General features: G+C 38.9%; 2 protein-coding genes across 2 annotated transcripts; both read left to right on the top strand.

Annotated features, from left to right (window-relative positions):
- The first annotated feature begins 19,837 nt into the window (after positions 1 to 19,837).
- LOC146360565 (kinesin-like protein KIF1B) lies at positions 19,838 to 29,680 on the top strand. Its single transcript, XM_084922736.1, has 6 exons — positions 19,838 to 19,951; positions 20,053 to 20,206; positions 20,743 to 20,851; positions 20,970 to 21,036; positions 21,820 to 21,904; positions 29,395 to 29,680. Exons 1-6 carry the CDS (start codon positions 19,838 to 19,840, stop codon positions 29,421 to 29,423), a joined length of 558 nt encoding a protein of 185 aa, XP_084778862.1. The 3' UTR covers positions 29,424 to 29,680.
- Positions 29,681 to 29,989: 309 nt separating this feature from the next.
- Positions 29,990 to 41,677, top strand: LOC146360564 (kinesin-like protein KIF1B). Its single transcript, XM_084922749.1, has 5 exons — positions 29,990 to 30,098; positions 40,390 to 40,504; positions 40,605 to 40,738; positions 40,828 to 40,889; positions 40,986 to 41,677. Exons 2-5 carry the CDS (start codon positions 40,481 to 40,483, stop codon positions 40,991 to 40,993), a joined length of 228 nt encoding a protein of 75 aa, XP_084778875.1. The 5' UTR covers positions 29,990 to 30,098; positions 40,390 to 40,480; the 3' UTR covers positions 40,994 to 41,677.
- The last annotated feature ends 30,412 nt before the right edge of the window (positions 41,678 to 72,089 follow it).

The raw sequence follows: 72,089 nt of genomic DNA, 5'->3' as shown, positions 1-72,089 counted from the left end.
TTGTCTCTAAAAATGGGCTCCTGCACGCTTGCAGACATTTTTCCATCACAACTTATGGATGATGAATGATTTGATTAAAGCTGTGAAACATTACTGATAAACTTCATGTGATGTTACATTAAAGCCAATTTTCTATTAAAATCAGGGACTTTTCCTAACTGACCTCTGACCTTTGAGCAGTAGTGTGTACTGTATGCTTGTATGTAACTGTATCTGACCTGGATTTTATCACCAGTTTCAAATAAGAATCTTCTTTAAAGTCTGTCTTTCAATACAAATGAAGTTAAACTTTATCAAGGCTGATGGTAAACTGTCCCTAACAAGTCCACTTTATTGCGTGCTCATTGACTTTCTCCTATCAGAACTGTTTAACAAGTCCACTTTATACATGCTTATTAATCTATCACGCTTATCAGTGGCTCATGGTTGCTTAAAGCCTATGTCTGAACTTGAGCACAGAGGCAGAGCATCATTCAATCTTGGCAACAGCTCCAGGATGACAAACTCCACTTTCTCTGCATCAAGACAGCTCATAACTTTTTAACAGTCTCTCCTGATAGTCTCATATAATCTGCTCTAATCAATAACCATACACTATCATTACAATGTAGACTACAGCTCAAAAGTCTGAGGTGAATTAGAAATGTCTTGTTTTCTGAATAGACTCAAATTTGGTTTCAGATTGAATCACAGCAATTTATCAAAAGAATCATATAAATGCTTAATATTAACACTGATCACAAATCATGAATGATTTTTAATAGAATATCTACAGAGGTGTTCAGAGACCCATTTTCAGCAATAATCCCTCCTGTGTTCAGTGGTACATTGTCTTATCTAATGCAAGCTTAACACATTAAAGCCTAACTTATAACTCAAAACAGCTTTTTAAAGATTTTTGCACAAACTCAAACTATTGTGGTGATTAAAGAAAGAATAAATGTGTCTGGATCATCCCAGTGTTTGTTTTTAACCTCATGAAACCAAGTTTCCATTTTCCTCTAAAGGGGCTACAACACCCAGCTGCACAAAACCTTCATTTTTTTTAAAAAGTTTCACTCTTTGAATATTTTTCATTTCTTACAATCAGAATTCTCCAATAGATTTTTAGAAGAAAATTATTTTCTTTCATGCATCACCAACTGAACCTTTTATGTTAACGTCTCAATCTCCAGCCTAACCTCATTGAATTTTGCTTAGCAAAGTACTTTTCAACTCCAATAATTAGTAAGATTATATTTCTTATCATCTGTTGGTCGTCTGACCTGATAAACTTCAATGAACATGATAACACAGGAATGATTGTCTCTAAAAATGGGCTCCTGCACGCTTGCAGACATTTTTCCATCACAACTTATGGATGATGAATGATTTGATTAAAGCTGTGAAACATTACTGATAAACTTCATGTGATGTTACATTAAAGCCAATTTTCTATTAAAATCAGGGACTTTTCCTAACTGACCTCTGACCTTTGAGCAGTAGTGTGTACTGTATGCTTGTATGTAACTGTATCTGACCTGGATTTTATCACCAGTTTCAAATAAGAATCTTCTTTAAAGTCTGTCTTTCAATACAAATGAAGTTAAACTTTATCAAGGCTGATGGTAAACTGTCCCTAACAAGTCCACTTTATTGCGTGCTCATTGACTTTCTCCTATCAGAACTGTTTAACAAGTCCACTTTATACATGCTTATTAATCTATCACGCTTATCAGTGGCTCATGGTTGCTTAAAGCCTATGTCTGAACTTGAGCACAGAGGCAGAGCATCATTCAATCTTGGCAACAGCTCCAGGATGACAAACTCCACTTTCTCTGCATCAAGACAGCTCATAACTTTTTAACAGTCTCTCCTGATAGTCTCATATCATCTGCTCTAATCAATAACCATACACTATCATTACAATGTAGACTACAGCTCAAAAGTCTGAGGTGAATTAGAAATGTCTTGTTTTCTGAATAGACTCAAATTTGGTTTCAGATTGAATCACAGCAATTTATCAAAAGAATCATATAAATGCTTAATATTAACACTGATCACAAATCATGAATGATTTTTAATAGAATATCTACAGAGGTGTTCAGAGACCCATTTTCAGCAATAATCCCTCCTGTGTTCAGTGGTACATTGTCTTATCTAATGCAAGCTTAACACATTAAAGCCTAACTTATAACTCAAAACAGCTTTTTAAAGATTTTTGCACAAACTCAAACTATTGTGGTGGTTAAAGAAAGAATAAATGTGTCTGAATCATCCCAGTGTTTGTTTTTAACCTCATGAAACCAAGTTTCCATTTTCCTCTAAAGGGGCTGCAACACCCAGCTGCACAAAACCTTCATTTTTTTTTAAAAAGTTTCACTCTTTGAATATTTTTCATTTCTTACAATAAGAATTCTCCAATAGATTTTTAGAAGAAAATTATTTTCTTTCATGCATCACCAATTGAACCTTTTATGTTAACGTCTCAATCTCCAGCCTAACCTCATTGAATTTTGCTTAGCAAAGTACTTTTCAACTCTAATAATTAGTAAGATTATATTTCTTATCATCTGTTGGTCGTCTGACCTGATAAACTTCAATGAACATGATAACACAGGAATGATTGTCTCTAAAAATGGGCTCCTGCACGCTTGCAGACATTTTTCCATCACAACTTATGGATGATGAATGATTTGATTAAAGCTGTGAAACATTACTGATAAACTTCATGTGATGTTACATTAAAGCCAATTTTCTATTAAAATCAGGGACTTTTCCTAACTGACCTCTGACCTTTGAGCAGTAGTGTGTACTGTATGCTTGTATGTAACTGTATCTGACCTGGATTTTATCACCAGTTTCAAATAAGAATCTTCTTTAAAGTCTGTCTTTCAATACAAATGAAGTTAAACTTTATCAAGGCTGATGGTAAACTGTCCCTAACAAGTCCACTTTATTGCGTGCTCATTGACTTTCTCCTATCAGAGCTGTTTAACAAGTCCACTTTATACATGCTTATTAATCTATCACGCTTATCAGTGGCTCATGGTTGCTTAAAGCCTATGTCTGAACTTGAGCACAGAGGCAGAGCATCATTCAATCTTGGCAACAGCTCCAGGATGACAAACTCCACTTTCTCTGCATCAAGACAGCTCATAACTTTTTAACAGTCTCTCCTGATAGTCTCATATCATCTGCTCTAATCAATAACCATACACTATCATTACAATGTAGACTACAGCTCAAAAGTCTGAGGTGAATTAGAAATGTCTTGTTTTCTGAATAGACTCAAATTTGGTTTCAGATTGAATCACAGCAATTTATCAAAAGAATCATATAAATGCTTAATATTAACACTGATCACAAATCATCAATGATTTTTAATAGAATATCTACAGAGGTGTTCAGAGACCCATTTTCAGCAATAATCCCTCCTGTGTTCAGTGGTACATTGTCTTATCTAATGCAAGCTTAACACATTAAAGCCTAACTTATAACTCAAAACAGCTTTTTAAAGATTTTTGCACAAACTCAAACTATTGTGGTGATTAAAGAAAGAATAAATGTGTCTGAATCATCCCAGTGTTTGTTTTTAACCTCATGAAACCAAGTTTCCATTTTCCTCTAAAGGGGCTACAACACCCAGCTGCACAAAACCTTCATTTTTTTTTAAAAAGTTTCACACTTTGAATATTTTTCATTTCTTACAATCAGAATTCTCCAATAGATTTTTAGAAGAAAATTATTTTCTTTCATGCATCACCAACTGAACCTTTTATGTTAACGTCTCAATCTCCAGCCTAACCTCATTGAATTTTGCTTAGCAAAGTACTTTTCAACTCTAATAATTAGTAAGATTATATTTCTTATCATCTGTTGGTCGTCTGACCTGATAAACTTCAATGAACATGATAACACAGGAATGATTGTCTCTAAAAATGGGCTCCTGCACGCTTGCAGACATTTTTCCATCACAACTTATGGATGATGAATGATTTGATTAAAGCTGTGAAACATTACTGATAAACTTCATGTGATGTTACATTAAAGCCAATTTTCTATTAAAATCAGGGACTTTTCCTAACTGACCTCTGACCTTTGAGCAGTAGTGTGTACTGTATGCTTGTATGTAACTGTATCTGACCTGGATTTTATCACCAGTTTCAAATAAGAATCTTCTTTAAAGTCTGTCTTTCAATACAAATGAAGTTAAACTTTATCAAGGCTGATGGTAAACTGTCCCTAACAAGTCCACTTTATTGCGTGCTCATTGACTTTCTCCTATCAGAGCTGTTTAACAAGTCCACTTTATACATGCTTATTAATCTATCACGCTTATCAGTGGCTCATGGTTGCTTAAAGCCTATGTCTGAACTTGAGCACAGAGGCAGAGCATCATTCAATCTTGGCAACAGCTCCAGGATGACAAACTCCACTTTCTCTGCATCAAGACAGCTCATAACTTTTTAACAGTCTCCCCTGATAGTCTCATATCATCTGCTCTAATCAATAACCATACACTATCATTACAATGTAGACTACAGCTCAAAAGTCTGAGGTGAATTAGAAATGTCTTGTTTTCTGAATAGACTCAAATTTGGTTTCAGATTGAATCACAGCAATTTATCAAAAGAATCATATAAATGCTTAATATTAACACTGATCACAAATCATGAATGATTTTTAATAGAATATCTACAGAGGTGTTCAGAGACCCATTTTCAGCAATAATCCCTCCTGTGTTCAGTGGTACATTGTCTTATCTAATGCAAGCTTAACACATTAAAGCCTAACTTATAACTCAAAACAGCTTTTTAAAGATTTTTGCACAAACTCAAACTATTGTGGTGATTAAAGAAAGAATAAATGTGTCTGAATCATCCCAGTGTTTGTTTTTAACCTCATGAAACCAAGTTTCCATTTTCCTCTAAAGGGGCTGCAACACCCAGCTGCACAAAACCTTCATTTTTTTTTAAAAAGTTTCACTCTTTGAATATTTTTCATTTCTTACAATCAGAATTCTCCAATAGATTTTTAGAAGAAAATTATTTTCTTTCATGCATCACCAACTGAACCTTTTATGTTAACGTCTCAATTTCCAGCCTAACCTCATTGAAATTTGCTTAGCAAAGTACTTTTCAACTCTAATAATTAGTAAGATTATATTTCTTATCATCTGTTGGTCGTCTGACCTGATAAACTTCAATGAACATTATAACACAGGACTGATTGTCTCTATAAATGGGCTCCTGCACGCTTGCAGACATTTTTCCATCACAATTATGGATGATGAAGGATTTGATTAAAGCTGTGAAACATTACTGATAACCTTCATGTGATGTTACATTAAAGCCAATTTTCTATTAAAAGCAGGGACTTTTCTAACTGACCTCTGACCTTTGAGCAGTAGTGTGTACTGTATGCTTGTATGTAACTGTGTCTGACCTGGATTTTATCACCAGTTTCAAATAAGAATCTTCTTTAAAGTCTGTCCTTCAATACAAAATAAGTTCAACTTTATCAAGGCTGATGGTAAACTGTCCCTAACAAGTCCACTTTATTGCGTGCTCATTGACTTTCTCCTATCAGAGCTGTTTAACAAGTCCACTTTATACATGCTTATTAATCTATCACGCTTATCAGTGGCTCATGGTTGCTTAAAGCCTATGTCTGAACTTGAGCACAGAGGCAGAGCATCATTCATCTTGGCAGCAGCTCCAGGATGACAAACTCCACTTTCTCTGCATCAAGACAGCTCATAGCTTTTTAACAGTCTCTCCTAATAGTCTCATATCATCTGCTCTAATCAATAACCATACACTATCATTACAATGTAGACTACAGCTCAAAAGTCTGAGGTGAATTAGAAATGTCTTGTTTTCAGAATAGACTCAAATTTGGTTTCAGATTGAATCACAGCAATTTATCAAAATAATCATATAAATGCTTAATATTAACACTGATCACAAATCATCAATGATTTTTAATAGAATATCTACAGAGGTGTTCAGAGACCCATTTTCAGCAATAATCCCTCCTGTGTTCAGTCCCATATGGAAAAGATATATATAAATCTTATAAAGTTTGTATCTGTCTTGTGTGAAACTTGTATGAAAAGCAGATAAGAGTGAAAACAGATATAAGATCCCTTGAAAAATTATATAATGAAACTTGTATGTTTTGGATACTTACTAAAACAATGTATGAAAGTAATGAGAAAGTGGCCACTTTCATGAGTAATCACATATAAGTTTTTACTATTTCTTTTCCATATGGGGTGGTACATTGTCTTATCTAATGCAAGCTTAACACGTTAAAGCCTAACTTATCACTCAAAACAGCTTTTTAAAGATTTTTGCACAAACTGAAACTATTGTGGTGATTAAAGAAACAATAAATGTGTCTGGATCATCCCAGTGTTTGTTTTTAACCTCATGAAACCAAGTTTCCATTTTCCTCTAAAGGGGCTGCAACACCCGGCTGCACAAAACCTTCACTTTTTTCAACAGTTTCACTCTTTGAATATTTTTCATTTCTTACAATCAGAATTCTCCAATAGATTTTTAGAAGAAAATTATTTTCTTTCATGCATCACCAACTGAACCTTTTATGTTAACGTCTCAAGCTCAAGCCTAACCTCATTGAATTTTGCTTAGCAAAGTACTTTTCAACTCTAATAATTAGTAAGATTATATTTCTTATCATCTGTTGGTCGTCTGACCTGATAAACTTCAATGAACATTATAACACAGGACTGATTGTCTCTAAAAATGGGCTCCTGCACGCTTGCAGACATTTTTCCATCACAATTATGGATGATGAAGGATTTGATTAAAGCTGTGAAACATTACTGATAACCTTCATGTGATGTTACATTAAAGCCAATTTTCTATTAAAAGCAGGGACTTTTCTAACTGACCTCTGACCTTTGAGCAGTAGTGTGTACTGTATGCTTGTATGTAACTGTGTCTGACCTGGATTTTATCACCAGTTTCAAATAAGAATCTACTTTAAAGTCTGTCTTTCAATACAAAATAAGTTCAACTTTATCAAGGCTGATGGTAAACTGTCCCTAACAAGTCCACTTTATTGCGTGCTCATTGACTTTCTCCTATCAGAGCTGTTTAACAAGTCCACTTTATACATGCTTATTAATCTATCACGCTTATCAGTGGCTCATGGTTGCTTAAAGCCTATGTCTGAACTTGAGCACAGAGGCAGAGCATCATTCATCTTGGCAGCAGCTCCAGGATGACAAACTCCACTTTCTCTGCATCAAGACAGCTCATAACTTTTTAACAGTCTCTCCTGATAGTCTCATATCATCTGCTCTAATCAATAACCATACACTATCATTACAATGTAGACTACAGCTCAAAAGTCTGAGGTGAATTAGAAATGTCTTGTTTTCAGAATAGACTCAAATTTGGTTTCAGATTGAATCACAGCAATTTATCAAAATAATCATATAAATGCTTAATATTAACACTGATCACAAATCATGAATGATTTTTAATAGAATATCTACAGAGGTGTTCAGAGACCCATTTTCAGCAATAATCCCTCCTGTGTTCAGTCCCATATGGAAAAGATATATATAAATCTTATAAAGTTTGTATCTGTCTTGTGTGAAACTTGTATGAAAAGCAGATAAGAGTGAAAACAGATATAAGATCCCTTGAAAAATTATATAATGAAACTTGTATGTTTTGGATACTTACTAAAACAATATATGAAAGTAATGAGAAAGTGGCCACTTTCATGAGTAAATTATGTAAGCCTTATATGATTTACTCATGAAAGTGGCCACTTTCATGAGTAATCACATATAAGTTTTTACTATTTCTTTTCCATATGGGGTGGTACATTGTCTTATCTAATGCAAGCTTAACACATTAACGCCTAACTTATCACTCAAAACAGCTTTTTAAAGATTTTTGCACAAACTGAAACTATTGTGGTGATTAAAGAAACAATAAATGTGTCTGGATCATCCCAGTGTTTGTTTTTAACCTCATGAAACCAAGTTTACATTTTCCTCTAAAGGGGCTGCAACACCCGGCTGCATAAAACCTTCACTTTTTTTTAACAGTTTCAGTCTTTGAATATTTTTCATTTCTTACAATCAGAATTCTCCAATAGACTTTTAGAAGAAAATTATTTTCTTTCATGCATCACCAACTGAACCTTTTATGTTAACGTCTCAATCTCCAGCCTAACCTCATTGAATTTTGCTTAGCAAAGTACTTTTCAACTCTAATAATTAGTAAGATTATATTTCTTATCATCTGTTGGTCGTCTGACCTGATAAACTTCAATGAACATTATAACACAGGACTGATTGTCTCTATAAATGGGCTCCTGCACGCTTGCAAACATTTTTCCATCACAATTATGGATGATGAAGGATTTGATTAAAGCTGTGAAACATTACTGATAACCTTCATGTGATGTTACATTAAAGCCAATTTTCTATTAAAAGCAGGGACTTTTCTAACTGACCTCTGACCTTTGAGCAGTAGTGTGTACTGTATGCTTGTATGTAACTGTATCTGACCTGGATTTTATCACCAGTATCAAATAAGAATCTACTTTAAAGTCTGTCTTTCAATACAAATGAAGTTAAACTTTATCAAGGCTGATGGTAAACTGTCCCTAACAAGTCCACTTTATTGCGTGCTCATTGACTTTCTCCTATCAGAGCTGTTTAACAAGTCCACTTTATACATGCTTATTAATCTATCACGCTTATCAGTGGCTCATGGTTGCTTAAAGCCTATGTCTGAACTTGAGCACAGAGGCAGAGCATCATTCATCTTGGCAGCAGCTCCAGGATGACAAACTCCACTTTCTCTGCATCAAGACAGCTCATAGCTTTTTAACAGTCTCTCCTGATAGTCTCATATCATCTGCTCTAATCAATAACCATACACTATCATTACAATGTAGACTACAGCTCAAAAGTCTGAGGTGAATTAGAAATGTCTTGTTTTCTGAATAGACTCAAATTTGGTTTCAGATTGAATCACAGCAATTTATCAAAAGAATCATATAAATGCTTAATATTAACACTGATCACAAATCATCAATGATTTTTAATAGAATATCTACAGAGGTGTTCAGAGACCCATTTTCAGCAATAATCCCTCCTGTGTTCAGTCCCATATGGAAAAGATATATATAAATCTTATAAAGTTTGTATCTGTCTTGTGTGAAACTTGTATGAAAAGCAGATAAGAGTGAAAACAGATATAAGATCCCTTGAAAAATTATATAATGAAACTTGTATGTTTTGGATACTTACTAAAACAATATATGAAAGTAATGACAAAGTGGCCACTTTCATGAGTAATCACATATAAGTTTTTACTATTTCTTTTCCATATGGGGTGGTACATTGTCTTATCTAATGCAAGCTTAACACATTAAAGCCTAACTTATCACTCAAAACAGCTTTTTAAAGATTTTTGCACAAACTGAAACTATTGTGGTGATTAAAGAAACAATAAATGTGTCTGAATCATCCCAGTGTTTGTTTTTAACCTCATGAAACCAAGTTTACATTTTCCTCTAAAGGGGCTGCAACACCCGGCTGCACAAAACCTTCACTTTTTTCAACAGTTTCACTCTTTGAATATTTTTCATTTCTTACAATCAGAATTCTCCAATAGATTTTTAGAAGAAAATTATTTTCTTTCATGCATCACCAACTGAACCTTTTATGTTAACGTCTCAAGCTCAAGCCTAACCTCATTGAATTTTGCTTAGCAAAGTACTTTTCAACTCTAATAATTAGTAAGATTATATTTCTTATCATCTGTTGGTCGTCTGACCTGATAAACTTCAATGAACATTATAACACAGGACTGATTGTCTCTATAAATGGGCTCCTGCACGCTTGCAGACATTTTTCCATCACAATTATGGATGATGAAGGATTTGATTAAAGCTGTGAAACATTACTGATAACCTTCATGTGATGTTACATTAAAGCCAATTTTCTATTAAAAGCAGGGACTTTTCTAACTGACCTCTGACCTTTGAGCAGTAGTGTGTACTGTATGCTTGTATGTAACTGTGTCTGACCTGGATTTTATCACCAGTTTCAAATAAGAATCTTCTTTAAAGTCTGTCCTTCAATACAAAATAAGTTCAACTTTATCAAGGCTGATGGTAAACTGTCCCTAACAAGTCCACTTTATTGCGTGCTCATTGACTTTCTCCTATCAGAGCTGTTTAACAAGTCCACTTTATACATGCTTATTAATCTATCACGCTTATCAGTGGCTCATGGTTGCTTAAAGCCTATGTCTGAACTTGAGCACAGAGGCAGAGCATCATTCATCTTGGCAGCAGCTCCAGGATGACAAACTCCACTTTCTCTGCATCAAGACAGCTCATAGCTTTTTAACAGTCTCTCCTGATAGTCTCATATCATCTGCTCTAATCAATAACCATACACTATCATTACAATGTAGACTACAGCTCAAAAGTCTGAGGTGAATTAGAAATGTCTTGTTTTCTGAATAGACTCAAATTTGGTTTCAGATTGAATCACAGCAATTTATCAAAATAATCATATAAATGCTTAATATTAACACTGACCACAAATCATCAGTGATTTTTAATAGAATATCTACAGAGGTGTTCAGAGACCCATTTTCAGCAATAATCCCTCCTGTGTTCAGTCCCATATGGAAAAGATATATATAAATCTTATAAAGTTTGTATCTGTCTTGTGTGAAACTTGTATGAAAAGCAGATAAGAGTGAAAACAGATATAAGATCCCTTGAAAAATTATATAATGAAACTTGTATGTTTCGGATACTTACTAAAACAATATATGAAAGTAATGAGAAAGTGGCCACTTTCATGAGTAATCACATATAAGTTTTTACTATTTCTTTTCCATATGGGGTGGTACATTGTCTTATCTATTGCAAGCTTAACACATTAAAGCCTAACTTATAACTCAAAACAGCTTTTTAAAGATTTTTGCACAAACTGAAACTATTGTGGTGATTAAAGAAACAATAAATGTGTCTGGATCATCCCAGTGTTTGTTTTTAACCTCATGAAACCAAGTTTACATTTTCCTCTAAAGGAGCTGCAACACCCGGCTGCACAAAACCTTCACTTTTTTTAACAGTTTCAGTCTTTGAATATTTTTCATTTCTTACAATCAGAATTCTCCAATAGATTTTTAGAAGAAAATTATTTTCTTTCATGCATCACCAACTGAACCTTTTATGTTAACGTCTCAAGCTCAAGCCTAACCTCATTGAATTTTGCTTAGCAAAGTACTTTTCAACTCTAATAATTAGTAAGATTATATTTCTTATCATCTGTTGGTCGTCTGACCTGATAAACTTCAATGAACATGATAACACAGGACTGATTGTCTCTATAAATGGTCTCCTGCACGCTTGCAGACATTTTTCCATCACAATTATGGATGATGAAGGATTTGATTAAAGCTGTGAAACATTACTGATAAACTTCATGTGATGTTACATTAAAGCCAATTTTCTATTAAAAGCAGGGACTTTTCTAACTGACCTCTGACCTTTGAGCAGTAGTGTGTACTGTATGCTTGTATGTAACTGTATCTGACCTGGATTTTATCACCAGTTTCAAATAAGAATCTACTTTAAAGTCTGTCTTTCAATACAAAATAAGTTCAACTTTATCAAGGCTGATGGTAAACTGTCCCTAACAAGTCCACTTTATTGCGTGCTCATTGACTTTCTCCTATCAGAGCTGTTTAACAAGTCCACTTTATACATGCTTATTAATCTATCACGCTTATCAGTGGCTCATGGTTGCTTAAAGCCTATGTCTGAACTTGAGCACAGAGGCAGAGCATCATTCATCTTGGCAGCAGCTCCAGGATGACAAACTCCACTTTCTCTGCATCAAGACAGCTCATAGCTTTTTAACAGTCTCTCCTGATAGTCTCATATCATCTGCTCTAATCAATAACCATACACTATCATTACAATGTAGACTACAGCTCAAAAGTCTGAGGTGAATTAGAAATGTCTTGTTTTCTGAATAGACTCAAATTTGGTTTCAGATTGAATCACAGCAATTTATCAAAATAATCATATAAATGCTTAATATTAACACTGACCACAAATCATCAGTGATTTTTAATAGAATATCTACAGAGGTGTTCAGAGACCCATTTTCAGCAATAATCCCTCCTGTGTTCAGTCCCATATGGAAAAGATATATATAAATCTTATAAAGTTTGTATCTGTCTTGTGCGAAACTTGTATGAAAAGCAGATAAGAGTGAAAACAGATATAAGATCCCTTGAAAAATTATATAATGAAACTTGTATGTTTCGGATACTTACTAAAACAATATATGAAAGTAATGAGAAAGTGGCCACTTTCATGAGTAATCACATATAAGTTTTTACTATTTCTTTTCCATATGGGGTGGTACATTGTCTTATCTATTGCAAGCTTAACACATTAAAGCCTAACTTATCACTCAAAACAGCTTTTTAAAGATTTTTGCACAAACTGAAACTATTGTGGTGATTAAAGAAACAATAAATGTGTCTGGATCATCCCAGTGTTTGTTTTTAACCTCATGAAACCAAGTTTACATTTTCCTCTAAAGGGGCTGCAACACCCGGCTGCACAAAACCTTCACTTTTTTTAACAGTTTCAGTCTTTGAATATTTTTCATTTCTTACAATCAGAATTCTCCAATAGATTTTTAGAAGAAAATTATTTTCTTTCATGCATCACCAACTGAACCTTTTATGTTAACGTCTCAAGCTCAAGCCTAACCTCATTGAATTTTGCTTAGCAAAGTACTTTTCAACTCTAATAATTAGTAAGATTATATTTCTTATCATCTGTTGGTCGTCTGACCTGATAAACTTCAATGAACATTATAACACAGGACTGATTGTCTCTATAAATGGGCTCCTGCACGCTTGCAGACATTTTTCCATCACAATTATGGATGATGAAGGATTTGACTAAAGCTGTGAAACATTACTGATAACCTTCATGTGATGTTACATTAAAGCCAATTTTCTATTAAAAGCAGGGACTTTTCTAACTGACCTCTGACCTTTGAGCAGTAGTGTGTACTGTATGCTTGTATGTAACTGTATCTGACCTGGATTTTATCACCAGTTTCAAATAAGAATCTACTTTAAAGTCTGTCTTTCAATACAAAATAAGTTCAACTTTATCAAGGCTGATGGTAAACTGTCCCTAACAAGTCCACTTTATTGCGTGCTCATTGACTTTCTCCTATCAGAGCTGTTTAACAAGTCCACTTTATACATGCTTATTAATCTATCACGCTTATCAGTGGCTCATGGTTGCTTAAAGCCTATGTCTGAACTTGAGCACAGAGGCAGAGCATCATTCATCTTGGCAGCAGCTCCAGGATGACAAACTCCACTTTCTCTGCATCAAGACAGCTCATAGCTTTTTAACAGTGTCTCTCTGTCCTCATACTTCTATACATTCTTCTGTAATAGATAACTATACGCTATCATTGTAATCAATCTACACTACAGCTCAAAAGTTTGACGTCAATTTTCACCTGGTTTATAATCATGTGATTGGTCCACACACCAGTGTCTAAAAAAACGCTCATTTTTATCTGTGTCTATCATCAAAATTTGAGTTGATTGCAATCTCTCCCTAACAAGTTCACTTTATTGCGTGCTCATCAATCTCCTCTACAGCTCAGCTAACTGAAGTCAGTTAGAAACGTCTTTTTTTCTTAAAAAAAAACAAGATTCTTTTTTATATTTTGTAAATTGGTTTTGAATGCAAATAAATATAATTGCTTAAAACTTGCATTGATCACCAATTATGATTAATGTTTGATAAAATATTTGCTGGTGTATGGATGCAACAATAATGGTGGTGTGTGGATTACAACAATAATAGCGAGTGTGCAGATTATATTACCTTCCCTCAGTTTATCACATTAAATCTCATCTTACTAGTGACCCAGCAGTTTTTCCAAATACAGCTGCACTAACCAACATCATTTTTTCAAGTAATATAAAAATCATTTTTATATATTACCTTTTTAAACATCCCATTTTTTCTTTCTAATGTCATTAAATCAAGTTTGCACATTTGTATAACAACATTTGGACCTCCAGATCTTTTTAGCTTTTAGTTTTTTCTCAGTGTCACACATGGATTAGTTTTCGTCTCTTTCAATAAGAAAGTCAAATCTTCAGACATTAAAGCAATCTTTGTTTCTTTCAATCATCCTAATATTTTTAATCTCCTGTAATATAATTGCAGTTAACCAGAGCTTAGCTACTCTGATCTACAGTGATTTGGGGGGTTTGGATTTGTTTTTCACAGGTGCAGAGCCTTTTTCTACAAAATTAAGAATAAACTGCATTTTTTCAAAAGTACCATTAACTATGTAGACTGACAAGTAACTAAACATGTAACACAGTGATCAGTAGAGAAGAAAGAAAATAACCCATTTCAACATTTCTAGTTCAGATCAAAATTATTGTTCTGATTAAGGAAACAGTAAATTTGGCCACGTTATTGTCCTGATCCTCCAATTTTCCCTTTCCAATGTGACTAAATAAAATTCAACTTTTTTTTTTTTCAATAAAAGCAGATGAACACCCAGATATTTCTTACACTAAGAATCCTCCAACAACCTTTCAAAAGAAACATTTTTTGTCTTTCCTCAATTTTGAGAGTAACTGAAGCCACAAACCTGAAGCTCGAGACCCCAAACTAACCAAATTTAATGTTTCCTGAATCAGCACAGTAATTTTTAACTCTTTGTGTGTTATGTTTACTCACAGTTTTGATGCTTGCTTCTTCGACTTGATCCACGATTAGCTCTTCACCATCGCTCTGCTGTTTCTCTCTCCTCATGCTTCTCCTTCATGCGTCCTGTCCTCAAATATAATCCAACCTGCCTCCTTGTTTCCTCCTTGACTTGTATTAGCAAAATTTCCAGTTAAATTAAGAGAAATCCAGAAAAGTTTTCCTGCTTCAAAAGCTCTTCCAGTTGCCTGTCTTCTTGTCCTCCTTTAAATGTGCATTTTTCTACATTTGTATTTATTTGACTTCATATTGCCATGACAACATAGCACAGAGCATCATGGTAGATTAAGGCAGGGGGTTCTGTCCTCTGCAGAAATGCTGGTGTTCCATAGTGATGTAAAAGTATGTTAATAATCTTTAAACAGACACTCACTGATCCTGTAAGAGCAGGAATTTAACTACAAACCCTCACAGTCCCCATCAGCATAGCTGGACTGGCCATCGGGCATACCGGGCATTTGCCCGGTGGGCCGATGGTCATTTTTCGTTTTAAATGGGCCAATGTTTTGTTGTTGTCTTTTTTTTCGTAACCGTGTAAACAGTGAAAGGTGGCGGATTGGACAGATGTAAAAATAACTCAATTGTTTGGTAGTGGCTATGGTGGAGGTTACACAGATTCAGTAAAATTAGCAAGTGGTGGAGGCCAGCAGGTGGATGGGGGAAAGGGGTGGCGGAGGTGGAGAGACCCAAGGCGGCCGCCAGTCCGACTGTCAGGTGAAATGAGCTTCAGGTAAGAAGTTATGACCTGCAGTCTATCTGGGTCAAACCAAGTTTAGGTGTAGTTTATTTTCGTTGTGCTAACTTGTGCTAACGTTGTGCTACAGTCAGTTACAATAACTGGTACTGTGTACTAGCTAGCATGATGGAGTTTCTGTACAGTTGGGTGGGTGCTATGATGTTACTGGTGAACTTTATTTTATTCATAAGGTTACTTAGTAGAGTTGCCAACCGTGCCATAAAAAACGGAATCCTCTGGTATTCAGAGTTAATATTATGCGTTTTGTATTGAGCTGAAAATAAACACGATTTGTCCCGTACTTCAGCTACAATAAAAAAAGACACAAAGCTGGAGTTATTCTGTGTCTTTACGCTGTCAGCTGCCTCTTCTTCTCTCACTCTCCCCCCTCCCTCTCCTGCTGCTACTTCAATCATGAAACTGATCAATGATCAGCTGATCGGCGTTTCTGCCACAAGTCCCGTCTCTCTTGCTTGTTTATCTCCCGCTTTGCGCCAGAAAGAGGAAACTAGCGGAGGTCGCGTTAAACAGCAGAAGCGCCTTTAAACTTGATAAGCTGTTGTTAGAATTTATTTAATATTACTTTCTAGTATCAGCTGATGTTTGTTGGAGCCACAGCTGTAAAAGCTGCTGGTCATGATATCGGTTTGGTTATCTGGTGAGAGGGAAACATGAAGATGAAACCAGGAGATGTCCTTACTGAATCATCAGAGCTGAACAGGTGATGGAGAAACAGGTTTGTGGTAAATAAATAGTTGATGAAAATATCACTAAATCTGTCATTTATTATTTTTAATATTCAGTAATGGTCATGTCTCACCTCTAGTCTTCTCTGTCTTAATTTCAGGTTTCCACCATATGTTGTAGATAGTTCAGGAAGTTAACTCAACCAAGCAGTCTTTGGGTTTCGGCTAAGTACTGTTTAGAATAGCAGAATAGGGAGGATGGTGTAGGTTTAAGTTTATTAGATTGATACATATGTACCAACAAGACAGTGTACATCACTGTCACAACGACGTTTGTTTTCATTCAAAGGCTTTATGGTTTTTCCTATAATACCTGGTGGGCCGGTCTCTAGTCAAAATGCCCAGGCTGATTTTTTGTCCCAGTCCAGCTCTGCTGTGGGGTAGTCCAGTTTACTGAAGAACGCCTCAGGCTGTCCAATAAATATAAATATCATGCTTTATTGCAGCTTGAAAAACTCCATGCCCTTGGCTACAAACCAGCACTGCTTCTTGGGAAGAAGAGCAAAAAAGGAGAACTCGGATATGAAATATTAACCCCTGGCTGCAGACTAACAGCCTATGTTCAGGAATCCCTTCAGAGGATGGGCTGATGTTATGAGTACCTTTGTAAAGGTAAGATTCAGATCCTGCAGTTTTAAAGTTATGATTTATGTTTAGTGTCTAAAAATATTTTCTTATGTTTACCTGTTAGAAGACCATTTTACTGTAAAAACAGAAATTCAATCATCAATCCTTCTCCCATTTTCACATAAGCAGCACATCATTTATAAGTGTTGGTTTCTTCCTCAGCAGTAGTTAACAACATATGGTGGCTTATTTTTCCTTTCCAAATCTTGAGTGACAGCCACTTTTGCTGCTATCACGCTTAAAGATAGAAAGAAAGAAAAGTTATCAAAAGACTGATCTGCAGATTGCAGCTACTTAGACAACTGACAATCTGTTTGTGCCTGTTTTCTTCCTTCATTGATATATGTGTAACTGATACATGTGATGTGTAACTGATACATGTGATGTGTGAATGAGAATCTATGTTAATTAAAGTAGTATTAAAGTACTTACACACTGTAAATGGCATAAAATCAAGTGATGGTGTAGCTTAATAAAATAGTGATGGGTATAGATAACGTTGCATCGGAACCTTTGTGGATATTTAAATGTTAGTAATCTGGGCAGAAATGATCACATTTTACTTTAGTTTGTTTAAAGAGCACATTGTACACGGGCCTTGAAGAAAAGGTATGTAGTCTTAAGCACGATGTTTTGGTGGAGTCAGGGGTCTGTAGCATTTTGCACTTCCAGTAGACTGACGTTTGGTCATCATCATCATCATCACTGAGTCACAACATCTTCTCCTTCACCCTCACACTTTAACTCCACTCTGTTCCCTTTCATACGTCATATATACTTAGTCTGCTACAAACCAGGAGGCGTAAAGCAGGATAAAGTTCAAAGTTTGACCCATTGTGTAAACTAACTCGAATGATCAACAACCAGGAGGAGGCAACGATTATGGAGCCACGGGAGGTGAGGACCACGCAGGTGGAGGAAGTGAGGAATGTGATGGAGAAGATTGAGCTCAACAAGGGACAGGATGACCCACTGAGCACTTCAGAGGGGCAAGTGGAGCACGCAGGCAACAAGACCAGCAAAGGTGATTTGTATGTTTGTATGTATTGTATGCTTTATATTTGGAGTCCAGGCTGAATTTTAGAGGAGTACCTGATGGCTGAAACAACAGTAATTTATGTTGCCTGACCAAGGATCAAGGAACATGTATTTTACACCAGTTGATACATGTACAGTCAAATCTATTGAATGTTGATATTATTACATTTAATGTAACCATTTAAAATGATTTTGTTTTTGTTTTTCTCCTAAAATCACATACGTCAACACAGGATCCACCAGGGGGAGAGTTTTTGGTGAAAGCCACAAAAAGACAAAGATGGGTATGTCATTGTTTGTGGAAGTATTTAGAATAGTTTGATACACTGTAGTAGAGTGTGTATGGTAGTGTATGGTAGATTCGATTCAAGGAACATTATCATATGAAGATGAAAACAAAAGTTGTGCGATCTCTGAAAGTGTTTTGTTTATTTGCTTTTTGTTTGTTTATTGTTTATGAAACTGGTGACTTGGCTGTGATCTTCAGTCCCAGAAGCATCAAGATCCAGACCTAAGAAGAAAAGGCCACTAGTAAGTATGCTTTTGCTGATGCTTTTAATCACCACAGCTCATTTCATTCAGTACAAATACCTGTAGATATGTGATGATTCCAAGTTTACATTACACTAATGGCAGGAAACTGCATACATGTGTCACCTTATACACATACCACATACTATAGAATTCAGTCCCCTTTGCTTTTTGCAGTCTTATTGCAATATATAAGTACTTTTAACAGATGATGCAAGTACAGTTAAATGCATTCACTCCAGTAAAAATGCTTCTAACACAATGCTGTTGCAAGCAGCAGATTTTCTTTTTCTGTTGTCGATGTAGATTAGATAGAACGTTATTAATCCCTCGGGTGGTTCCTCCGGGAAATTCAGTTTCCAGTATCAGAACACTGACAGAAGTTGCATATTACAGAGTTAGAATATCAAGTAAAGGGGAATGAGAGTATGAGCATAAGCAGAAAAATATAGCACATATACACATTTATAAATACAGAATATATAATAGGAATAATAGTGAAATGTACTCATTAATGAGATGAAGACAGCTAAAGTCTGTTGCACAGTGAGACAACACTACAGCTTAGTTGTTCCTGCCCTCCTTTGTCCTCCTGTTTCCCCTCCCTCTCCCCTCCAGCGAGGAATTAACCAGTTTGATGGCGTGTGGGACAAAGGAGTTTTTAAGTCTGTTGGTCCTAGACCAACCTGTCGCTGAGCAGACTCCTTTGGTTGTTTATGAACATATGCAGAGGATGCCCAGCATTGTCCATAATGTCCCGCATTTTCTTTAATGTCCTCTTCTCTGCCACTGTCACCAGAGTGTCCAGCTTCATGCCAACCACAGTGCTGCTTCCCCAGCACACCACAGCATAGAATAGTCCTCCGGCAACCTCAGGAGTTTCCTGCAGATGTTGAAAGACCTCAGTCTGCTGAGGAAGTACAGTCTGCTTTGGCCTTTTTTATACAGGTGCTGTGTGTTGCATGACCAGTCCAGTTTGTTGTCCACCCACAGCCCGAGGTACTTGTACTTGTTGACCACCTCCACCTCCACCTCCTCTCTCTCTATCTGAACTGTCAGTGGACCCGGTCTGGACCTCCCGAAGTCCACAACCAGTTGCTTGGTCTTTGAAGTGTTGAGTTGCAGGTGGTTTGTGTGACTTCATGTAATGACGTTTCTCACCAGACTCCTGTACTCCTCTTCCTGGTCATCCTAGATACACCCCATGATGGCTGTGTCGTCCACAAACGTCTGAGATTCAGAGTTGTAGCAGACGTCAGAGGTGTACAGGGTGAAGAGAAGAGGGGACAGCACAGTTCCCTGTGGTGCTGTGATCACCAATGTGATGAACCAGAATGAACCCCTCAGTTTCTTGCACCGTCACAATGAGGCTTTTTCCACCAAGCCTCTGAAAAACACTGGCAAAGGAGCTCCTCCGGGCTTTTACCACGTCCAGAATGTGGGTGCACACACACATCTGCACCTACACACACTAACTGTGCTTCAACGATTTTATTCCAACTCAGTTTGTCAAACCCTTTTTTTTATCTGTTGGAACAGATTTCTGTCAAAGTTACAAAGTCTTTTATTGAGCACATCAAGAGCAAGCCCGTCGTGTTTGAAGTGTTCGGCCACTACCAGCAGCACTCGCTGCACCTCCATGGCCAGGACGTGAACAGGTTGGTGGGGGTCAAACAGCAGATCCAGTCATGCAGTGATAATTCATATTTAATGCAGCAGATTTTGTTAGAAATGTGTAAACGATTGTATTCTAATCACATTGGCTAATTTTATATGCATATATAAATAAAATGTATTTTTATTATGTCAACAGTCCTCCAACAGCATCCAGGAAGTACTATCCTATTCCCATCCGTTGCTTATAAACTGTCCTGAGGAGACAACTTCAGGGTCAATGACATATCATTCACACCAAAGAAGACGTGAATAGAGCAGTTTTCAAGTGTAATAACATTCCTCTCTATCATATTGAGTATAGACGAATGCAACTGTGAGCTTTAGCGATTAGCCCGTTTCAACAGGACCGTGATCCCGATGTGTGAGACAGCAGGGTGCTGCCACTGGTAGTGTTTTCACGTCACCTATCCATCCTCCATTTAGTCACCCAAAGAATGTAGTAAATACTCCTCACTTTTATTCATCTTCTCTTAAATGCAGACAAATTCCAGCTTGATAACGTTGAGCTTCTGTGTGTGTGTGTGTGTGTGTGTGTGTGTGTGTGTGTGCCAGTTGCAGCCTCCAAATTGAACACCATCACCAAATCCAACCTGGGTCAGTGTGTCAGCAAGTACGACCTGCTGGTCTGGTTTGAGATCAGCGAGCTGGAGCCCACTGGAGAGTGAGTATCCACCTGGAGTGTTATATTCACGCACAAGCTTTAAAGGAACCATAAAAATTATCTCCACGAAGAATATTATCATTTGGGATGTTGTGTCACCTCCTCCCTCCATGCACAGGTACATCCCAGCCATCGTGGATCACAGTGGAGGCCTGCTCTGCCATGGTACCTACCTGCTGCACCAGGTACAGGATTGGTGCACATGTTTGTTAGAGTGAATTGTTAAATGTTTGTCATTTTTATGTTTACCATTTGTAGATTGTTTTAAGGAATTCTTTCTGTCCTCCCCTCCCCAGATTCTCGAGAATCTGGATGGGGGGCAGTAGTGTTTTTAATCACAGGAACATCCTTGTGAAGGTCTGTTTGATGTTGGTAAACTTCCTCCCCTTTGTATGGCTTCACTGTGTTATCTAGGGTGAACCATTTAGGGTGTGGGGGAGACTACCCTCTTTATGACCAAGGATGTTCCTCCTGCTTTTATGCTATATGACCCTTTGATCAGCAGGAGAACACACACACACACACACACACACACACACACACACACACACACACACACACACACACACACACACACAAACACACACACATTCTTACTTAAATACAGAAGTTCACACATATTCATACAATGCCTTGTCTGGGCGTGGCTTTGTTCTGACGTGTTTTGTGTGAACTGTGTCTCAATAAAAAGGGCAGCAAGGGAGGTCGTCGTCGAGGTCATTTTCGTGGTGGACACAGGCCTCCCTTGTGCAAGTGATTGATCGATCGACTGTCTTGTTTTCTTCATGATGAATAAGTCTCTAGAATTAGCGGGGCTTGTGGAAACACAGACCCAACAATGTTGTTTTCTTATTACTCACACAGTGGTAACTGCTTCCTTTGTACACAGTTGAATCTCTTCTTTTAAAGCGTAATGTTGCTCTAGCTGTGCTCACTGTGATCCTGAACTCCTGTTATGTTTGCTGCAGGGGATCCAGCAGAGGATCACAGTGACCCTCATCCACGAGAAGGGCAGCGAGCTCCATTGGAAAAATATTCGTGAGCTGGTTGTAGGTGAGCAGCCTACCTTTAGGGTTTAGTCGTACTATACCTCTGTGTAGAAAACAACAAACCCAAAGCACAGAAACAATGTTTTATAGTGTTTGTGTGCTTTTGATAGAGGAAGACAGGACAGAACATCATTAAAGGGATTTGACTTTGTGAGATCACACTGAAAACGCACCACTCGGTTCACTCTGAGATATTTTCAGTCTGGAAAGATGAATCTGTCGGGCTTTAGGCTGCTTCTCACTTTAAGCAGTTCATGCTGTAGCTGTAGCTGATGGACCAAAAAATTACATTTCATATTTTAGACATTCAGCTGCTGACTCTGAAGCCAACAGGCTCTTGAGTGTGGATGGTTGTGTTGGTACTGGATGCTGTGATAAAACAGCTGTTCTGATCTGTCTTCATTCATGCCTGTCGATATTAAGCCTCCTAAGCTCCAAACCAGTAAAAGCGATCTTTGGAGGCAACACCCTTTTTAGTACTTTTCTGTATTTGTTTGTGATTGTGTGACACTGAACCATAGTGCTATGTATATCCTTTGTAACACTCAGATGTTTCCAGATCAATGTTTCCCCCCTCAGCTGTTTCTCACTATAAAGTCTTACCTCAGTAACAATGAGGCCAATGAGGCACCAGCAGAGCATATCTGGCTCTCAGTCTGTGGCTGATAGTGCCCCCTGCTGTTAATAACAGGAACAGTGCAACCTTGTATAGAGCTCATAGTGATGGTCTTACGATTGCTGCTGCAAGGCAGTCATTTGTATCCATGTGTGCTGTATATTCTGAGCATATGCAGTTATGTGAGCTCTCAGGTTTTATGTATCAGGACATCATTTAAAAAAAACAATCAGGTCCTTAGTAGGTCTTAATATGAGGTAAATGCAACCTCAGATGAACAACACATAACACATTATACCAGGTCATTATTTATTTAACCAACACTGAGCCGAAATTCAGATGTGGTGTTTAAAAAACTAAGTACATCCAAGACTATTTCCATAATTAGTTAAGAGGGTCAGTATCAGCCAAGTGCTAATCAAATGCAATAGATCATCAGTAAGTGTAACCACTACTGTCAGTTTGCTGGTGTGGCGTATTCAGGTAAGTGGTAACATAGTGAGGATTAGAGAAGCAGTTGTTGATACCCACGAATGTGGGAAGGCTTTGAAGTCCATCATTTTACAGCAAGAAAGATTATTCGCAAGTGTGACCAAGTGGTCGGCGGGGTTAGATAAAAAGAAATAATAAAATGACAACGCCACCTAGGGGAATTTCACCCCCAGGAAATATATTTAAGAAAAATGGATAAAAGGAATAAAAGGAGGCCGCAAAAACTATATTAACACAAATTCCAGTACTCGGAGGGAATCTAAGGTTAAGCGAGAGCATACCTGTAGCTGTCATATGATCTGCTCTTGCTGATCAGTCCGTCGCAATGTGCCAGCATTTACTGCTGCTTTGCTCTGAATGCACGGGAGGAATGATCCAACAAAAACACCGGCTTAGCTTTATAAGGGCTAACGCCATCCTGCAATCAATATGCAGGTGGGTTCCCAATTAACCTAGTTGTGCAGCGAAGAGAACGAGCGCAGGAGAGAGAGAGAGAGAAAAAAAAAAGGCGAGTAGCCCATCTGGCTACATCTACCCCCCCTTTTTGTATTGGCGCCCCGACAACTTAAGGAACCTAACACCATGGCCTGAATACGGCAAGCTGAGCATTAGCGACTGGCGCAGATTCAACAGGACGTGGCAAGTGATGAACATTTGAGTGCTGACCAGCTGTCGAACGTGCTGTTCTCCGCAAGTGTGGCCCACTCACCTCAGACTGTTCAACAGAGCCTGAGGAAGAACCTGGGGGAGCAGAGGTCGAGGGTGCTACAATCACACTGGGAGTAGACCTGAGCTCCACCGATGGAACTCTAGAGGCATCGGGAAGTGACACCACAGGTGCTACAGGGTGTGAGGGTACCTCAGGGACAAGGAGCCACAACTCGTCGTCACTCAGAGAGGTCTGCTCTGAGTCAGCAGGCACAGGTGGGGGTGGAACCTGTGGACCAGGTGTAGGAGGCCCTAGGCTGACCTGTGCCTTCAACATGTCACGATGGACATGTCGAACCTTCTCCAAGTCTCCCACAGGGGCGATGGTATAAACAGCCCCGTTCTCTTGGGGTGCCCTCAACACCTGATAGACCACAGAGCTCCAAAGGTCCTGGATCTTGTGCCGGCCCCGGGCGCTGTGATCTCGAAGATACACCAGCTGACCGACCTTTAAAGGAACAGGGTGGACTCTCTGGTCATGCCGCTCCTTGCGACGGTCAGCGGCCAGCGACAACCGTGCCCGAGCTCCCTCAAAAGCCACCATTAACCTGGCTTGGTGCTCGGCCACCCAGTCCTGTACCTCTCCAGGCACTGGGTCCTGAACGCGGCCTAGAAGGAAATCAATAGGCAGCCTAGGATCCCTGCCAAACATCAAGAAAAACGGTGACTCTCCAGTGCCCTGATGCGGTGTGCTATTATAGCAAAAGAGCACATGCGGTAAGCATGCAGCCCAGTCACGTTTCCGAGATGATGGCAGGGTCCGGAGGAGGTTATGGAGGGTTCTGTTAAACCGTTCGCACTGCCCATTACCCGCTGGGTGGTAAGGGGTTGTACGGGACTTGGCTACCCGATACAACTCGCATAGCTGTTGCATCACCAAACTCGGAGGCTTCCATCCTTCTTGCGGACCAACACGATGGGAGAGGCATAAGGACTGCTACTCTCCCTAATTACCTGGGCCTCCAGTAGCTGGTTGATATGGGCCCTGACAGCCTCATAATCAGAAGGAGGAATTCGCCTGTACCTCTGCCGGACAGGTGCGTCATCGAGCAGCGGTATGTCGTGCGAAATGAGGTTTGTGCAGCCCAAGTCTCCCTCATAAGTGGAGAAAACAGAGCGGTACTTCTGCAAAAGTAACCGTACCTCATGTTGCTCTGACTCAGCGAGAGCAGACAGGTCAATCGTATCCACCATCTCTTGAGCAGGGCTGCTGGTTGTATGGGAGGAAACGGCAACGGGAAAAGAGTGTTCCTCGCTAACACCAGCAGGGAGGCTAACAACAGTAGCTTTGCTTATCACTCCCAAACGGGTCCGCGGGTGGAGAACAGCTTCAGCTGTCCCCACATTGGTGACTGGGATGTAGGCAACGCCCTTATCCACCTGGACCAAACATGGAGAGGCCAGCAACCCAACTGGCAACCCGGACTCAGAAGGCTCAAAAAGCACAGCCTGACCTGACAACTGCTGAAAACAGGTGGTAGCCACCAGCTGCATGACGCCACCAGGTATCCGCACAGCCCGCGGGCCCTGTACCTTAACGGTACCGACCGGGTCTTCTGGGGCTTGGGCTGCAGACTGGTGACACTGATGTAAGGCCTCCAAAACTGGTCTCGGTGCCTGTGACACAGAAGGAGAATTAAACAAGGAGCCACCGAAAGCCCCAAACAGTTCTTGATAACAGCGGCGGATTACATTCATTCCTAAGATGCCAGGGACAGAGGGCGTAGCCCCAGGAGGGTCCTTCACTATAAGGATCCCACAAGAGGGCATTTCCTTGCCACACAGGAGTACACTGAGCTCCAAATAGCCAATGTAAGGGATGGCAAGCCCATTGGCAGCCCGAAGCTGTAACCAATGGCATGACTGAAGGCGTTCTTGTCCCCAAGGGGCAAAATGTGCCAAAAAGAAACTTTCTGTGATGGTGGAAACCATGGACCCAGTATCCACCAAACAAGGGACAGTTACCCCACTAATCAGCACATCCATCTTTGGACACGATGAAATTAGCCTGCCAATCCTATCCTTCTGTGAGCCAGTGAACTCCCCACCTGAACTGTGACTCTGCAGCTCAGAGGGCTTTAGTTTTCCGACTGGGTAGCGGGAAGATGATTGCCAACTGCGGTATAGGGAGGGCCTGAATCAGAACCTGCTCTGGTGCGGCATAAAGCCCGCTCCCCAGTGCACTCCCTAGCAAAGTGTCCTGGCTGCTGACACCGGCAACAAATCACCGAGCCAGCCTGTGAAGGCCGAACACTTCTTCGGGGGTTCTGTAAAGAAACCACTGTCTCAGTGAGCTGATTTAACTGCTCTTGTTGGCGCTTTAGGAGTTCCTTTAGCTCACGCCACTCGGACTCGGGTGTACCAACAGGAGCGAACCTAGGGCTAGTGTGCACTCCACACTGGAAACCATATGCCGATGGGTGAGAATAGCCACGGTCGCGAACACCGCCTGAAAACCCTTCTCTTTCCCATCTAATTGCTTCCCCGCGCACCTCTAACAAGGTGGCAGTAGGCATACGGCGAACGTATTGTTTAAGCTCTCTGCGGAGAGCACTGTCAACAACATGTTCTACAAACTGGTCTCGGAGCAACACCTCTGCGTTACGCATACCATCAGGTGCACTTTGTTTTACTTGCTCCATCAGAGCCATTAGCGCTAAGGAAAACTCCTGCAAAGTCTCTCCCTCCCGCTGTCTCCTCAAAAAGAAAGCCTGCTGCAGAGTGACATAGGACTGCGCATTGCCATACAGTTCCTTTAAAATGGTCAACACCCGAGCAGGATCCCCTCGCTCTAAATTAGGGCGAAATTTGATCTCCTCCCTTGCTTCTCCCTCTAAATGGTCAAAAATAAAGAAAGCTTGATCAGCAACAGACAGGTGCCGGGCACGCATGCATGCTTGAACCTCTTCGACCCATTCAGCTATATTGATGCCCGTTCTGCCATTGAACATGGGACATTTACGGTCCCTAGGCACCACCACCAAACGCTCTGTAACGGCGGCCTGGCTACCAACATTTGGTATGCAACCAGCTGGTGCGAAGGAGGATGACGCGGCACCACCACCAGACTCGAGCACAGCGCCCCCATCCCGGCGCAATTGCTCATTATCTGCCTTTAACTGCGCTACCAAGTCTCTAAGTTGCTGCAATTCTTCCTCCATAATAAATTTTGACCAAAAAAAAGTAAAATTAAATCAGCAAGGTGCTAAAATCCTATTACTCTTCCTCCTACCTGGATACTGCTGTCTTGTCTATAATCACACTCTAAAACAAATAGAGCCTTCAAACAGGTAAACTGATCTTTGCAAAAAAAAAAAATAAAACAATTTACAAGACCAAACGTCTACCTCAAATGTGCATCCTGTCGACCAACGCCAAGTATGTGACCAAGTGGTCGGCGGGGTTAGATAAAAAGAAATAATAAAATGACAACGCCACCTAGGGGAATTTCACCCCCAGGAAATATATTTAAGAAAAATGGATAAAAGGAATAAAAGGAGGCCGCAAAAACTATATTAACACAAATTCCAGTACTCGGAGGGAATCTAAGGTTAAGCGAGAGCATACCTGTAGCTGTCATATGATCTGCTCTTGCTGATCAGTCCGTCGCAATGTGCCAGCATTTACTGCTGCTTTGCGCTGAATGCACGGGAGGAATGATCCAACAAAAACACCGGCTTAGCTTTATAAGGGCTAACGCCATCCTGCAATCAATATGCAGGTGGGTTCCCAATTAACCTAGTTGTGCAGCGAAGAGAACGAGCGCAGGAGAGAGAGAGAGAAAAAAAAAAGGCGAGTAGCCCATCTGGCTACACAAGTTAAAAAATTCAAAGACTGTTTCCAATCTTACCAGGAGTGGACGTCCCAGAAAATTCACCCCACACATCTGAGGCTCTACAGGCCACAGTTAGCATGCTAAATGTTGGAGTTCATGGCAGTGCAATTAGAAAAAGACTCAACAAATATGGCCTGTTTGGAAAGGCTTCCAGGAGAAACCATTTTCCCTCTAAATACAACATGGCAGCATGGGTTAGGTTTGCAAAGTTGAAAACCTAAACCCTAATGCACAGCTTCAACATTGGTGAAAACCAAACACGGCATATCAGACAAACAGGTCATACCAACGGTTTTGCTCGGGTGATGATTATTTGAGCTTTTTTGCTGCCAAAGAACCTGCAAAGTGTCCAGGTCACTGAGTGAGCCATGAAGTACTCTAGAGTCAAAGAGCTCATCGTTGGGTCAGTGACTCCAGAGCGCAGCAGCAAAGCAACAACAGAGTGGTGCTGCAGTGGCTCAAAGTTGAGACTTCAACATGATTGAACGTTAAGAAAGCTGTGAATGAATAAATATCTGCAAACTTTAATGAACCGAAGAAACATTGTAAAGACAAATGGGCCAGAAATCCGTCCACACTGCTGTGAAACACTAATAAAAAATGATTACCTCAAGTTTTTGCTGCTAAAGTTGGTTCCATCAGCTGCTGAATCACAGGTATAATGATGATGTGGTGTAATAATCTAGATCCAGATCCTTAAACTGCTTTTTCACGTGTCTGTAAATGAATTTCTTTCTTATCATTGTCCCGATTGGTGTCGGCTGACACTTGACACTCTGTGGCTCCTGATTTGTCTGTTGTCAAGGTCTAACCTCAGTGCAATTCCTCACGTTTTGTCATGATTAAAGGATGAATGTGAACACCGCTTCAGTCACTGCGTTCACTTCTTGATATGTCAGAACTGTGCTCACGTCACTCACTTTTTTTAACAACATGACACACTGCTGTAAACAGAGACCCTGTAATGTTAGCACCAAGTAGGACTTCATAAAAAATAATGCTGTCAAGCTAATGTGGCAGGATGAATGTTATTCCTTGGTTCAGCCCACTTTCAGCCTGGCGCATTGGGGGGCGCTAGTATAAATAGTGGCCATTTGAGCATCCCTGTATCTCTTACCTATGATCTCCTTTTTGGTCACCTGACTTCCTTTGGTGTTGCAGAGATCATTCTGAAGCCTCCATCGCGGCTGGTAGGTGTTTACTCATTGTAGTGTGTACATTACCTTACTTGGTGGTAAACAGATATTGTTTTTAGGTCATAGCTGTAGAAGCCTCCTTTGAGCCACTCTGCTCATGTTTCATGACGCGCTCTACTCGGTACGTAATTCAATTTTGTTACGATCGCTGCCTTTTACTGTTCGTTTATAGTAATTACTTATTATGCTTTGCAGGAAGTGTGGGCCTTAGTTTTACGCAACGCCACGCTAACAGAAGTGCTGCTGCTTTGCTTTGCCTTGCTTTTACCGTCTGTCCCCGTTGTGAGGTTTCTTTTCCTGCTGCTGCCAGCTTTTTAAAGTGGACGTCGGCGTGGACAGCGGCCATATGCATGCCGGTTATGGGAATCGGCTGGCGTACATATTAATGGACCGGATGATTAACTTATAGTCGGGCAGACGGCAAGTTGGAGCAACACGGCGATTCCGTTTGCTCCAGATTTTAAAGTTTTATCCCGATTGTATGTTTTCTGTTGTTTTGATTTGTAGTTTTGATTTTTGTTACGCCACTGGTGGGAGGCCCTTTTTCTAGCTGCAGATCACCAGTGTGGTCCTGCAGTTGGGTTATCCCCCAGCGCTACATTAGTTTTGTTGTAATATATTAAAATTTTCTTTGTTCTTTTATTCAGATGCGGAGTGCCGACGTGGAGGAGACTAGGGTGCCTTGGTGGTGGGATCCTTGAGTGTACACACCTGCCTTGTTTAGTTTATTAGTGTGTGTGATTTTGTGTTGCACTTGTGTCTTGGTGTGTTTTCTTTTTTTGGAGTTTGTGCGTGGCATCCCTGCCCCTCCACTGGTAAGCCTCAGCTCTGAATACCTTTTTAAGCATATTTGTACATGGATATTTATGATTGTGCTTTTATACGGTGTTTTAAATAATTTTTAATAAATTGTCAACTTGTTTTATCATTGAACCTCATCTCTGTACTGAGTATAACAAACCTAACTGCCTCCTTGGTGATTAGTGTTACTTCCAGTATTCTCTGGGTGAAATTCCCAGAGTGGCGTTGTCTTAAACTGTGAAGAGTATTTACTTTATTCTCACCTCGTGCTGCCACAAACTTGGCGTTTGTCGACAGGATATACTCTTTAAAAACAGAGACGTGTGTTCCTTTTTTATTTTTTTTTATTATCTGGTGTAACGTAAAGTGTTTTTTTTGTTTTTTTTTAATTCATTTTGTACAGGATAAAAGCAAAGCAGCAGCTACTTTGGTGTTGGATTCCACATCTGTGTTACAGAGATGGAGGAAGAGTTACAGGAACTCAGGGACTTGATTGCGCAGCTAAAAGCAGACAATGAGAGGCTGCGTCAGGAGAGGGCTGTTGGGTCAGGTACAAGTGCTACACCTTCTACTTCAACTGCATCATCTGTTAACCCCCCAACTGCTAGTGTCCCTGTAGCAGAGAGACTAGTTTTTGTGCCCCGTGACAGAAAATGCCCTATGTTTAGAGGAAAATCAGGTATAGGGTTGAATGAATGGTTGGAGGAAATAGAAGTTTGTGCTAGGGCACGTCATTTGTCTTTGGCTGATAAAGCATTTTTCCTGTTTGACCACCTGGAAGGGGAAGCACGTGAGGAGATCAAATATCGCTCTAGTGTAGAGAGGACTGATCCCGCTAAGATCATCACTATATTGCAAGAACTTTATGGCTGTTCAGACTCCTATGTAGCATTGCAGGAAGCTTTCTTCTCTAGAAAACAGCAGGAAGGTGAGACACTGCAAGAGTTTTCCCTTGCCCTCTTGGGTCTTATGGAAAAAGTTAAATCGAGTGCCCCTAATGGCATGCCCAATGCTGATGTTTTACTAAGAGATCAATTTGTTGAACAGGTCTTGGACAGTACGTTGCGGCGGGAGTTAAAGAAGCTAGTAAGGAGGCAGCCAACCCTGACATTGCTAGAAATTAGAGGGGAAGCTATTAGGTGGGAACGTGAAGGGTTGCCTAGTGGCGTTAGACATAGAAGTAGTTCTGTCCCTTCTGTCTATGGCATTCAGTATGGGGTCCATAGCGGTCCTTCAGGAATAGCCCAGTCCACCCATCTGTCTGAGATGAGTGAGATGAAGGACTTGTTAAAGCGCCAGCAGGAGCAACTTAATCAGCTCACTCAGAGCATTGCTCGATTGCAGGGCCCCCATCGAATGTCTCGCTCAGGACAGAGCGATTCCATTATATGCAGGCGTTGTCAGCAACCTGGACATTTTGCTCGGGAATGTGATGGGGAACGTGTTCTTCGTTCCCGGCCTCCTTCTCGGGCCCCTCCGCATAATCGCAGGCACTCTCCTTTAAATACGGCCTCGGAAAACTAGCACCCTCCGTACTGCCGAGCCACAGTTCGGGTGGGGTGTCTATTGGCTCAAGGGTTGTTTCCAATGGTCCAGAGGCAGTCTCCGAATTAGTTTCATCCTGTCCACATATAGATGTGGACATGGGCGGTATAAAAGTACCTTGTTTGGTTGATACAGGGTCCATGGTGTCTACCATTACTGAAAGCTTTTTCCGCCAGCATTTTGAGTCCTGGGGTCAAGAACATCTCCAAGCTTGTCATTGGTTGCAGCTTAAAGCGGCTAATGGTTTGTCTATTCCCTACCTTGGCTATATAGAGCTAGGTGTAGAGCTCTTTGGTAAGTTTATTCCACAGTGTGGCGTGTTGATCGTTAATGATCCGCCAGGTGCAGGACCTTCTACGGTTCCAGGTGTATTGGGGATGAATGTGATTCGGAAGTGTTACCACGAGCTTTTTGGGCAACATGGTGAAGCATTGTTTAGTTTAGGCTCTGTCACAGAGGCCCCTAAACCCCTTGTGCATGCGCTGCAAAAGTGTCATGATGTTAGTACAAGAGCCCCACCGGATTTGTCTGGCCATGTGAGAGTGAGAGGTAAGCGAGCATGTTGCATTCCGGGTGGTGTAATGAAAATAGTGGCCGCCACCTGTTCTGAGCAATATTCAGGTGCCACCGTGTTATTTGAACCCAATGATGTTAATTTGCCTGCTGGACTCTTAGCGTCCCCTGCATTGGTTCGAGTGGTTAGAGGTACTGCATACATACCAGTTGTTAATGTAGGGACCACAGCGGTTTTGCTTCATCCCAGGACCATTATGGGGACCCTGGAGGATGTTCACGTTGTCAGTTTGCCTGCTGGTGTGACAGAAATACCCCATAACATAGCAACAATGGCATCTCACACCGCCACGCCTAGTGTGCAGGATCAGATGGAAGGAATTGATTTGTCTAAACTGTCAGCCGAGGAACAGGGACAGGTGAGGTCTCTCCTTAAGAAATACAGCGCGGTCTTTTCTGCTCATGACACTGATTTGGGTTGCACTAACTTGATCTCCCATGACATTCCGCTCTTAGATGATATCCCCGTGCGGCAGCGTTATAGGCGCATCCCCCCTTCAGAGTATGAGGTTGTGAAAGAGCATATTAACCAGTTACTAGGGGCTAAGGTGATTAGAGAGAGTAGCAGCCCCTATGCTTCTCCCATTGTGCTCGTTAAGAAAAAGGATGGCAGCCCACGCATGTGTGTTGATTATCGGCAATTGAACAACAAGACAAGGAAAGATGCCTTCCCCCTGCCGCGCATTGAGGAATCCCTAGATGCGCTGACTGGTGCCCGTTGGTTTTCCACCATGGATTTAGCCAGTGGCTACAATCAGGTCCCAGTTACGGAAGAGGATAGGCCCAAGACTGCCTTCTGTACTCCTTTTGGCCTATTTGAGTGGAACCGAATGCCATTTGGGCTCTGTAATGCCCCTAGCACCTTCCAGAGACTAATGCAACGCCTTTTCGGTGATCAACAGTGCCAGTCTCTGCTTCTCTATCTTGATGACATTGTAATCTTCTCATCAACAGTACAGCAACATCTTGAGCGGCTGGATGTGGTGCTAGGTCGGCTTCAGCAGGAGGGTTTGAAAGCAAAGCTTGCCAAATGTGCCTTTTTCCAGCGGGAGGTTCGCTACTTGGGCCACGTCATCTCCGATCAGGGTGTCTCCACGGACCCTAGCAAGGTTGAAGTGGTGGCTAACTGGCAGCCTCCTAAGACTGTTTCAGAACTGCGGTCCTTTCTTGGGTTTGCCAGCTATTATCGCCGTTTTGTAGAGGGTTTTGCCAAGTTGGCGGCACCTCTGCATAGACTGGTGGCAGAGTGGGGAGGCAGAAAATCAAAGAAGAGGTCAGAGCATGGTGTAATGGAGAACTGGACTACAGAATGTGCTCAAAGTTTTGAGGCATTAAAGACTAAACTGACCACAGCACCAGTGCTCGCTTATGCAGATTTCTCTTTGCCTTTTATTTTAGAAGTGGATGCCAGTCATGGCGGCCTAGGAGCAGTGCTCTCCCAGGAGCAGGGAGGTAAGGTGAGGCCAATAGCCTATGCCAGTCGGGGTTTGAGGCCTACTGAGCGCAATATGCTAAATTATAGCTCAATGAAGCTGGAGTTTTTGGCACTTAAGTGGGCCATGACTGAGAAGTTTAGAGAGTACTTGTTGGGCCACAAGTGTATTGTTTACACTGACAACAATCCTCTTAGTCATTTGTCTTCTGCTAAACTTGGGGCTACTGAACAGCGCTGGGCAGCTCAGCTTGCTTCGTTTGACTTCGACTTAAAGTACAGGTCAGGAAGGAGTAATAAGAATGCAGACGCTTTATCTCGCCAGCATCCACCCGATCCTCAGGAAATTAAAGCCATGGTTCCTGGTACAGCCTTGCCTGAACCTCTTCAACAAGCCTTGCAGCTGGGACCAGCTGAGGTATCCCAAGCTGCCATTACAGTTTTGCCCCATCTCACTACTCCTGATCTTCATGCCCTCCAACAGGTCGATCCAGTGATAAAAGAGATCCTGGTGTTCTGGAGACGGAAGCAGCGACCTAGCTTCGAGGAGCGGCAGCAACTTGCCCCACCTGTTCTGGTGCTGCTACGACAAGGTTCATTTTCAGGTTCCCTGTTCCTACGTCAGGTTCATCGCCCTGACGGTGCCGAGGTGGTACTTCAGCTTTTGCTGCCTAGTGCACTAATGGAGCAGGTGCTGACTCATGTTCATCAGGAGCACGGCCATCAAGGTGTGGAAAGGACCCTAGCGCTTCTCCGCTCACGGTGCTACTGGCCAGGTATGTCTGCTGAGGTAGCTCGCTGGTGTCAGAGATGTGAACGTTGCCAAGTTGCAAAAGACACCCAACCAGCAGCTCAAAGTTTCATGGGACATTTGTTGGCTTCTCGACCAAATGAAATCTTGGCTATTGATTACACCCTGCTTGAACCTTCCCGGAATGGGCTGGAGAACGTCTTGGTAATGACTGATGTTTTCAGCAAGTATACATTGGCTGTCCCCACTCGTGACCAATGTGCTGCTACAGTGGCCCAGGTTCTCGTAACAGAGTGGTTCTCGAAGTTTGGTGTACCTGCGCGTATTCATTCTGATCAGGGTCGTAACTTTGCGCAACATCTCTAAAATTAGAAATATCCTGTCTCAGAGTGACGCTGAAAAACTAGTTCATGCATTTATTACTTCCAGGCTGGACTACTGTAATTCATTATTATCAGGATGTCCAAAAAACTCACTGAAAAGCCTTCAGCTAATCCAAAATGCTGCAGCAAGAGTACTGACAGGGACTAGAAGGAGAGAGCATATTTCTCCTGTTTTGGCTTCCCTTCATTGGCTTCCTGTTAAGTCCAGAATTGAATTCAAAATCCTGCTCCTCACATACAAGGTCTTAAATAATCAGGCCCCATCTTATCTTAATGACCTTGTAGTACCATATCACCCTATTAGAGCACTTCGCTCTCGCTCTGCAGGCCTACTTGTTGTTCCTAGAGTATTTAAAAGTAGAATGGGAGGCAGAGCCTTCAGTTTTCAGGCCCCTCTTCTGTGGAACCAGCTTCCAGTTTGGATTCGGGAGACAGAAACTATCTCTACTTTTAAGATTAGGCTTAAAACTTTCCTTTTTGCTAAAGCATATAGTTAGGGCTGGACCAGGTTACCCTGAATCCTCCCTTAGTTATGCTGCAATAGACGTAGGCTGCCGGGGGATTCCCATGATGCATTGAGTTTTTCCTTTCCAGTCACCTTTCTCACTCACTATGTATTAATAGACCTCTCTGCATTGAATCATATCTGTTATTAACCTCTGTCTCTCTTCCACAGCATGTCTTTTATCCTGTCTTCCTTCTCTCACCCCAACCGGTCGCAGCAGATGGCCGCCCCTCCCTGAGCCTGGTTCTGCCGGAGGTTTCTTCCTGTTAAAAGGGAGTTTTTCCTTCCCACTGTCGCCAAAGTGCTTGCTCATAGGGGGTCATATGATTGTTGGGTTTTTCTCTGTATCTATGAAGCGCCTTGAGGCGACTTTTGTTGTGATTTGGCGCTATATAAATAAAATTGAATTGAATTGAATTGAACTTTGAAAGCTCCCTGATCCAGCAGCTCTGCAAGTTTTATGGTATTGAGAAGTCCCATACTACTCCTTATCATCCGGCTGGAAATGGTCAGTGCGAACGCTTTAATAGGACTTTGCACAATTTGTTGCGGACCCTGCCAGTATCCAGGAAAAGGGACTGGAATGTATGTTTGCCCCAGTTACTCTATTGCTACAACACCACTCCCCATCAGGCTACTGGGGAAACTCCATTTTTATTGATGTTTGGGCAAGAACCCAGGTTGCCAGTGGACTTTCTGTTGGGCAGAGTACCGGATCCCATCAGTGGAGATGTGCACGAGTGGATTCAGGAGCATAAAGCTCGGCTACAGGTTGTACATGAAGGAGCCAAGGAACGACTGCAACTGGCTGCCGACCGCAGGAAGAGGCACCATGATAAAAAGGTGAAAGAGGCACCATTGAATGACGGGCAGTTGGTGTTCCTGCGTGATTTGAGTGGAAGAGGGAGATGTAAAATCCAAGATCGATGGAAACCAGCGGTATATAGGATCCTGAAGGCACCTAAAGGAGGTGGGGCAGTATATACCATTGCACCTGCAGATGATCCTAGCAGTGTGAAGCATGTTCATCGTACATTGTTGAAGGCTGTGGTAATAGCAGCTACACCATCAGAAGGGCCTGCTCCGAGCAGTAGTCCACATGGCCCGGAAATGCCATCTTCAGAACATGACTCATCAAGTGAAAGTGACCTGCTATTCCTGAGCGTAGGAGCTCCTCAAGTAAATGTTTTACCATCTTATAGCCCAGTGGCAGTGATTCCAAGTAGCTCTGAGTTGTTGCTCTCACCAGAAGACCGGCTTTCCGCCGTTCCAGCCACTTGTACAGCGACCCCGAGGGCAGCACCAGTTCCATCTTGCTCTCTTCCTGTTCCCACTATGAGCTCTGATACAAGAAATATGGTGGTGCGAAGAACAACACGGTCCACGGCTGGCCAGCATTCAAACATCCATCATCTCCCAAGACCAACAGGGGAGGTGGCACCAGGGGCTGCAAACTCTATTTCTGAGCTTAGGGTGCATGCTGTCTCTGCATTTTTTAGGCCTTGGGATTAACCTGGGTGTCCTTGTAATCCATCGTCGGGGCGACGATGCAAAAAGGAGGGGTAGATTGTGGCAGGATGAATGTTATTCCTTGGTTCAGCCCACTTTCAGCCTGGCGCATTGGGGGGGCGCTAGTATAAATAGTGGCCATTTGAGCATCCCTGTATCTCTTACCTATGATCTCCTTTTTGGTCACCTGACTTCCTTTGGTGTTGCAGAGATCATTCTGAAGCCTCCATCGCGGCTGGTAGGTGTTTACTCATTGTAGTGTGTACATTACCTTACTTGGTGGTAAACAGATATTGTTTTTAGGTCATAGCTGTAGAAGCCTCCTTTGAGCCACTCTGCTCATGTTTCATGACGCGCTCTACTCGGTACGTAATTCAATTTTGTTACGATCGCTGCCTTTTACTGTTCGTTTATAGTAATTACTTATTATGCTTTGCAGGAAGTGTGGGCCTTAGTTTTACGCAACGCCACGCTAACAGAAGTGCTGCTGCTTTGCTTTGCCTTGCTTTTACCGTCTGTCCCCGTTGTGAGGTTTCTTTTCCTGCTGCTGCCAGCTTTTTAAAGTGGACGTCGGCGTGGACAGCGGCCATATGCATGCCGGTTATGGGAATCGGCTGGCGTACATATTAATGGACCGGATGATTAACTTATAGTCGGGCAGACGGCAAGTTGGAGCAACACGGCGATTCCGTTTGCCGTCTGGCCCCGCCGCTTTCCTTGTGTTCACTCTCCTCAATGCCGCTCGGACGTCATGCTCCGCGATGCTGGTCACCGGTCTCTCGCTGATGACGTCACTGTCCTCGGTATTCAGGTGGTAGATAGCGTTAGCCGCCTGGCTAACCTCGAAACGGGCGTAGAACTGATTCAGCTCGTTGGTGAATGCAGAGTCGGCGTTGATCGGCGCAGTGTCCCTGGCTTTGTAGTCCGTAATGGTGCGTAGTCCGTGCCACATACTCCGTGTGTCGCCCTGGTGGAAGCGGGATTCCACACGCTCCCGGTACCGGCGTTTGGCATCTCTCACCGCGCGCCGCACGCCGTATGAGGCCGCTTTGTAGGCGCTCATATCGCCAGTGGCGAGACCCGCGTTGTAGGAGGCGGTCCTGGCGTTTACTGCAGTGCGGATCGATCTGTCCATCCACGGTTTCTGGTTTGGGAATGTGGTGACCCTCGCAGTGGGGATAATCTCCTCCGCTAGCATATTGACGAAGCATACTGCTACTTCCGTAAACTTGTTGATGTCGACTGCGCATGCTCTGAACATGTCCCAGTCGACGTCGTTGAGTGCGTCCTGTAGCGTAGCTTCTGATTGGGCAGTCCACCGTTTTACCTCCCTCGTGGTTACGTCTTCCCTCCGTATGTTTTGTTTATACTGGGGAATGAGGAAGATGGCGTTGTGGTCAGACTTTCCAAAAGCCGGGTGTGAGACAGCTTTGTAGCCCTGCTTGTATGGTGTGTAGCAGTGATCCAAAATTCGATCCCCTCTCGTTGGACACGAGACATGCTGGTAAAAGTTTGGCATGACTTGTCTGAGGTTCGCTTTATTAAAGTCTCCTGCTACAATGAGGGCTGCGCCCGGGTCCTTGTTTTGAAGCGAGCTCAGCACATCATGTAATTCGGACAAAGCCATACCTGTGTCCGCTTGGGGTGGGATGTAGACCACCGTGGCGATGACCGAGGTGAATTCACGGGGCAGATAGAAAGGGCGGCACTTAATGCTCAGGAACTCCAGATGTGGCGAGCAGCCGCTGGAGAGAGTAGAAATGCTCCTGGCATCACACCACTTTCTGTTTACCATGAAACACACTCCTCCACCTTTGGTTTTGTTCGACTCTGCCGTTCTGTCCGCGCGGAGCACAAAGAATGAATCCGACGGAGTTACGGCACGGTCCGGCACGGTGGGGGTCAGCCATGTCTCCGTGAAGCACAGAATGTTGCAGTCCCTCATGTCACGTTGGAAGGTGACCCTTGCTCTTAGGTCATCGAGCTTGTTCTCCATGGATTGTACGTTGGCCAGTAGGACACTGGGCAGTGGTGCGCGATGCGCCTGCTGTCTCAGTCTGTTCCTAATGCCAGCGCGGTTCCCCCGGCGCTTCTTTGTTCTGCGCCTTGGATGAGTGGCCCGTCCTCTGTAAGCAGTTCATGCTGTAGCTGTAGCTGATGGACCAAAAAATTACATTTCATATTTTAGACATTCAGCTGCTGACTCTGAAGCCAACAGGCTCTTGAGTGTGGATGGTTGTGTTGGTACTGGATGCTGTGATAAAACAGCTGTTCTGATCTGTCTTCATTCATGCCTGTCGATATTAAGCCTCCTAAGCTCCAAACCAGTAAAAGCGATCTTTGGAGGCAACACCCTTTTTAGTACTTTTCTGTATTTGTTTGTGATTGTGTGACACTGAACCATAGTGCTATGTATATCCTCTGTAACACTCAGATGTTTCCAGATCAATGTTTTCCCCCTCAGCTGTTTCTCACTATAAAGTCTTACCTCAGTAACAATGAGGCCAATGAGGCACCAGCAGAGCATATCTGGCTCTCAGTCTGTGGCTGATAGTGCCCCCTGCTGTTAATAACAGGAACAGTGCAACCTTGTATAGAGCTCATAGTGATGGTCTTACGATTGCTGCTGCAAGGCAGTCATTTGTATCCATGTGTGCTGTATATTCTGAGCATATGCAGTTATGTGAGCTCTCAGGTTTTATGTATCAGGACATAATTAAAAAAAAACAAACAGGTCCTTAGTAGGTCTTAATATGAGGTAAATGCAACCTCAGATGAACAACACATAACACATTATACCAGGTCATTATTTATTTAACAAACACTGAGCCGAAATTCAGATGTGGTGTTTAAAAAACTAAGTACATCCAAGACTATTTCCATAATTAGTTAAGAGGGTCAGTATCAGCCAAGTGCTAATCAAAACGCAATAGATCATCAGTAAGTGTAACCACTACTGTCAGTTTGCTGGTGTGGCGTATTCAGGTAAGTGGTAACATAGTGAGGATTAGAGAAGCAGTTGTTGATACCCACGAATGTGGGAAGGCTTTGAAGTCCATCATTTTACAGCAAGAAAGATTATTCGCAAGTTAAAAAATTCAAAGACTGTTTCCAATCTTACCAGGAGTGGACGTCCCAGAAAATTCACCCCACACATCTGAGGCTCTACAGGCCACAGTTAGCATGCTAAACGTTGGAGTTCATGGCAGTGCAATTAGAAAAAGACTCAACAAATATGGCCTGTTTGGAAAGGCTTCCAGGAGAAACCATTTTCCCTCTAAATACAACATGGCAGCATGGGTTAGGTTTGCAAAGTTGAAAACCTAAGCCCTAATGCACAGCTTCAACATTGGTGAAAACCAAACACGGCATATCAGACAAACAGGTCATACCAACGGTTTTGCTCGGGTGATGATTATTTGAGCTTTTTTGCTGCCAAAGAACCTGCAAAGTGTCCAGGTCACTGAGTGAGCCATGAAGTACTCTAGAGTCAAAGAGATCATCGTTGGGTCAGTGACTCCAGAGCGCAGCAGCAAAGCAACAACAGAGTGGTGCTGCAGTGGCTCAAAGTTGAGACTTCAACATGATTGAACGTTAAGAAAGCTGTGAATGAATAAATATCTGCAAACTTTAATGAACCGAAGAAACATTGTAAAGACAAATGGGCCAGAAATCCGTCCACACTGCTGTGAAACACTAATAAAAAATGATTACCTCAAGTTTTTGCTGCTAAAGTTGGTTCCATCAGCTGCTGAATCACAGGTATAATGATGATGTGGTGTAATAATCTAGATCCAGATCCTTAAACTGCTTTTTCACGTGTCTGTAAATGAATTTCTTTCTTATCATTGTCCCGATTGGTGTCGGCTGACACTTGACACTCTGTGGCTCCTGATTTGTCTGTTGTCAAGGTCTAACCTCAGTGCAATTCCTCACGTTTTGTCATGATTAAAGGATGAATGTGAACACCGCTTCAGTCACTGCGTTCACTTCTTGATATGTCAGAACTGTGCTCACGTCACTCCCTTTTTTTAACAACATGACACACTGCTGTAAACAGAGACCCTGTAATGTTAGCACCAAGTAGGACTTCATAAAAAATAATGCTGTCAAGCTAACTTTTCCTCTTTCTGTCTTTTTCAGCACTTTCTATCGCTTTGAGGCAGTGTGGGACAGCTCCCTGCACAACTCCCTCCTGCTCAACTGCGTAACTCCCTATGGAGAGAAGATCTACATGACCTTATCTGCGTATCTGGAGGTCAGCCGCTGCTCCGCCGTGTTGTACCTGTTTTTTTACGTGTTTTTAAGTCTCTTGATGTCATCGTGTCTAACACACACCCTTTATCTCCTCTTTACAGCTGGACCATTGCATCCAGCCTGCCATTATCACCAAAGACATCTGCATGGTCTTTTACTCCCGAGACGCCAAGTTGTCCCCACCCCGTTCTCTCAAGAACCTCTTTGGGACTGAATACTCCAAAACTCCTGACTGGTAAATCTGGGCTGCTGCACTGTGGCCATCTCTGTTTCACAATCAAAGATATCTGCCCTGTTACAAAGTTTCCTTCTTTCCTTAGATAGCCTCATCCTAGAGCACCAGTGGGAGCTAGAGAAGATGGAGCAGCTGCAACTCAAAGACCAAAGTGCTATTCTAAAAAGGGTTTTTTAGAGTACAGACTTTACATGACTAACCCTCCCCTCTTCTCCCCACCTCACATTCGTCCCCATCTTTCGTCCAGGTGGATGAAAAGACCCGTCACCTTCTGGCGCTGAGAGAGAAGCTGGGAGAGGCGGCTCCCGTGGGAACAGCTCCCACCACCAAGTCCCTGAGCGAGTCTCTGTCCCCCAGCGTGAGCTGGGGCACTCTGTCCACGTCCACCTCCATCTCCTTGCAGATCTCAAGCACCACCTTTGAAAGCGCCATCAGGCCGAGCGAGAGCAGCGGCTACGATTCCGCTGACATGGAGAGCTGGTGGATCGTGAGAAGGAGCTGGCCACCAAGGTGAGAAAAACGTCGGAGGCAGGATAGACGTAAAACTCTCCCTGCAGATCTAAGCTGGCGAGGCGGCGCGGCGGCCTGACGAAGAACTGATCGGGCGGAGCGGTACGCGGGAAAACCACCGCTTCCATCCTTTCTGAAAAGCCTTTGAAAATACAGAAAATACCAAGTGTTAAAACTTATTCATCATTGTGATTCTTGATGGTTTTCTCTTGTAAGTAGACTTGTGGCTTAAGTCTCTTTTCATGCGACTGAAACGTTGAAGTTCCACAGAACTTTTGCCTCCCCGCTTCCCTCCAGCAACCCCGCTGCCAGCTCAGCTTTCCTCCTCTCTATTCCCTCCCCTCAGCTTTTTGTGTTTTCGTTTCGATGACAATGTTTGGGTCTAATTTTGTTCCGCTTGGTTGTCATTCCCAAACTCCCCTAACTAAGTAGCATGTTGGAGTTGTCTACTTGTGTGTGCACAACTCTTTAGAAACTTTCCGTTTGCCAATCATCTGTACAAAAGAAAATGTCTCTATCGGTTTTATTTGTCTCCTGAAATGAGTTTCATTCTATTCTGGGTTTTTTTGCTGTTGGTTTTTTATTAAATTAACATGCTCGCGTGACACCTGCAGCAGTCCTCAGGAGAAGACCAGGTTTGCTCAGTTTAGAACAAAAAACAAAAATGAACCAAATCAGCCAGCTTACATTTGAAACCATGACGAAAAAATCTACAGTGATCTCCAAGTGACGTGTTAGTTTACGCTCTGCTACCTAAACTATAGCTGCTAATAGATTTATAGGGTATTCTTCTTCTCGCAGTGAATTTGCATTAGGCTGAACCGTCTCTGAAACAAAAACTCAAAGTGGGAATGAACTTTGACAGGAGAGCCTCGCCCGATTTCCTCTGTCATCCACGTCATACTTAGATCCTCCTCAATCTGTGTACATACGCCGCCTCTAAACCCCCGATAGTGCCAGTGTCAGTTAGTGAGTCAGTAAAATACTGACTCACTAACAGGGTTACAAGGAGATGAGGAGGAGGACTAGGAGGATGAAAACGAACTAAGGAGAGAACTTGATTTGTACATGCAGTCTGTTCTGGGATGAGTGTGGTAGTTAACCCTCATTTAACACATCCCTCTCTGCTCCTCTAGCTCGCTCTATCTCACTGAGAATCAGAAAGCCTTGACATTTACTGCTATTAACTTTACACTCTTGTTGTAAAGACGCAAAGAAAACACAGTGAAAAGGTTAGAAGGACGTAAGGAAAAAGAATGAATGAATGGTTTAATAGAAGGAAAGAAGTTAAAGGGACTACATATTCAAAGGTCTTATTTCTGATACTACCCCATGAAAATATTTGCTCTGTGTGCCGTGCTGCAGCTGCTACATTCGGCTTCGGATTCACTTTTTGGCGCCTACGCCTCTCGAGATGTGTTAATGCAGAAAGGTATTGAAAAACTCTGGTCAACCAACCAGCAGTCTGCCTGCTGTGTCGTATGAAATGCGTGGAAGGAGAGGTACCAACTGTCTGTTACATATAGATGAAAAATAAAGCTCTGACGTGACCTCGGGTCAGCCAACCTGACGGTCAGAGAAACAGAAACGTGCTGGATTGTGGATCTCTGAGCTGCACATCAAAGATGCACCTATGCACAGATCAAGTCTCAAAAGTGCAATGTACCTCATATACATGTTGATGCGAAGCGCTGCCAGAGCAAACGTTTCCACTTCATTTGCAGAGGTGTTTTTATTTTGGATTGTGTATTTATTGTTTGCAATGTTTAAATATTAGTTTGCAGCTCTTTGCACATATTAATAAAAGGTTCAACTAACTGATCATTTAAAGTCTGTGCGGTTTAGTTGTTCCACTCATATTAAACCAAATGATGGTGTGGCGGCCTGTTCTAGTGTGAACTAAGAGAGGGTTTGAATGTAAGAGAGGGGGGGAAGGAAAAGGAGACCTAACATGTAACCCCTGCACCTCGACTGAGGAGGTGAGTTACATTAGTGCTTCCTCTTTATTAGAAAGCGGGTTGAGTGAATTAGAAGTCTGTTATTTTTTTGGAGGAGATCTACTCATTAGTCATGCGAGGCATCCATCTGAACTCAATCAAAATAAAGGTGTATTTGAACTCATTTTAATTTTTTCTAATATCAGAGATATAGGACTATACAAAGTAGCTGGTGACATCTAAAACGACAGCAGACTTATTGTGTCTTTCTTCACCTCATCACTTTTTTCTGTGTGTGTTTTTCTGTTGATGCCTTTCAAACAAAACTAGCCATGATATTTTCCCCCTTCCCCCTCTGACAATTAATATCAGTTAACCCCGCCCCCTTTCAGATTTGTTCACCAAAAGAAAAGAAAAAAAAAACGTCATTAACGCTGTTTATTATTTGTCAGACCGGTTTCATTTTCATACTTTGTAAATATCTATGTTGTATGGAGCTTGAACTAAAATGTAAATATGTTTACTGTATTTGTAATAATTATAATCCATTCGCTGTACAGCATAGATGTGTCATGCAGATATCCTAATTCTGTGTATGGTAATCTTGCACCATTGAACTGTTAGTGAATGAGGCAACAATAAAAGTGTGAAACGTGCATTAGCAGATCAAGTGCTGCCTGCTTATTTCCTGCTTTATGTGAGCTTCTGCTGTAGTTTATTATGTGCTTTTAGCCCCAAGAAACCACCCTTTTACTGTAGCGCACAATAAGATCTTCTGATGTTTGGTGTCATCTTCCTGTGATCTCCTGTGAACAGGTGGATTAATTCATTTCAAGTTTATGTATGTATATGTATGTATGTGTATTAAGGACCGACACAGACAAAGAATGAATCAGACAATGAAGCAACGTCCTTTTTAAATGTTTATTTATAAACAGGATAAAACCATTCAAGTATTGAGTCATGAATAAAACATCAACCTCTGATCTGCTAATTGGGAAACAGAGGATGTCAGTGTATTTTTCAGTGCTAGTCCAAATTGAGTGAGATGACTTTACATTTGAATAGATTGGATTACAAGTTATATTTGGTTTTAATTGAATGAGTTCAGTTTGATTTAAATCAAGCCAATTCACAACATATAAACTTGAAATATATGGTAAGATAAAGGTTGTGCAATAATACAGAGAAAGCCCCAACAATCAAATGACCCCCTATGAGCAAGAACTTGGCAACAGTGGGAAGGAAAAACTCCATTTTCGGCAGAACCAGAATCAGGGAGGGGCCATCTGCCTCCACCGGTTGGGGTAAGAAAATGAAACTAAACTATAGGAAGACAAAGAGGAAAGATGTTCATGATATATATGAAACTTTCCGCTAGCCCTGACTAAAATATTGTTTTTGACAGGAAAGTATTGTTTCATTCATGTTTATTCCACGAGGTGGACAGCAGGAATAAAACAAACCAGATACTAAGAAATAAAGTATACAATGAAATTTTCTCGATATGCTAAAATTCCCACTGAGACTGGATAAGATTATTCTAAAACTGGTCAAAATACAATTCTCTTCATGCACAGAAATCCCACCCAGTCCCACAACCCAGGACGAATATTCCTTGTGTGTTCTTGAGCTGGACAGAAATTCCTCTTGCTGAGCGGGGTCCACGCCAGCCTTGTGTCAGGCAGACGAGGAGCCTCCTGTCCCAGTCTCGTCCGTCCACTGGGTCCATCACATCCCAGCCCAGTTCGAATTCTGCATTGGAGTCCGTCGCTCGATACCACCGCGGCTCCCCTCACGTCATCACCTGTAAGTAAAAACAAATAGGAGCCAGAACCATCATCCCGGAAGCTGCCCTGGCTTATAGCCATGGCGACCCTCTCCCAACACGGCTGCACCCAGTGAAAAACAGTGAGACACTACTCACAAATGCAGGCAGTGGTATACATCTGCCCTGATGTCACTCACACACATTGTCTCCTACTGTCGCCGTTCCTGCTGTCGGGACTGGGTCACCACATCACGCTGACCGGTCTCCAGACGAGGCGTCGCACCCCCCATGATCACGCAGCGGCTCCCTCTTTTCCACCTGGCCTTCATGCGTTCCTCTTCCAATCTAGGGCCTGTCTCCTTCCAGTGCTCAGCTTGCTTCCTTTTAATACGACCTTTAAACAGCTGAAAGGACACCTCTGGACACACCCATGCCTCAACATGGGATCACTATCAGCTAATTTGTCCCATTGACAGCCAATCCACAGTGGATTAAAACAATGTAAAATAACACACTGAAACAATGTGATACAAACAGAATAAAATCATGCAAATAAAAACTACACTCACAAATAAACACTAAAATCAGAAAAAAACCCAATATAAACGATGAATAAAAATTTCTGCTGTGTGAAACAGTTTCAGTCTTTGAATATTTTTCATTTCTTACAATCAGAATTCTCCAATAGACTTTTAGAAGAAAATTATTTTCTTTCATGCATCACCAACTGAACCTTTTATGTTAACGTCTCAAGCTCAAGCCTAACCTCATTGAATTTTGCTTAGCAAAGTACTTTTCAACTCTAATAATTAGTAAGATTATATTTCTTATCATCTGTTGGTCGTCTGACCTGATAAACTTCAATGAACATTATAACACAGGACTGATTGTCTCTATAAATGGGCTCCTGCACGCTTGCAGACATTTTTCCATCACAATTATGGATGATGAAGGATTTGATTAAAGCTGTGAAACATTACTGATAACCTTCATGTGATGTTACATTAAAGCCAATTTTCTATTAAAAGCAGGGACTTTTCTAACTGACCTCTGACCTTTGAGCAGTAGTGTGTACTGTATGCTTGTATGTAACTGTATCTGACCTGGATTTTATCACCAGTTTCAAATAAGAATCTACTTTAAAGTCTGTCTTTCAATACAAAATAAGTTCAACTTTATCAAGGCTGATGGTAAACTGTCCCTAACAAGTCCACTTTATTGCGTGCTCATTGACTTTCTCCTATCAGAGCTGTTTAACAAGTCCACTTTATACATGCTTATTAATCTATCACGCTTATCAGTGGCTCATGGTTGCTTAAAGCCTATGTCTGAACTTGAGCACAGAGGCAGAGCATCATTCATCTTGGCAGCAGCTCCAGGATGACAAACTCCACTTTCTCTGCATCAAGACAGCTCATAGCTTTTTAACAGTCTCTCCTGATAGTCTCATATCATCTGCTCTAATCAATAACCATACACTATCATTACAATGTAGACTACAGCTCAAAAGTCTGAGGTGAATTAGAAATGTCTTGTTTTCAGAATAGACTCAAATTTGGTTTCAGATTGAATCACAGCAATTTATCAAAATAATCATATAAATGCTTAATATTAACACTGATCACAAATCATCAATGATTTTTAATAGAATATCTACAGAGGTGTTCAGAGACCCATTTTCAGCAATAATCCCTCCTGTGTTCAGTCCCATATGGAAAAGATATATATAAATCTTATAAAGTTTGTATCTGTCTTGTGTGAAACTTGTATGAAAAGCAGATAAGAGTGAAAACAGATATAAGATCCCTTGAAAAATTATATAATGAAACTTGTATGTTTTGGATACTTACTAAAACAATATATGAAAGTAATGAGAAAGTGGCCACTTTCATGAGTAAATCATGTAAGCCTTATATGATTTACTCATGAAAGTGGCCACTTTCATGAGTAATCACATATAAGTTTTTACTATTTCTTTTCCATATGGGGTGGTACATTGTCTTATCTAATGCAAGCTTAACACATTAAAGCCTAACTTATCACTCAAAACAGCTTTTTAAAGATTTTTGCACAAACTGAAACTATTGTGGTGATTAAAGAAACAATAAATGTGTCTGGATCATCCCAGTGTTTGTTTTTAACCTCATGAAACCAAGTTTACATTTTCCTCTAAAGGGGCTGCAACACCCGGCTGCACAAAACCTTCACTTTTTTCAACAGTTTCAGTCTTTGAATATTTTTCATTTCTTACAATCAGAATTCTCCAATAGATTTTTAGAAGAAAATTATTTTCTTTCATGCATCACCAACTGAACCTTTTATGTTAACGTCTCAAGCTCAAGCCTAACCTCATTGAATTTTGCTTAGCAAAGTACTTTTCAACTCTAATAATTAGTAAGATTATATTTCTTATCATCTGTTGGTCGTCTGACCTGATAAACTTCAATGAACATTATAACACAGGACTGATTGTCTCTATAAATGGGCTCCTGCACGCTTGCAGACATTTTTCCATCACAATTATGGATGATGAAGGATTTGACTAAAGCTGTGAAACATTACTGATAACCTTCATGTGATGTTACATTAAAGCCAATTTTCTATTAAAAGCAGGGACTTTTCTAACTGACCTCTGACCTTTGAGCAGTAGTGTGTACTGTATGCTTGTATGTAACTGTGTCTGACCTGGATTTTATCACCAGTTTCAAATAAGAATCTACTTTAAAGTCGATCTTTCAATACAAAATAAGTTCAACTTTATCAAGGCTGATGGTAAACTGTCCCTAACAAGTCCACTTTATTGCGTGCTCATTGACTTTCTCCTATCAGAGCTGTTTAACAAGTCCACTTTATACATGCTTATTAATCTATCACGCTTATCAGTGGCTCAATGTTGCTTAAAGCCTATGTCTGAACTTGAGCACAGAGGCAGAGCATCATTCATCTTGGCAGCAGCTCCAGGATGACAAACTCCACTTTCTCTGCATCAAGACAGCTCATAGCTTTTTAACAGTCTCTCCTGATAGTCTCATATCATCTGCTCTAATCAATAACCATACACTATCATTACAATGTAGACTACAGCTCAAAAGTCTGAGGTGAATTAGAAATGTCTTGTTTTCAGAATAGACTCAAATTTGGTTTCAGATTGAATCACAGCAATTTATCAAAATAATCATATAAATGCTTAATATTAACACTGATCACAAATCATCAATGATTTTTAATAGAATATCTACAGAGGTGTTCAGAGACCCATTTTCAGCAATAATCCCTCCTGTGTTCAGTCCCATATGGAAAAGATATATATAAATCTTATAAAGTTTGTATCTGTCTTGTGTGAAACTTGTATGAAAAGCAGATAAGAGTGAAAACAGATATAAGATCCCTTGAAAAATTATATAATGAAACTTGTATGTTTTGGATACTTACTAAAACAATATATGAAAGTAATGAGAAAGTGGCCACTTTCATGAGTAAATCATGTAAGCCTTATATGATTTACTCATGAAAGTGGCCACTTTCATGAGTAATCACATATAAGTTTTTACTATTTCTTTTCCATATGGGGTGGTACATTGTCTTATCTAATGCAAGCTTAACACATTAAAGCCTAACTTATCACTCAAAACAGCTTTTTAAAGATTTTTGCACAAACTGAAACTATTGTGGTGATTAAAGAAACAATAAATGTGTCTGGATCATCCCAGTGTTTGTTTTTAACCTCATGAAACCAAGTTTACATTTTCCTCTACAGGGGCTGCAACACCCGGCTGCACAAAACCTTCACTTTTTTTTAACAGTTTCAGTCTTTGAATATTTTTCATTTCTTACAATCAGAATTCTCCAGACTTTTAGAAGAAAATTATTTTCTTTCATGCATCACCAACTGAACCTTTTATGTTAACGTCTCAAGCTCAAGCCTAACCTCATTGAATTTTGCTTAGCAAAGTACTTTTCAACTCTAATAATTAGTAAGATTATATTTCTTATCATCTGTTGGTCGTCTGACCTGATAAACTTCAATGAACATTATAACACAGGACTGATTGTCTCTATAAATGGGCTCCTGCACGCTTGCAGACATTTTTCCATAACAATTATGGATGATGAAGGATTTGATTAAAGCTGTGAAACATTACTGATAACCTTCATGTGATGTTACATTAAAGCCAATTTTCTATTAAAAGCAGGGACTTTTCTAACTGACCTCTGACCTTTGAGCAGTAGTGTGTACTGTATGCTTGTATGTAACTGTGTCTGACCTGGATTTTATCACCAGTTTCAAATAAGAATCTACTTTAAAGTCTGTCTTTCAATACAAAATAAGTTCAACTTTATCAAGGCTGATGGTAAACTGTCCCTAACAAGTCCACTTTATTGCGTGCTCATTGACTTTCTCCTATCAGAGCTGTTTAACAAGTCCACTTTATACATGCTTATTAATCTATCACGCTTATCAGTGGCTCATGGTTGCTTAAAGCCTATGTCTGAACTTGAGCACAGAGGCAGAGCATCATTCATCTTGGCAGCAGCTCCAGGATGACAAACTCCACTTTCTCTGCATCAAGACAGCTCATAGCTTTTTAACAGTCTCTCCTGATAGTCTCATATCATCTGCTCTAATCAATAACCATACACTATCATTACAATGTAGACTACAGCTCAAAAGTCTGAGGTGAATTAGAAATGTCTTGTTTTCTGAATAGACTCAAATTTGGTTTCAGATTGAATCACAGCAATTTATCAAAATAATCATATAAATGCTTAATATTAACACTGATCACAAATCATCAATGATTTTTAATAGAATATCTACAGAGGTGTTCAGAGACCCATTTTCAGCAATAATCCCTCCTGTGTTCAGTCCCATATGGAAAAGATATATATAAATCTTATAAAGTTTGTATCTGTCTTGTGTGAAACTTGTATGAAAAGCAGATAAGAGTGAAAACAGATATAAGATCCCTTGAAAAATTATATAATGAAACTTGTATGTTTTGGATACTTACTAAAACAATATATGAAAGTAATGAGAAAGTGGCCACTTTCATGAGTAATCACATATAAGTTTTTACTATTTCTTTTCCATATGGGGTGGTACATTGTCTTATCTAATGCAAGCTTAACACATTAAAGCCTAACTTATCACTCAAAACAGCTTTTTAAAGATTTTTGCACAAACTGAAACTATTGTGGTGATTAAAGAAACAATAAATGTGTCTGGATCATCCCAGTGTTTGTTTTTAACCTCATGAAACCAAGTTTACATTTTCCTCTAAAGGGGCTGCAACACCCGGCTGCACAAAACCTTCACTTTTTTCAACAGTTTCAGTCTTTGAATATTTTTCATTTCTTACAATCAGAATTCTCCAATAGATTTTTAGAAGAAAATTATTTTCTTTCATGCATCACCAACTGAACCTTTTATGTTAACGTCTCAAGCTCAAGCCTAACCTCATTGAATTTTGCTTAGCAAAGTACTTTTCAACTCTAATAATTAGTAAGATTATATTTCTTATCATCTGTTGGTCGTCTGACCTGATAAACTTCAATGAACATTATAACACAGGACTGATTGTCTCTATAAATGGGCTCCTGCACGCTTGCAGACATTTTTCCATCACAATTATGGATGATGAAGGATTTGATTAAAGCTGTGAAACATTACTGATAACCTTCATGTGATGTTACATTAAAGCCAATTTTCTATTAAAAGCAGGGACTTTTCTAACTGACCTCTGACCTTTGAGCAGTAGTGTGTACTGTATGCTTGTATGTAACTGTATCTGACCTGGATTTTATCACCAGTTTCAAATAAGAATCTACTTTAAAGTCGATCTTTCAATACAAAATAAGTTCAACTTTATCAAGGCTGATGGTAAACTGTCCCTAACAAGTCCACTTTATTGCGTGCTCATTGACTTTCTCCTATCAGAGCTGTTTAACAAGTCCACTTTATACATGCTTATTAATCTATCACGCTTATCAGTGGCTCATGGTTGCTTAAAGCCTATGTCTGAACTTGAGCACAGAGGCAGAGCATCATTCATCTTGGCAGCAGCTCCAGGATGACAAACTCCACTTTCTCTGCATCAAGACAGCTCATAACTTTTTAACAGTCTCTCCTGATAGTCTCATATCATCTGCTCTAATCAATAACCATACACTATCATTACAATGTAGACTACAGCTCAAAAGTCTGAGGTGAATTAGAGATGTCTTGTTTTCAGAATAGACTCAAATTTGGTTTCAGATTGAATCACAGCAATTTATCAAAATAATCATATAAATGCTTAACATTAACACTGATCACAAATCATCAATGATTTTTAATAGAATATCTACAGAGGTGTTCAGAGACCCATTTTCAGCAATAATCCCTCCTGTGTTCAGTCCCATATGGAAAAGATATATATAAATCTTATAAAGTTTGTATCTGTCTTGTGCGAAACTTGTATGAAAAGCAGATAAGAGTGAAAACAGATATAAGATCCCTTGAAAAATTATATAATGAAACTTGTATGTTTTGGATACTTACTAAAACAATATATGAAAGTAATGAGAAAGTGGCCACTTTCATGAGTAGTCACATATAAGTTTTTACTATTTCTTTTCCATATGGGGTGGTACATTGTCTTATCTAATGCAAGCTTAACACATTAAAGCCTAACTTATCACTCAAAACAGCTTTTTAAAGATTTTTGCACAAACTGAAACTATTGTGGTGATTAAAGAAACAATAAATGTGTCTGGATCATCCCAGTGTTTGTTTTTAACCTCATGAAACCAAGTTTACATTTTCCTCTAAAGGGGCTGCAACACCCGGCTGCACAAAACCTTCACTTTTTTTTAACAGTTTCAGTCTTTGAATATTTTTCATTTCTTACAATCAGAATTCTCCAGACTTTTAGAAGAAAATTATTTTCTTTCATGCATCACCAACTGAACCTTTTATGTTAACGTCTCAAGCTCAAGCCTAACCTCATTGAATTTTGCTTAGCAAAGTACTTTTCAACTCTAATAATTAGTAAGATTATATTTCTTATCATCTGTTGGTCGTCTGACCTGATAAACTTCAATGAACATTATAACACAGGACTGATTGTCTCTATAAATGGGCTCCTGCACGCTTGCAGACATTTTTCCATAACAATTATGGATGATGAAGGATTTGATTAAAGCTGTGAAACATTACTGATAACCTTCATGTGATGTTACATTAAAGCCAATTTTCTATTAAAAGCAGGGACTTTTCTAACTGACCTCTGACCTTTGAGCAGTAGTGTGTACTGTATGCTTGTATGTAACTGTGTCTGACCTGGATTTTATCACCAGTTTCAAATAAGAATCTACTTTAAAGTCTGTCTTTCAATACAAAATAAGTTCAACTTTATCAAGGCTGATGGTAAACTGTCCCTAACAAGTCCACTTTATTGCGTGCTCATTGACTTTCTCCTATCAGAGCTGTTTAACAAGTCCACTTTATACATGCTTATTAATCTATCACGCTTATCAGTGGCTCATGGTTGCTTAAAGCCTATGTCTGAACTTGAGCACAGAGGCAGAGCATCATTCATCTTGGCAGCAGCTCCAGGATGACAAACTCCACTTTCTCTGCATCAAGACAGCTCATAGCTTTTTAACAGTCTCTCCTGATAGTCTCATATCATCTGCTCTAATCAATAACCATACACTATCATTACAATGTAGACTACAGCTCAAAAGTCTGAGGTGAATTAGAGATGTCTTGTTTTCAGAATAGACTCAAATTTGGTTTCAGATTGAATCACAGCAATTTATCAAAATAATCATATAAATGCTTAATATTAACACTGATCACAAATCATCAATGATTTTTAATAGAATATCTACAGAGGTGTTCAGAGACCCATTTTCAGCAATAATCCCTCCTGTGTTCAGTCCCATATGGAAAAGATATATATAAATCTTATAAAGTTTGTATCTGTCTTGTGCGAAACTTGTATGAAAAGCAGATAAGAGTGAAAACAGATATAAGATCCCTTGAAAAATTATATAATGAAACTTGTATGTTTTGGATACTTACTAAAACAATATATGAAAGTAATGAGAAAGTGGCCACTTTCATGAGTAAATCATGTAAGCCTTATATGATTTACTCATGAAAGTGGCCACTTTCATGAGTAATCACATATAAGTTTTTACTATTTCTTTTCCATATGGGGTGGTACATTGTCTTATCTAATGCAAGCTTAACACATTAAAGCCTAACTTATCACTCAAAACAGCTTTTTAAAGATTTTTGCACAAACTGAAACTATTGTGGTGATTAAAGAAACAATAAATGTGTCTGGATCATCCCAGTGTTTGTTTTTAACCTCATGAAACCAAGTTTACATTTTCCTCTAAAGGGGCTGCAACACCCGGCTGCACAAAACCTTCACTTTTTTTTAACAGTTTCAGTCTTTGAATATTTTTCATTTCTTACAATCAGAATTCTCCAATAGACTTTTAGAAGAAAATTATTTTCTTTCATGCATCACCAACTGAACCTTTTATGTTAACGTCTCAAGCTCAAGCCTAACCTCATTGAATTTTGCTTAGCAAAGTACTTTTCAACTCTAATAATTAGTAAGATTATATTTCTTATCATCTGTTGGTCGTCTGACCTGATAAACTTCAATGAACATTATAACACAGGACTGATTGTCTCTATAAATGGGCTCCTGCACGCTTGCAGACATTTTTCCATAACAATTATGGATGATGAAGGATTTGATTAAAGCTGTGAAACATTACTGATAACCTTCATGTGATGTTACATTAAAGCCAATTTTCTATTAAAAGCAGGGACTTTTCTAACTGACCTCTGACCTTTGAGCAGTAGTGTGTACTGTATGCTTGTATGTAACTGTGTCTGACCTGGATTTTATCACCAGTTTCAAATAAGAATCTACTTTAAAGTCTGTCTTTCAATACAAAATAAGTTCAACTTTATCAAGGCTGATGGTAAACTGTCCCTAACAAGTCCACTTTATTGCGTGCTCATTGACTTTCTCCTATCAGAGCTGTTTAACAAGTCCACTTTATACATGCTTATTAATCTATCACGCTTATCAGTGGCTCATGGTTGCTTAAAGCCTATGTCTGAACTTGAGCACAGAGGCAGAGCATCATTCATCTTGGCAGCAGCTCCAGGATGACAAACTCCACTTTCTCTGCATCAAGACAGCTCATAGCTTTTTAACAGTCTCTCCTGATAGTCTCATATCATCTGCTCTAATCAATAACCATACACTATCATTACAATGTAGACTACAGCTCAAAAGTCTGAGGTGAATTAGAAATGTCTTGTTTTCAGAATAGACTCAAATTTGGTTTCAGATTGAATCACAGCAATTTATCAAAATAATCATATAAATGCTTAATATTAACACTGATCACAAATCATCAATGATTTTCAATAGAATATCTACAGAGGTGTTCAGAGACCCATTTTCAGCAATAATCCCTCCTGTGTTCAGTCCCATATGGAAAAGATATATATAAATCTTATAAAGTTTGTATCTGTCTTGTGCGAAACTTGTATGAAAAGCAGATAAGAGTGAAAACAGATATAAGATCCCTTGAAAAATTATATAATGAAACTTGTATGTTTTGGATACTTACTAAAACAATATATGAAAGTAATGAGAAAGTGGCCACTTTCATGAGTAAATCATGTAAGCCTTATATGATTTACTCATGAAAGTGGCCACTTTCATGAGTAATCACATATAAGTTTTTACTATTTCTTTTCCATATGGGGTGGTACATTGTCTTATCTAATGCAAGCTTAACACATTAAAGCCTAACTTATCACTCAAAACAGCTTTTTAAAGATTTTTGCACAAACTGAAACTATTGTGGTGATTAAAGAAACAATAAATGTGTCTGGATCATCCCAGTGTTTGTTTTTAATCTCATGAAGCCAAGTTTACATTTTCCTCTAAAGGGGCTGCAACACCCGGCTGCACAAAACCTTCACTTTTTTCAACAGTTTCAGTCTTTGAATATTTTTCATTTCTTACAATCAGAATTCTCCAATAGATTTTTAGAAGAAAATTATTTTCTTTCATGCATCACCAACTGAACCTTTTATGTTAACGTCTCAAGCTCAAGCCTAACCTCATTGAATTTTGCTTAGCAAAGTACTTTTCAACTCTAATAATTAGTAAGATTATATTTCTTATCATCTGTTGGTCGTCTGACCTGATAAACTTCAATGAACATTATAACACAGGAATGATTGTCTCTATAAATGGGCTCCTGCACGCTTGCAGACATTTTTCCATAACAATTATGGATGATGAAGGATTTGATTAAAGCTGTGAAACATTACTGATAACCTTCATGTGATGTTACATTAAAGCCAATTTTCTATTAAAAGCAGGGACTTTTCTAACTGACCTCTGACCTTTGAGCAGTAGTGTGTACTGTATGCTTGTATGTAACTGTGTCTGACCTGGATTTTATCACCAGTTTCAAATAAGAATCTACTTTAAAGTCTGTCTTTCAATACAAAATAAGTTCAACTTTATCAAGGCTGATGGTAAACTGTCCCTAACAAGTCCACTTTATTGCGTGCTCATTGACTTTCTCCTATCAGAGCTGTTTAACAAGTCCACTTTATACATGCTTATTAATCTATCACGCTTATCAGTGGCTCATGGTTGCTTAAAGCCTATGTCTGAACTTGAGCACAGAGGCAGAGCATCATTCATCTTGGCAGCAGCTCCAGGATGACAAACTCCACTTTCTCTGCATCAAGACAGCTCATAGCTTTTTAACAGTCTCTCCTGATAGTCTCATATCATCTGCTCTAATCAATAACCATACACTATCATTACAATGTAGACTACAGCTCAAAAGTCTGAGGTGAATTAGAGATGTCTTGTTTTCAGAATAGACTCAAATTTGGTTTCAGATTGAATCACAGCAATTTATCAAAATAATCATATAAATGCTTAATATTAACACTGACCACAAATCATCAGTGATTTTTAATAGAATATCTACAGAGGTGTTCAGAGACCCATTTTCAGCAATAATCCCTCCTGTGTTCAGTCCCATATGGAAAAGATATATATAAATCTTATAAAGTTTGTATCTGTCTTGTGCGAAACTTGTATGAAAAGCAGATAAGAGTGAAAACAGATATAAGATCCCTTGAAAAATTATATAATGAAACTTGTATGTTTTGGATACTTACTAAAACAATGTATGAAAGTAATGAGAAAGTGGCCACTTTCATGAGTAATCACATATAAGTTTTTACTATTTCTTTTCCATATGGGGTGGTACATTGTCTTATCTAATGCAAGCTTAACACATTAAAGCCTAACTTATCACTCAAAACAGCTTTTTAAAGATTTTTGCACAAACTGAAACTATTGTGGTGATTAAAGAAACAATAAATGTGTCTGGATCATCCCAGTGTTTGTTTTTAACCTCATGAAGCCAAGTTTACATTTTCCTCTAAAGGGGCTGCAACACCCGGCTGCACAAAACCTTCACTTTTTTCAACAGTTTCAGTCTTTGAATATTTTTCATTTCTTACAATCAGAATTCTCCAATAGACTTTTAGAAGAAAATTATTTTCTTTCATGCATCACCAACTGAACCTTTTATGTTAACGTCTCAAGCTCAAGCCTAACCTCATTGAATTTTGCTTAGCAAAGTACTTTTCAACTCTAATAATTAGTAAGATTATATTTCTTATCATCTGTTGGTCGTCTGACCTGATAAACTTCAATGAACATTATAACACAGGACTGATTGTCTCTATAAATGGGCTCCTGCACGCTTGCAGACATTTTTCCATCACAATTATGGATGATGAAGGATTTGATTAAAGCTGTGAAACATTACTGATAACCTTCATGTGATGTTACATTAAAGCCAATTTTCTATTAAAAGCAGGGACTTTTCTAACTGACCTCTGACCTTTGAGCAGTAGTGTGTACTGTATGCTTGTATGTAACTGTATCTGACCTGGATTTTATCACCAGTTTCAAATAAGAATCTACTTTAAAGTCTGTCTTTCAATACAAAATAAGTTCAACTTTATCAAGGCTGATGGTAAACTGTCCCTAACAAGTCCACTTTATTGCGTGCTCATTGACTTTCTCCTATCAGAGCTGTTTAACAAGTCCACTTTATACATGCTTGTTAATCTATCACGCTTATCAGTGGCTCATGGTTGCTTAAAGCCTATGTCTGAACTTGAGCACAGAGGCAGAGCATCATTCATCTTGGCAGCAGCTCCAGGATGACAAACTCCACTTTCTCTGCATCAAGACAGCTCATAGCTTTTTAACAGTCTCTCCTGATAGTCTCATATCATCTGCTCTAATCAATAACCATACACTATCATTACAATGTAGACTACAGCTCAAAAGTCTGAGGTGAATTAGAAATGTCTTGTTTTCAGAATAGACTCAAATTTGGTTTCAGATTGAATCACAGCAATTTATCAAAATAATCCTATAAATGCTTAATATTAACACTGATCACAAATCATCAATGATTTTAAATAGAATATCTACAGAGGTGTTCAGAGACCCATTTTCAGCAATAATCCCTCCTGTGTTCAGCCCCATATGGAAAAGATATATATAAATCTTATAAAGTTTGTATCTGTCTTGTGTGAAACTTGTATGAAAAGCAGATAAGAGTGAAAACAGATATAAGATCCCTTGAAAAATTATATAATGAAACTTGTATGTTTTGGATACTTACTAAAACAATATATGAAAGTAATGAGAAAGTGGCCACTTTCATGAGTAAATCATGTAAGCCTTATATGATTTACTCATGAAAGTGGCCACTTTCATGAGTAATCACATATAAGTTTTTACTATTTCTTTTCCATATGGGGTGGTACATTGTCTTATCTAATGCAAGCTTAACACATTAAAGCCTAACTTATCACTCAAAACAGCTTTTTAAAGATTTTTGCACAAACTGAAACTATTGTGGTGATTAAAGAAACAATAAATGTGTCTGGATCATCCCAGTGTTTGTTTTTAATCTCATGAAACCAAGTTTACATTTTCCTCCAAAGGGGCTGCAACACCCGGCTGCATAAAACCTTCACTTTTTTTAACAGTTTCAGTCTTTGAATATTTTTCATTTCTTACAATCAGAATTCTCCAATAGACTTTTAGAAGAAAATTATTTTCTTTCATGCATCACCAACTGAACCTTTTATGTTAACGTCTCAAGCTCAAGCCTAACCTCATTGAATTTTGCTTAGCAAAGTACTTTTCAACTCTAATAATTAGTAAGATTATATTTCTTATCATCTGTTGGTCGTCTGACCTGATAAACTTCAATGAACATTATAACACAGGAATGATTGTCTCTATAAATGGGCTCCTGCACGCTTGCAGACATTTTTCCATCACAATTATGGATGATGAAGGATTTGACTAAAGCTGTGAAACATTACTGATAACCTTCATGTGATGTTACATTAAAGCCAATTTTCTATTAAAAGCAGGGACTTTTCTAACTGACCTCTGACCTTTGAGCAGTAGTGTGTACTGTATGCTTGTATGTAACTGTATCTGACCTGGATTTTATCACCAGTTTCAAATAAGAATCTTCTTTAAAGTCTGTCTTTCAATACAAAATAAGTTCAACTTTATCAAGGCTGATGGTAAACTGTCCCTAACAAGTCCACTTTATTGCGTGCTCATTGACTTTCTCCTATCAGAGCTGTTTAACAAGTCCACTTTATACATGCTTATTAATCTATCACGCTTATCAGTGGCTCATGGTTGCTTAAAGCCTATGTCTGAACTTGAGCACAGAGGCAGAGCATCATTCATCTTGGCAGCAGCTCCAGGATGACAAACTCCACTTTCTCTGCATCAAGACAGCTCATAGCTTTTTAACAGTCTCTCCTGATAGTCTCATATCATCTGCTCTAATCAATAACCATACACTATCATTACAATGTAGACTACAGCTCAAAAGTGTTAGGTGAATTAGAAATGTCTTGTTTTCAGAATAGACTCAAATTTGGTTTCAGATTGAATCACAGCAATTTATCAAAATAATCCTATAAATGCTTAATATTAACACTGATCACAAATCATCAATGATTTTCAATAGAATATCTACAGAGGTGTTCAGAGACCCATTTTCAGCAATAATCCCTCCTGTGTTCAGTCCCATATGGAAAAGATATATATAAATCTTATAAAGTTTGTATCTGTCTTGTGCGAAACTTGTATGAAAAGCAGATAAGAGTGAAAACAGATATAAGATCCCTTGAAAAATTATATAATGAAACTTGTATGTTTTGGATACTTACTAAAACAATATATGAAAGTAATGAGAAAGTGGCCACTTTCATGAGTAAATCATGTAAGCCTTATATGATTTACTCATGAAAGTGGCCACTTTCATGAGTAATCACATATAAGTTTTTACTATTTCTTTTCCATATGGGGTGGTACATTGTCTTATCTAATGCAAGCTTAACACATTAAAGCCTAACTTATCACTCAAAACAGCTTTTTAAAGATTTTTGCACAAACTGAAACTATTGTGGTGATTAAAGAAACAATAAATGTGTCTGGATCATCCCAGTGTTTGTTTTTAATCTCATGAAACCAAGTTTACATTTTCCTCCAAAGGGGCTGCAACACCCGGCTGCATAAAACCTTCACTTTTTTTAACAGTTTCAGTCTTTGAATATTTTTCATTTCTTACAATCAGAATTCTCCAATAGACTTTTAGAAGAAAATTATTTTCTTTCATGCATCACCAACTGAACCTTTTATGTTAACGTCTCAAGCTCAAGCCTAACCTCATTGAATTTTGCTTAGCAAAGTACTTTTCAACTCTAATAATTAGTAAGATTATATTTCTTATCATCTGTTGGTCGTCTGACCTGATAAACTTCAATGAACATTATAACACAGGACTGATTGTCTCTATAAATGGGCTCCTGCACGCTTGCAGACCTTTTTCCATCACAATTATGGATGATGAAGGATTTGACTAAAGCTGTGAAACATTACTGATAACCTTCATGTGATGTTACATTAAAGCCAATTTTCTATTAAAAGCAGGGACTTTTCTAACTGACCTCTGACCTTTGAGCAGTAGTGTGTACTGTATGCTTGTATGTAACTGTATCTGACCTGGATTTTATCACCAGTTTCAAATAAGAATCTTCTTTAAAGTCTGTCTTTCAATACAAAATAAGTTCAACTTTATCAAGGCTGATGGTAAACTGTCCCTAACAAGTCCACTTTATTGCGTGCTCATTGACTTTCTCCTATCAGAGCTGTTTAACAAGTCCACTTTATACATGCTTATTAATCTATCACGCTTATCAGTGGCTCATGGTTGCTTAAAGCCTATGTCTGAACTTGAGCACAGAGGCAGAGCATCATTCATCTTGGCAGCAGCTCCAGGATGACAAACTCCACTTTCTCTGCATCAAGACAGCTCATAGCTTTTTAACAGTCTCTCCTGATAGTCTCATATCATCTGCTCTAATCAATAACCATACACTATCATTACAATGTAGACTACAGCTCAAAAGTGTTAGGTGAATTAGAAATGTCTTGTTTTCAGAATAGACTCAAATTTGGTTTCAGATTGAATCACAGCAATTTATCAAAATAATCATATAAATGCTTAATATTAACACTGATCACAAATCATCAATGATTTTCAATAGAATATCTACAGAGGTGTTCAGAGACCCATTTTCAGCAATAATCCCTCCTGTGTTCAGTCCCATATGGAAAAGAAATATATAAATCTTATAAAGTTTGTATCTGTCTTGTGCGAAACTTGTATGAAAAGCAGATAAGAGTGAAAACAGATATAAGATCCCTTGAAAAATTATATAATGAAACTTGTATGTTTTGGATACTTACTAAAACAATGTATGAAAGTAATGAGAAAGTGGCCACTTTCATGAGTAATCACATATAAGTTTTTACTATTTCTTTTCCATATGGGGTGGTACATTGTCTTATCTAATGCAAGCTTAACACATTAAAGCCTAACTTATCACTCAAAACAGCTTTTTAAAGATTTTTGCACAAACTGAAACTATTGTGGTGATTAAAGAAACAATAAATGTGTCTGGATCATCCCAGTGTTTGTTTTTAATCTCATGAAGCCAAGTTTACATTTTCCTCTAAAGGGGCTGCAACACCCGGCTGCACAAAACCTTCACTTTTTTCAACAGTTTCAGTCTTTGAATATTTTTCATTTCTTACAATCAGAATTCTCCAATAGATTTTTAGAAGAAAATTATTTTCTTTCATGCATCACCAACTGAACCTTTTATGTTAACGTCTCAAGCTCAAGCCTAACCTCATTGAATTTTGCTTAGCAAAGTACTTTTCAACTCTAATAATTAGTAAGATTATATTTCTTATCATCTGTTGGTCGTCTGACCTGATAAACTTCAATGAACATTATAACACAGGACTGATTGTCTCTATAAATGGGCTCCTGCACGCTTGCAGACATTTTTCCATCACAATTATGGATGATGAAGGATTTGACTAAAGCTGTGAAACATTACTGATAACCTTCATGTGATGTTACATTAAAGCCAATTTTCTATTAAAAGCAGGGACTTTTCTAACTGACCTCTGACCTTTGAGCAGTAGTGTGTACAGTATGCTTGTATGTAACTGTGTGTGACCTGGATTTTATCACCAGTTTCAAATAAGAATCTACTTTAAAGTCTGTCTTTCAATACAAAATAAGTTCAACTTTATCAAGGCTGATGGTAAACTGTCCCTAACAAGTCCACTTTATTGCGTGCTCATTGACTTTCTCCTATCAGAGCTGTTTAACAAGTCCACTTTATACATGCTTATTAATCTATCACGCTTATCAGTGGCTCATGGTTGCTTAAAGCCTATGTCTGAACTTGAGCACAGAGGCAGAGCATCATTCATCTTGGCAGCAGCTCCAGGATGACAAACTCCACTTTCTCTGCATCAAGACAGCTCATAGCTTTTTAACAGTCTCTCCTGATAGTCTCATATCATCTGCTCTAATCAATAACCATACACTATCATTACAATGTAGACTACAGCTCAAAAGTCTGAGGTGAATTAGAAATGTCTTGTTTTCAGAATAGACTCAAATTTGGTTTCAGATTGAATCACAGCAATTTATCAAAATAATCATATAAATGCTTAATATTAACACTGATCACAAATCATCAATGATTTTTAATAGAATATCTACAGAGGTGTTCAGAGACCCATTTTCAGCAATAATCCCTCCTGTGTTCAGTGGTACATTGTCTTATCTAATGCAAGCTTAACACATTAAAGCCTAACTTATAACTCAAAACAGCTTTTTAAAGATTTTTGCACAAACTCAAACTATTGTGGTGATTAAAGAAAGAATAAATGTGTCTGAATCATCCCAGTGTTTGTTTTTAACCTCATGAAACCAAGTTTCCATTTTCCTCTAAAGGGGCTGCAACACCCAGCTGCACAAAACCTTCATTTTTTTTTAAAAAGTTTCACACTTTGAATATTTTTCATTTCTTACAATCAGAATTCTCCAATAGATTTTTAGAAGAAAATTATTTTCTTTCATGCATCACCAACTGAACCTTTTATGTTAACGTCTCAATCTCCAGCCTAACCTCATTGAATTTTGCTTAGCAAAGTACTTTTCAACTCTAATAATTAGTAAGATTATATTTCTTATCATCTGTTGGTCGTCTGACCTGATAAACTTCAATGAGCATTATAACACAGGAATGATTGTCTCTAAAAATGGGCTCCTGCACGCTTGCAGACATTTTTCCATCACAACTTATGGATGATGAATGATTTGATTAAAGCTGTGAAACATTACTGATAAACTTCATGTGATGTTACATTAAAGCCAATTTTCTATTAAAATCAGGGACTTTTCCTAACTGACCTCTGACCTTTGAGCAGTAGTGTGTACTGTATGCTTGTATGTAACTGTATCTGACCTGGATTTTATCACCAGTTTCAAATAAGAATCTTCTTTAAAGTCTGTCTTTCAATACAAATGAAGTTAAACTTTATCAAGGCTGATGGTAAACTGTCCCTAACAAGTCCACTTTATTGCGTGCTCATTGACTTTCTCCTATCAGAACTGTTTAACAAGTCCACTTTATACATGCTTATTAATCTATCACGCTTATCAGTGGCTCATGGTTGCTTAAAGCCTATGTCTGAACTTGAGCACAGAGGCAGAGCATCATTCAATCTTGGCAACAGCTCCAGGATGACAAACTCCACTTTCTCTGCATCAAGACAGCTCATAACTTTTTAACAGTCTCTCCTGATAGTCTCATATCATCTGCTCTAATCAATAACCATACACTATCATTACAATGTAGACTACAGCTCAAAAGTCTGAGGTGAATTAGAAATGTCTTGTTTTCTGAATAGACTCAAATTTGGTTTCAGATTGAATCACAGCAATTTATCAAAAGAATCATATAAATGCTTAATATTAACACTGATCACAAATCATGAATGATTTTTAATAGAATATCTACAGAGGTGTTCAGAGACCCATTTTCAGCAATAATCCCTCCTGTGTGCAGTGGTACATTGTCTTATCTAATGCAAGCTTAACACATTAAAGCCTAACTTATAACTCAAAACAGCTTTTTAAAGATTTTTGCACAAACTCAAACTATTGTGGTGATTAAAGAAAGAATAAATGTGTCTGGATCATCCCAGTGTTTGTTTTTAACCTCATGAAACCAAGTTTCCATTTTCCTCTAAAGGGGCTGCAACACCCAGCTGCACAAAACCTTCATTTTTTTTAAAAAGTTTCACTCTTTGAATATTTTTCATTTCTTACAATCAGAATTCTCCAATAGATTTTTAGATGAAAATTATTTTCTTTCATGCATCACCAATTGAACCTTTTATGTTAACGTCTCAATCTCCAGCCTAACCTCATTGAATTTTGCTTAGCAAAGTACTTTTCAACTCTAATAATTAGTAAGATTATATTTCTTATCATCTGTTGGTCGTCTGACCTGATAAACTTCAATGAACATGATAACACAGGAATGATTGTCTCTAAAAATGGGCTCCTGCACGCTTGCAGACATTTTTCCATCACAACTTATGGATGATGAATGATTTGATTAAAGCTGTGAAACATTACTGATAAACTTCATGTGATGTTACATTAAAGCCAATTTTCTATTAAAATCAGGGACTTTTCCTAACTGACCTCTGACCTTTGAGCAGTAGTGTGTACTGTATGCTTGTATGTAACTGTATCTGACCTGGATTTTATCACCAGTTTCAAATAAGAATCTTCTTTAAAGTCTGTCTTTCAATACAAATGAAGTTAAACTTTATCAAGGCTGATGGTAAACTGTCCCTAACAAGTCCACTTTATTGCGTGCTCATTGACTTTCTCCTATCAGAGCTGTTTAACAAGTCCACTTTATACATGCTTATTAATCTATCACGCTTATCAGTGGCTCATGGTTGCTTAAAGCCTATGTCTGAACTTGAGCACAGAGGCAGAGCATCATTCAATCTTGGCAACAGCTCCAGGATGACAAACTCCACTTTCTCTGCATCAAGACAGCTCATAACTTTTTAACAGTCTCTCCTGATAGTCTCATATCATCTGCTCTAATCAATAACCATACACTATCATTACAATGTAGACTACAGCTCAAAAGTCTGAGGTGAATTAGAAATGTCTTGTTTTCTGAATAGACTCAAATTTGGTTTCAGATTGAATCACAGCAATTTATCAAAAGAATCATATAAATGCTTAATATTAACACTGATCACAAATCATGAATGATTTTTAATAGAATATCTACAGAGGTGTTCAGAGACCCATTTTCAGCAATAATCCCTCCTGTGTTCAGTGGTACATTGTCTTATCTAATGCAAGCTTAACACATTAAAGCCTAACTTATAACTCAAAACAGCTTTTTAAAGATTTTTGCACAAACTCAAACTATTGTGGTGATTAAAGAAAGAATAAATGTGTCTGAATCATCCCAGTGTTTGTTTTTAACCTCATGAAACCAAGTTTCCATTTTCCTCTAAAGGGGCTGCAACACCCAGCTGCACAAAACCTTCATTTTTTTTTAAAAAGTTTCACACTTTGAATATTTTTCATTTCTTACAATCAGAATTCTCCAATAGATTTTTAGAAGAAAATTATTTTCTTTCATGCATCACCAATTGAACCTTTTATGTTAACGTCTCAATCTCCAGCCTAACCTCATTGAATTTTGCTTAGCAAAGTACTTTTCAACTCCAATAATTAGTAAGATTATATTTCTTATCATCTGTTGGTCGTCTGACCTGATAAACTTCAATGAACATGATAACACAGGAATGATTGTCTCTAAAAATGGGCTCCTGCACGCTTGCAGACATTTTTCCATCACAACTTATGGATGATGAATGATTTGATTAAAGCTGTGAAACATTACTGATAAACTTCATGTGATGTTACATTAAAGCCAATTTTCTATTAAAATCAGGGACTTTTCCTAACTGACCTCTGACCTTTGAGCAGTAGTGTGTACTGTATGCTTGTATGTAACTGTATCTGACCTGGATTTTATCACCAGTTTCAAATAAGAATCTTCTTTAAAGTCTGTCTTTCAATACAAATGAAGTTAAACTTTATCAAGGCTGATGGTAAACTGTCCCTAACAAGTCCACTTTATTGCGTGCTCAGTGACTTTCTCCTATCAGAGCTGTTTAACAAGTCCACTTTATACATGCTTATTAATCTATCACGCTTATCAGTGGCTCATGGTTGCTTAAAGCCTATGTCTGAACTTGAGCACAGAGGCAGAGCATCATTCAATCTTGGCAACAGCTCCAGGATGACAAACTCCACTTTCTCTGCATCAAGACAGCTCATAACTTTTTAACAGTCTCTCCTGATAGTCTCATATCATCTGCTCTAATCAATAACCATACACTATCATTACAATGTAGACTACAGCTCAAAAGTCTGAGGTGAATTAGAAATGTCTTGTTTTCTGAATAGACTCAAATTTGGTTTCAGATTGAATCACAGCAATTTATCAAAAGAATCATATAAATGCTTAATATTAACACTGATCACAAATCATGAATGATTTTTAATAGAATATCTACAGAGGTGTTCAGAGACCCATTTTCAGCAATAATCCCTCCTGTGTTCAGTGGTACATTGTCTTATCTAATGCAAGCTTAACACATTAAAGCCTAACTTATAACTCAAAACAGCTTTTTAAAGATTTTTGCACAAACTCAAACTATTGTGGTGATTAAAGAAAGAATAAATGTGTCTGAATCATCCCAGTGTTTGTTTTTAACCTCATGAAACCAAGTTTCCATTTTCCTCTAAAGGGGCTGCAACACCCAGCTGCACAAAACCTTCATTTTTTTTTAAAAGGTTTCACACTTTGAATATTTTTCATTTCTTACAATCAGAATTCTCCAATAGATTTTTAGAAGAAAATTATTTTCTTTCATGCATCACCAACTGAACCTTTTATGTTAACGTCTCAATCTCCAGCCTAACCTCATTGAATTTTGCTTAGCAAAGTACTTTTCAACTCTAATAATTAGTAAGATTATATTTCTTATCATCTGTTGGTCGTCTGACCTGATAAACTTCAATGAACATGATAACACAGGAATGATTGTCTCTAAAAATGGGCTCCTGCACGCTTGCAGACATTTTTCCATCACAACTTATGGATGATGAATGATTTGATTAAAGCTGTGAAACATTACTGATAAACTTCATGTGATGTTACATTAAAGCCAATTTTCTATTAAAATCAGGGACTTTTCCTAACTGACCTCTGACCTTTGAGCAGTAGTGTGTACTGTATGCTTGTATGTAACTGTATCTGACCTGGATTTTATCACCAGTTTCAAATAAGAATCTTCTTTAAAGTCTGTCTTTCAATACAAATGAAGTTAAACTTTATCAAGGCTGATGGTAAACTGTCCCTAACAAGTCCACTTTATTGCGTGCTCATTGACTTTCTCCTATCATAGCTGTTTAACAAGTCCACTTTATACATGCTTATTAATCTATCACGCTTATCAGTGGCTCATGGTTGCTTAAAGCCTATGTCTGAACTTGAGCACAGAGGCAGAGCATCATTCAATCTTGGCAACAGCTCCAGGATGACAAACTCCACTTTCTCTGCATCAAGACAGCTCATAACTTTTTAACAGTCTCTCCTGATAGTCTCATATCATCTGCTCTAATCAATAACCATACACTATCATTACAATGTAGACTACAGCTCAAAAGTCTGAGGTGAATTAGAAATGTCTTGTTTTCTGAATAGACTCAAATTTGGTTTCAGATTGAATCACAGCAATTTATCAAAAGAATCATATAAATGCTTAATATTAACACTGATCACAAATCATGAATGATTTTTAATAGAATATCTACAGAGGTGTTCAGAGACCCATTTTCAGCAATAATCCCTCCTGTGTTCAGTGGTACATTGTCTTATCTAATGCAAGCTTAACACATTAAAGCCTAACTTATAACTCAAAACAGCTTTTTAAAGATTTTTGCACAAACTCAAACTATTGTGGTGATTAAAGAAAGAATAAATGTGTCTGAATCATCCCAGTGTTTGTTTTTAACCTCATGAAACCAAGTTTCCATTTTCCTCTAAAGGGGCTGCAACACCCAGCTGCACAAAATCTTCATTTTTTTTTTAAAAAGTTTCACTCTTTGAATATTTTTCATTTCTTACAATCAGAATTCTCCAATAGATTTTTAGAAGAAAATTATTTTCTTTCATGCATCACCAACAGAACCTTTTATGTTAACGTCTCAATCTCCAGCCTAACCTCATTGAATTTTGCTTAGCAAAGTACTTTTCAACTCTAATAATTAGTAAGATTATATTTCTTATCATCTGTTGGTCGTCTGACCTGATAAACTTCAATGAACATGATAACACAGGAATGATTGTCTCTAAAAATGGGCTCCTGCACGCTTGCAGACATTTTTCCATCACAACTTATGGATGATGAATGATTTGATTAAAGCTGTGAAACATTACTGATAAACTTCATGTGATGTTACATTAAAGCCAATTTTCTATTAAAATCAGGGACTTTTCCTAACTGACCTCTGACCTTTGAGCAGTAGTGTGTACTGTATGCTTGTATGTAACTGTATCTGACCTGGATTTTATCACCAGTTTCAAATAAGAATCTTCTTTAAAGTCTGTCTTTCAATACAAATGAAGTTAAACTTTATCAAGGCTGATGGTAAACTGTCCCTAACAAGTCCACTTTATTGCGTGCTCAGTGACTTTCTCCTATCAGAACTGTTTAACAAGTCCACTTTATACATGCTTATTAATCTATCACGCTTATCAGTGGCTCATGGTTGCTTAAAGCCTATGTCTGAACTTGAGCACAGAGGCAGAGCATCATTCAATCTTGGCAACAGCTCCAGGATGACAAACTCCACTTTCTCTGCATCAAGACAGCTCATAACTTTTTAACAGTCTCTCCTGATAGTCTCATATCATCTGCTCTAATCAATAACCATACACTATCATTACAATGTAGACTACAGCTCAAAAGTCTGAGGTGAATTAGAAATGTCTTGTTTTCTGAATAGACTCAAATTTGGTTTCAGATTGAATCACAGCAATTTATCAAAAGAATCATATAAATGCTTAATATTAACACTGATCACAAATCATGAATGATTTTTAATAGAATATCTACAGAGGTGTTCAGAGACCCATTTTCAGCAATAATCCCTCCTGTGTTCAGTGGTACATTGTCTTATCTAATGCAAGCTTAACACATTAAAGCCTAACTTATAACTCAAAACAGCTTTTTAAAGATTTTTGCACAAACTCAAACTATTGTGGTGATTAAAGAAAGAATAAATGTGTCTGAATCATCCCAGTGTTTGTTTTTAACCTCATGAAACCAAGTTTCCATTTTCCTCTAAAGGGGCTGCAACACCCAGCTGCACAAAACCTTCATTTTTTTTTAAAAAGTTTCACTCTTTGAATATTTTTCATTTCTTACAATCAGAATTCTCCAATAGATTTTTAGAAGAAAATTATTTTCTTTCATGCATCACCAATTGAACCTTTTATGTTAACGTCTCAATCTCCAGCCTAACCTCATTGAATTTTGCTTAGCAAAGTACTTTTCAACTCCAATAATTAGTAAGATTATATTTCTTATCATCTGTTGGTCGTCTGACCTGATAAACTTCAATGAACATGATAACACAGGAATGATTGTCTCTAAAAATGGGCTCCTGCACGCTTGCAGACATTTTTCCATCACAACTTATGGATGATGAATGATTTGATTAAAGCTGTGAAACATTACTGATAAACTTCATGTGATGTTACATTAAAGCCAATTTTCTATTAAAATCAGGGACTTTTCCTAACTGACCTCTGACCTTTGAGCAGTAGTGTGTACTGTATGCTTGTATGTAACTGTATCTGACCTGGATTTTATCACCAGTTTCAAATAAGAATCTTCTTTAAAGTCTGTCTTTCAATACAAATGAAGTTAAACTTTATCAAGGCTGATGGTAAACTGTCCCTAACAAGTCCACTTTATTGCGTGCTCAGTGACTTTCTCCTATCAGAGCTGTTTAACAAGTCCACTTTATACATGCTTATTAATCTATCACGCTTATCAGTGGCTCATGGTTGCTTAAAGCCTATGTCTGAACTTGAGCACAGAGGCAGAGCATCATTCAATCTTGGCAACAGCTCCAGGATGACAAACTCCACTTTCTCTGCATCAAGACAGCTCATAACTTTTTAACAGTCTCTCCTGATAGTCTCATATCATCTGCTCTAATCAATAACCATACACTATCATTACAATGTAGACTACAGCTCAAAAGTCTGAGGTGAATTAGAAATGTCTTGTTTTCTGAATAGACTCAAATTTGGTTTCAGATTGAATCACAGCAATTTATCAAAAGAATCATATAAATGCTTAATATTAACACTGATCACAAATCATGAATGATTTTTAATAGAATATCTACAGAGGTGTTCAGAGACCCATTTTCAGCAATAATCCCTCCTGTGTTCAGTGGTACATTGTCTTATCTAATGCAAGCTTAACACATTAAAGCCTAACTTATAACTCAAAACAGCTTTTTAAAGATTTTTGCACAAACTCAAACTATTGTGGTGATTAAAGAAAGAATAAATGTGTCTGAATCATCCCAGTGTTTGTTTTTAACCTCATGAAACCAAGTTTCCATTTTCCTCTAAAGGGGCTGCAACACCCAGCTGCACAAAACCTTCATTTTTTTTTAAAAGGTTTCACACTTTGAATATTTTTCATTTCTTACAATCAGAATTCTCCAATAGATTTTTAGAAGAAAATTATTTTCTTTCATGCATCACCAACTGAACCTTTTATGTTAACGTCTCAATCTCCAGCCTAACCTCATTGAATTTTGCTTAGCAAAGTACTTTTCAACTCTAATAATTAGTAAGATTATATTTCTTATCATCTGTTGGTCGTCTGACCTGATAAACTTCAATGAACATGATAACACAGGAATGATTGTCTCTAAAAATGGGCTCCTGCACGCTTGCAGACATTTTTCCATCACAACTTATGGATGATGAATGATTTGATTAAAGCTGTGAAACATTACTGATAAACTTCATGTGATGTTACATTAAAGCCAATTTTCTATTAAAATCAGGGACTTTTCCTAACTGACCTCTGACCTTTGAGCAGTAGTGTGTACTGTATGCTTGTATGTAACTGTATCTGACCTGGATTTTATCACCAGTTTCAAATAAGAATCTTCTTTAAAGTCTGTCTTTCAATACAAATGAAGTTAAACTTTATCAAGGCTGATGGTAAACTGTCCCTAACAAGTCCACTTTATTGCGTGCTCAGTGACTTTCTCCTATCAGAGCTGTTTAACAAGTCCACTTTATACATGCTTATTAATCTATCACGCTTATCAGTGGCTCATGGTTGCTTAAAGCCTATGTCTGAACTTGAGCACAGAGGCAGAGCATCATTCAATCTTGGCAACAGCTCCAGGATGACAAACTCCACTTTCTCTGCATCAAGACAGCTCATAACTTTTTAACAGTCTCTCCTGATAGTCTCATATCATCTGCTCTAATCAATAACCATACACTATCATTACAATGTAGACTACAGCTCAAAAGTCTGAGGTGAATTAGAAATGTCTTGTTTTCTGAATAGACTCAAATTTGGTTTCAGATTGAATCACAGCAATTTATCAAAAGAATCATATAAATGCTTAATATTAACACTGATCACAAATCATGAATGATTTTTAATAGAATATCTACAGAGGTGTTCAGAGACCCATTTTCAGCAATAATCCCTCCTGTGTTCAGTGGTACATTGTCTTATCTAATGCAAGCTTAACACATTAAAGCCTAACTTATAACTCAAAACAGCTTTTTAAAGATTTTTGCACAAACTCAAACTATTGTGGTGATTAAAGAAAGAATAAATGTGTCTGGATCATCCCAGTGTTTGTTTTTAACCTCATGAAACCAAGTTTCCATTTTCCTCTAAAGGGGCTGCAACACCCAGCTGCACAAAACCTTCATTTTTTTTAAAAAGTTTCACTCTTTGAATATTTTTCATTTCTTACAATCAGAATTCTCCAATAGATTTTTAGAAGAAAATTATTTTCTTTCATGCATCACCAACTGAACCTTTTATGTTAACGTCTCAATCTCCAGCCTGACCTCATTGAATTTTGCTTAGCAAAGTACTTTTCAACTCTAATAATTAGTAAGATTATATTTCTTATCATCTGTTGGTCGTCTGACCTGATAAACTTCAATGAACATTATAACACAGGAATGATTGTCTCTAAAAATGGGCTCCTGCACGCTTGCAGACATTTTTCCATCACAACTTATGGATGATGAATGATTTGATTAAAGCTGTGAAACATTACTGATAAACTTCATGTGATGTTACATTAAAGCCAATTTTCTATTAAAATCAGGGACTTTTCCTAACTGACCTCTGACCTTTGAGCAGTAGTGTGTACTGTATGCTTGTATGTAACTGTATCTGACCTG

Source organism: Perissodus microlepis, unplaced genomic scaffold, assembly GCF_051167445.1.
Source record: "Perissodus microlepis isolate ML-2025 ecotype Zambia unplaced genomic scaffold, ASM5116744v1 scaffold_24, whole genome shotgun sequence".
Lineage (NCBI taxonomy): Eukaryota > Metazoa > Chordata > Actinopteri > Cichliformes > Cichlidae > Perissodus > Perissodus microlepis.
This window is presented reverse-complemented; position numbering and strand designations above follow the sequence as displayed.

Excerpts from the sequence above, each read along its gene's own strand:
- LOC146360564 (XM_084922749.1), top strand. The coding sequence starts at position 40,481 with ATGACCTTATCTGCGTATCTGGAG. Across the intron at positions 40,505-40,604 it reads CCTTATCTGCGTATCTGGAG|CTGGACCATTGCATCCAGCC; the intron begins GTCAGCCGCTGC and ends TCCTCTTTACAG. Across the intron at positions 40,739-40,827 it reads TACTCCAAAACTCCTGACTG|CCTCATCCTAGAGCACCAGT; the intron begins GTAAATCTGGGC and ends TTCCTTAGATAG.
- LOC146360565 (XM_084922736.1), top strand. The coding sequence starts at position 19,838 with ATGAACCAGAATGAACCCCTCAGTTTCTTGCACCGTCACAATGAGGCT. Across the intron at positions 19,952-20,052 it reads GCTTTTACCACGTCCAGAAT|ATTTCTGTCAAAGTTACAAA; the intron begins GTGGGTGCACAC and ends CTGTTGGAACAG. Across the intron at positions 20,207-20,742 it reads ACAGCAGATCCAGTCATGCA|TTGCAGCCTCCAAATTGAAC; the intron begins GTGATAATTCAT and ends TGTGTGTGCCAG.